We start from the raw sequence: 72,089 nt of genomic DNA on the forward strand, positions 1-72,089 counted from the left end.
AAAAAGCAACATACAGTCTCTCGGTCCAATACTGAGGTGGAATATACGAGTTTGGCAAATCTCACTGCCGAGTTGTCTTGGCTGCAATCTCTTCTTTCTAAGTTGCATATTCCTCTACCTTCTCCTCCTTTGGTATGGTGACAATCTCAGTTCAGTTCTCATGGCAGCAAAACCTATATTGCATGCTCGCACCAAACATATTGAACTGGACATGTACTTTGTTCGAGACAAAGTGGTGAGCAAGCAGCTGCTAGTGAAGCATGTGCCTTTGGTGGATCAAACTGCATATGTCTTTGCTAAGCCTTTGTCTGTTGCTCGTTTTCATTAGTTGAGACACAAACATAGAGTTGTTCTTCTACCCATTCTAAGTTTGAGGGGGGGTGTTAGGATTAGTTAGGATTCTTGTTATTAGTTAGTCATTTAGTTATTTTGTACAACTCTCTTTGTAACTAATTGTACAGCTAACCTCTCAACTAACTCTAACTAATGTCTATATTTATACCTCTGTAATCATCTTGTTCATTCAATGAGAATCATATCGTTTTCTTACTCATTTCATTTCCCTAATACATAGTGCTAAAAATTGTGCCAAATATACCACATATTGATTTTTTGTGCCAAATATAGCACAATCTTTACATTTACCATTGGAGATGTTCTTAGAGCTTTTGTCTCTCCTAATAATTTTTGGTTCAAATCTTCATGCATGCAAAGATAAAGCTTATACACATCTTAATACAGCATAAAATCTATTGGAACTTTTTGTTAAAAGTTAAAAGTGAATTGTGAAAAATTGAAAAAGTATATTTGAGTGTGATATGGGAAAAGCCCCACATGGATTTGGAACACTCCTCCAAGAGTGTATGTAAGATGCAAGTGTCGTGCATTGGGGTGTGCCCCAAGGGGTACCTAGTTTTGTGCGAATGGGTGAGGACTCACACACTTGACCACCACACGCGCGCGCACCGCTGCCGCCGTCTGTCCGACCGAGCCGAGCTGAGCGGGCGGGTGGTGTGGTGTCGTACTTTATTTTTTGTTGAAAAAAATTATTTAAAAAAATAAATATTTTTTATTTATTAATTAAATTTAAAACGATTTATTAATAAGCAGTAAACGTGATCCGTTTTAACTGCATATGACCACGATAGTTCCTCCCACGATTGAATAAACGTTTTCTTACAGGTTTATTGAGATCAACTTCTTTACATAAGTCAGATCAGAATAACGGGTGAATACATCTTTTTACAGAAAAAACATTCTCTTCTGATAAAATCGAATTTTCTCTAAGCTTTTGAGGGCGTACGAGAGCAAAGCCTTTCGATGCAGAGAGGTATCGTTACATTGGTTGTTTTATCATGGGGACGGTGTGGTTGATAGACTATCGTGCACACTTGGGGCAAAGCTGCGAAACATCTTAAAGAGAGCGACATAGTTCGCGACTCATCCAGAAACTTTTATTGGTAATTCGTTCCAATTTTTATTTCAATTTAGAGATAACAATTTTAAGACGTTCTGTTCAGCTATGGCTACTACCGATGATTTTTCTGGTTCTGCCTCTACTGATATTAACAAGCCATTTTTTTTTTAGGGTTTGCACTTTAAGCGTTGGAAACAAAAGATGCTCTTTTATCTAACCATGAAGAAGGTTGTGTTTGTCCTCACTGCTCTGAAGTCAATTGTCTCCGAACCTTCGATCGACAAGGACAATGAGACTAACGCGAGAAGCAACAGAAGGAATTCGACTCCTGGGTTGAAAATGACTTCCTCTGTAAGAATTTTATTCTTAACGGTTTATCTGATGATCTCTATGATTATTATAATTCAGACAAGTCAACAAAGGAAATTTGAGAAGCGCTGCAAAAGAAATATGATACAGAAGAGGCGGGGACTAAAAAATACGCTGTTAGTCGCTACCTGAAGTATCAAATGGTGGACTATAAATCTGTGGAAGGCCAATCTCACGAAATTTAGAAAATCGCGCGTGAGATTATCTCAGAAGGTATGACTCTTGATGAATAGTTTCAAGTTGTTGTTTTAATTGACAAATTACCTCCTTCCTGGAAGGATTTTAAAAATGTACTCAGGCATAAGACTAAAGAATTTTCCTTAGAGAGTTTGATCACTCGCCTTCGTCTCGAGGAGGAAGCAAGGAAACAAGACAAGAAAGAAGAGGTGCTTGTTGTCTCTAACAGCAACCCCAAGAAGTACACACCTGTGGTTTTGAAGCCTAATGGCAAAAAATTTAAGAATCAGAACCGCAACTCGAATTCAAATTCCAACCGCAACAACCAAAACACTCCTTGAAACAACAATCAGAGTCGGAACCATAACAGGAACCAACCTGGAAGGCAGCAACCTCCACCTAAATAGAATGACTCTGGACAATTCCTTTGTTACAACTGTAACAAGCTATGTCATATGGCATGCAAGTGTAGGAACAAGCCAAGTACTGCACCGCAGGCTAACTTGATTGAAGAAGCTTTTACAGCTATGATTTCTGAGACCAACCTTATTGGTGGATCAGATGGGTGGTGGGTAGACACTGGAGCTTCACGCCATGTCTGCTATGATCGTGCTATGTTTAAAACATACACTGCTACTAATGATAAGAAAGTGTTGTTGGGAGATTCCCACACCACTATTGTTGCTGGGATTGGGAATGTGGAGCTTAAGTTTACCTCAGGAAAGACTTTATTACTGAAAGATGTAATGCACACTCCTGAGATGAGAAAGAATCTGGTTTCTGGTTTTCTGCTTAATAAGGCTAGGTTTACTCAAACTATTGGGGCTGATTTGTACACCATCATTAAGAATGGTATTTTTGTTGGGAAGGGTTATGCTACTGATGGCATGTTTAAGTTAAAATGTTGAACTCAATAAAGTTTCTCCTTCTGCTTATATGCTGTGTGATTTTAATGTTTGGCATGCTAGACTTTGTTATGTTAATAAGGGCATTATTAAGAACATGAGTAACATTGGTTTAATTCTTAACGTGTCAAATAATGATTTTGAAAAATGTGATTTTTGTAGTCAAGCAAAAATAACGAAGACACCACATAAATCAGGTACTAGAGAATCTAAGCCTTTAGATTTAATTTATTCAGATATTTGTGAACTTGATGGAACATTAACTAGGAAAGGTAAACGTTATTTCATCACTTTTATTGATTATTGTTCTGACTTTACTTATGTGCACTTAATGAAAAATAAAAGTGATGCGCTTGACATGTTCAAATTATTTGTGACAAAAATTGAGAATCAATTCAATAAGAAAATTAAAAGGTTTCATAGTGATAGAGGAACTGAATATGATTCAAGCATGTTTATTGAGTTTTATAATTCACATGGCATTGTACACGAAACCACCGCACCATATTCACCTGAAATGAACGGTAAAGCTGAAAGAAAGAATCGAACTTTTATTGAATTTGCTGTGGCTATTTTATTGAATTCTAGTGCTGCATCTCAATGGTGGGGTGAAATTCTTTTGACTGTTTGTTATGTGTTGAATAGAGTTCCTAAGTCTAAGAGCAAAGTTTCACCATATGAGATCTTGAAAAATAGGCAACCTAACCTGTCTTATTTTAGAATGTGGGGTTGTTTGGCTTATGTTCGTACTCCTGATCCTAAGAGAATTAAGCTAGCAAGTAGAGCCTATGAATGTCTATTTATCAGATATGCAATTAATAGTAAAGCATATAGGTTCTATGATTTAAATGCGCATGTTATTGTGGAATCAAATGATGTTGATTTTTATGAACATAGAATCCTTTTAAATTGAGAAATAGTGGGAAATTGAGAAATAGTGGGAGCGCATCTCCTAGCAACATTCCTACGATTAGAAGTAATGAACATATTGAGGATAGAGAATCAGAACCTAGGAGGAGTAAGAGAGCTAGAGTTGCTAAAGATTATGGTTCTGATTTCCATGTCTATACATTAGAGGAGGATCTTGCTAACCTCCAACAAGTTTTGTCTTCTTTAGATGTTGACCTCTAGCAAGAAGCCATAAATGATGAAATGGACTCTCTTGAGTCTAACAATATGTGGCACTTAGTTGATTTACCTCCTAGTTGTAAGTGGATTTTGAAAAAGAAATTGAAACCCGATGGTACTGTTGATAAGTACAAGGCTCGCTTGGTAGCCAAGGGTTTTAGGCAGAGAGAAAATATAGATTTCTTTGACACTTTTTCACCTGTTACAAGAATAACATCCATTAGAGTTTTGATTTCCCTAGCTGCCATTCACAATCTAGTTGTACACCAAATGGATGTGTAAGACTGCCTTTTTGAATGGTGAATTAGAAGAGGAGATCTATATGAATCAACCTGAAGGGTTTGTGATCCATGGCCAGGAACATAAGGTTTGTAAACTGGATAAGTCTCTATATGGTCTTAAGCAGGCACCTAAGCAATGGCATGAGAAATTTGACAATTTAGTTATCTCACATGGGTTTAAAGTGAATGAAAGTGACAAATGCATTTATTATAAATCTAAGAATGACATTTGCACTATTGTATGTCTATATGTGGATGACTTGCTCATTTTTTGTTCGAATATCCATGCTGTGAAATATTTGTTATGTGCTAACTTTGATATGAAAGACCTTGGAGAAGCAAATGTAATCCTTGGTATTAAGATTACTAGGTCTGAAAAGGGAATTTCTTTGGATCAATCTCACTACATTGAGAAGATTCTAAAGAAATACAATTACTTTGACTGTAAACCTGCTTGCACACCATATGATCCAAGTGTTAAGTTATTTAAGAACACTGGTGATGGTGTGAGATAGTTTGACTATGCGAGCATCATTGGCAGTCTTCGATATGCCACTGATTGTATGAGACCCGACATTGCTTATGTTGTGGGATTATTGTGCAAGTTTACTAGTAGACCTAGTATAGAGCATTGGCATGCTATTGAAAGGGTCATGAGATACCTCAAGAGAACCATGAACCTTGGATTACATTATCAGAAGTTTCCAACTGTTCTTGAAGGATATAGTCATGCAGACTGGAACACTTTGTCAGATGACTCCAAAGCAAAAAGTGGCTATATCTTTAGTATAGCTGGTGGAACTGTTTCTTGGAAATCTAAGAAACAGACTATTTTGGCACAATCCACCATGGAGTCTGAAATGATAGCACTGGCTACAGCTAGTGAAGAAGTAGGTTAGCTGAAAAGCTTGCTAGCTGAGATCCCTTTATGGGAAAAATCGATACCAGCTGTGTTGATCCACTGCGATAGTACCGCGGCTATTGCAAAAATTCAGAACCGTTATTACAATGGTAAGAGACGATAGATAGATACGTCGTAAGCATAGTACTGTTAGAGAGTTTCTATCAACATGAGCTATTAGAGTGGACCATGTACGCATTGATGATAACTTAGCAGATCCTTTGATGAAAGGATTAGCTAGAGCGAAAGTCCATAAAACATCGAAAGAAATGGGACTATTGCCCTTAGAATGATGAATCACTCATGATGGTAACCCAACCTAAAGACTGGAGATCCCAAGAACTAGGTTCAATGGGTAATAACAAGTTGTGAAGTGATATGAGTTGGATCATGCTATTTCCATTAAAGCATATAGAAGCATGAATTCCTGAAGCGATGAGAGGATGAGTTAATAAAAAATCTTAATGAGATCTATACTCTATGTGGAGTGGAGTATCAAGCTATAGGAGTACTCTTGATAGACTCACCTATGTGATTGTGGAAGTGGGGCTGCTTCCTATGGAATTTTGGGCAAAATTTCTAGAGCATTCACTTTACTGGGATAGACGTGCATGACCATTAACGCATGGGCTTTTTTACTACACCCTTGAAAGGTTGGTGCGCGGTACGATGTTAGAAATAGAGTTCAAGACTACGTGTCACTCTAGTATAATCTAAATCGTATTCACTATGCAAATGTTCAAATCGAAAGATACATTTGTTTATGCACAATCTTATAGATTCTGATATTGCTCGAGAAAATATTTTTTTTTTAAATTCAAGTGAGGGATTGTTGGAACTTTTTGTTAAAAGTTAAAAGTGAATTGTTAAAAATTGAAAAAGTATATTTGTGTGTGATATGGGAAAAGTCCCACATGGATTTGGAACACTCCTCCAAGAGTGTATATAAGATGCAAGTGCCATGTATTGGGTGTGCCCTAAGGGGTACCTAGTTTTGTGCAAATGGGTGAGGACTCACACACTTGACCACCACACGTGCACGCACCGCCGTCCGTCCGAGCGGGTGGGTGGTGTGGTACTTTATTTTTTGTTGAAAAAATTATTTAATAAAATAAATATTTTATATTTATTAATTAATTTTAAACGATTTATTAAGAAGCAGTAAACGTGATCCATTTTAACTGCATATGACCACGATAATTCCTCCCACGATTGAATAAACGTTTTCTTACCGTTTTATTGAGATCAACTTCTTTACATAAGTCAAATCAGAATAACGGGTGAATACACCTTTTTACAGAAAAAACATTATCTTCTGATAAAATTGAATTTTCTCTGAGCTTTTGAGGGTGTATGAGAGCGAAGCCTTTCGGTGGAGAGAGGTATCGTTACATTGGTTGTTTTATCCTGAAGACGGCGTGGTTGATAGACTGCCGTGCACACTTGGGGCAGAACCGCGAAACGTTTTAAAAAGAGCGATATAGTCCGCGACTCAGCCAGAAACTTTATCGGTAATTCGTTCCAATTTTTATTTCAATTTAGAGATAACAAAATCTATCTCAAACTTACAACAATATAGCTCACAGGCCCAAACTTTCTCAGCTAACTAAACTTTGAAAGAAAATCGCCTAACGTCTTACCCTATTAAAACCTCTAGCTTTAAGATGATGATCTTCCAACGTCTTCCTGTTCTTCTATACCTTTAGTTACCCTTCAAGACACTCTACACATACTCAATAATGTTAATTCAATATTAAAATAAAGAAGAACACAACTATCAAGATAACTCTAAAGCTTACTTTTTTTTTACCTTCAAATAGCTTGCATTATGGGTTCTTCTTGTTCTTGATGAGATGATAGAATCTTTAGGTGACGGGTTAGTCAGCCATGGTGAGAGAGAGAGGACCTGCGCAAGTCATCCCTCCTCACCCCTTGCTACCACATACCTTTCAAATTGGCCGAGCACCACCACTCACTCAGCCATTAATTGGCCACATGTCACCACCTCACACACTCACACCAAGATACTACACATTATGTAGTATTTACCTATTAATACATTTAAATAGATCCAACTTAAGATGTGTACTATTAAATTAGAATAATGCCACTTTTAACATATTATGTGTTATTTTCATACTTTTGGCATTTTTTCAAAGTAAAAATTCTTAATTCAAGAATTTTAATTATAATTTTATACCATTTATAATTAACACATTTTTATGTTAAAAAATAACATTTATCATAATTGTAATGTCTTAAATGAAATTCCAAAACCCACGATTAAGGTTTTTGGTTCAGACTTTATCTTATAATTCGAAGTTTTTTGGCTAAGATTAGTTCACCCTCATCAATGTGGAGTACCTTATAATTTGTGATGATGGTGCTTGGAAGTTCCTTGTGCTTGCTATCTTCTAGATTGTTCTCCAGTAGGAAATTTGTGAAATCATCGCCTACTGATGTAATTGGATGGTGTGAACTATTCTGGTTACTAGTACTTGAAGTAGCTTCTTGAAGCTGAATAAAATAAGTTACTTGTTGATTTAGTTACTGCAGGATGGATCCAATTTCCATGTTCTGAACTAAAGACTTTAAGCCAAAAAAAAAAAAAAAAAGAAGAAGAAGAATTGCAGACTTTCGTTTCAAGAAAAGCTAATTATCTATGTTGCAAGAGCTTTCCGCCAAAATTTTGATGCACAATCATAACCTAGTTACTGAGTTTTCTTCAGCTTCGTGTAGAACAGTACTAAGTTCTCTGTCAACATTTTGAGTAGTGGGTTTCCTTTTGATAGTTGGTAACTAATTTCTATGCAATCATTTCCTTGAATTTCATTCTTTATCATGTTTACCAGATTGGAAAATGAACAATTAACTAGAAGTATGCCCACGATACGTTCCTCCATGATGAACGAGTATTGCAATAAATCCTTTTTTTAAAAAGGAAAAAAAATACATAACAATTATTAGTTAGTATTGTATTAGTTTTTAATTTTCAATTTTTTAACTGTTGTAAACCTGCTACTTTGTATATATTAAAGTTTATCAATTTGCATTGTTTAATTCAAATCAAAGTTTTATTTTATTAAAAAGTTACTATGTTTAAACAAAACAACAGTGTAGCCAGTCACTATATCGTGTTACCTAGGTTTGTGAGGGTTCTAGTTTAAATTATGTTAAAATATATAGCATTATTAGCTACTGTTTTATTGGTTACTGTTGTTATTTTTTTTAATTGTTAGCTACTATAATCTGTTACTTTTAGTTTGCCAAAGTTAATTTCTATGAAATGCTTCATTCAAATATGAAATTCTGCAATAAACAGTTACCATATAAATGAAATATTACAATAACATGTTACCATATCGCGTTATCCAGATTTGGCATAGTTCCAATTGAGATTTCAGATTCATGAAAAAATAGAGTGATGCTTTTAGAGGTTTTACTTGCTATTGTTATTTAAATTTGAGTGTCGTTTGAATCTGGTTCCATGTTACTTGAGTCTTGATGACAATGGGTGTTGAATCATGCATATAATGTTCGTTGCGATCTTGTATTCTTTAGTCCAAAAAAATGAGAATCAATCAGTGATTGTTAAGGAATCGAAGTGGATTGGATATTTCGGTGTAGTTCGATGAGAAGATGAGCATGTTCACAATGTGAACAAATTGAAATAGAAGAAAATCGATCGCTATGTTGTTGGAATAGAAAATATACAATCACGATTTGTCTTATTCATGTATTTGAGCTACATCATGATGGATGGAGAGATTTGTCAAAGAAAAGGAAGATGATAATTAGGTGGGAGAGATAATTACTCATTTTTTGTTTCGACTTTGGATTGGGAAGCTAACATAAGTTTCTATTTTTAGAAAGTTTGATTTTATGGAAATATGCCAATTTTTGTAACTTTAACAACCCAATAAATTAATCGATTCATTATATTAAGAGTAATGATATTAGCTCATATTAAATAAATATAAAATATGATTGCTTGAAATTTTTTCACACAAGTGTTTAATATTTTGGTATAAATTATAGGTCATGATTACAATAGTGCACACGGTTATGTATTATTGTGGTATATTATATATTTTTACACCTATGTAAATTACTACTTTAGGTTTTTAATGGACGATTTTTATTATACTAACGAACTTCCTACATATTTTCGATAAATTATAAACAATTTAAAGTATAAAAAACAGAACCTAAACATAATTTTTCAAACGTAATGATACTTAAAAGTTTTAGAATAAAATTATTGTTTTAACATTCTAAATTATTCAAAAAAAAAATTGAAAACATAAACCAAATTTGATGTAACAACAATAAACACAATGGTATAAAAAAAAATTGAATTATATCTTATCCACACTTGTAATAATGTAATGGTTCACTATAATAACCACCATTATATTCTTGCCCTAAATTATATATGTCCAATAACTAGTCCCATCCTACGGTAGAATTCTCCAATAAAACATATTATGTGGCCGAGTAGACTTAAAAACAAAACAAAAGGAAAAAAATTCTCCAAATTTTATGTTTTTTATTTTTATATTTTATGAATTGATCTTATTACATTATATAGTATAGGTTTTCTTTTAGTTGTGTATCGGACATTGGTTGGGCTGAGACTGACTTTTTGGTTTGATCGCCGACATGAAAAGAACTTTACGATTCAAGCGAGTTGCAGCCAAACCTAAGAAACTCATTCCCATCCCCGCCGCCGACGAGATTCCGTCATCTGAGCGATTAGAAGCCGAGGCATTCTCAGAGCTATCCGTTGATAAAATACCGATATTGCCCTTTTCCTTCTTCCAAATTGACGCCCTAGACCTTGCCCCAGGATTGCTCGGAAAGTTTCTCAAGAGAGAAGACGTCGTTCTTCAGATCACCGAGGTCGTCATTATACGTTTTTCATTTTTCTGTTTGTTTCGTGAGAAAAAAAAATTAATGAAACCCATAACAAGTGTAAATTAAGGACTTTGGAGTTTTGGGTACTGTAAATTGGGTCTGTGACTGATTTTTTTTTTCAGGTAGAAGCTTATAGACCCAATGATTCAGCTTGTCATGGTCGATTTGGCATTACAGCAAGAACAGCCCCTGTTGTAAGAATTGAATTTAATATTTGTTTGAAAAAAAAAAGATAATATATTTTGTAGTGGATTTTGATAAAGTGAGGGACCCAAATTGAGGAAACTTTCCAATGGTGACAGTTTGGAGCAGGTGGGCATGCCTATGTCTATCTTTGTTATGGCCTTCATTCAATGCTCAATGTTGTAGCTGACAAGGAAGGTGTTGGAGCTGCCGTTTTGATTCGTTCTTGTGCTCCAATTACTGGTAAGAAATCTTGCCCAACTCAACTCCACTTTCAGAGGGAGAAAAAAAATTCCAGTTTGTCAAAATGACAATCTTAGAAAGTGAATTTGGCAAAATAACATTCTTTTGTAGTTTGCAGCAAAATGTTTCTTTTTGTAGGCATTTGATAAGCTTGGTAGAATTGTTTGACAAACTTCTCTTAATAGGGTTTATTTCTGGGAAGGATAGAAGAGAGAGATAATTTTTTTATGTCAAAAGAGTATCATATAATGCCGCGATAAAATGATTGCAGGAATGGAGATCATTCAGCAGCGTCGAGGTCAAAAGACCGATAAGCCTGTTCTTCTTAGTGGACCTGGAAAGGTTAGTGTGTTCTCTTCTTTCTTTTTTAATTTTCATGGTGTTTGAATTGGAAACTATAATGCAAATGTAACAGTCATGAGAACTAACTTCTTGTTTTATTTAGCATTCAAATTAGTCATAAATGCAATCATTATGAACATGTACTTATCTTTATTTAGGTTGGGCAAGCACTGGGTCTTACAACGGAATGGTCCAACCATCCCCTCTTCATTGCTGGTATATTTTTAGCCAAATATGATTACTAACTTGCAGAATCAGTACAACTATGAGTTCTGAAATAAGTTATTCGGTTTGGGGTTCGGCCAGGTGGATTGGAAATTTTGGATGGTCCAGAGCCTGAAAAGATTTTGGTTGGTCCACGTGTTGGCATTGATTATGCTTTGCCAGAGCATGTAAATGCACTGTGGAGATTTGCTATTGCTGGTACCCCTTGGATAAGTGCTCCTAAAAGCACACTCAAGCCCCCGTAACACACTAACAGGGTTTCTTTTGCCCTTTTTTGCGAGGGAAATTCATGGATGGTATCTTATCCTGCAACTTAATTGTGAAATATGACAGATTTTATAAGCCCTTATTTGAATAGCACAGGGTTTCATAATCCAACATTGTAAATACAAGAAAATCTACTCATGCAATGCTGCCTTGTAATGAATTGTGAAGCGTGGAACAGTTTTAAGCTCGTCATTGAATAGCGATATACTCATGCAACACTTCATCTACCCATGCAACACTATAGGCCCTTTTAATGATTTCACTATCATCTACTCATGCAACACTGCAGGTTCAGGCTCGAGCCATTGTTCTCTCTTTAAAGAAAGTATAAACAAGTTACTCATATGATATTGTCGCTAATCCTATACTTGTGCAAGTTACAAATAGGCTCAACCAAAAATACCAATAGGAAAAATGATTTCATTTTTTTTAAAGATTGAAAATTTTTCCATCACCAAGTGCCGGTGTCCTTAATAAAATCATTATAACAGGTAATAAATATAGTAATCCATATACCATATGGCTCCAGATTGGCAAAAGGAATACAATTTAACCAGCCTCCAAGCTAGAGCATGGTTAACCTGCTCAGTATCTTTAGCAATCCACATGATAATTTAATTGTAATTACAGTAAGGTTCTTGAATGGTGTGACCATCTAAGCGTATGCTACATTACTACATTCAAAGTTACACGAGGGCTTTAATCGACTGCTAATACCAACACAAAGTGGATGAAAATAAGAGATGAGAATGAATGCAATAAGATAGCACACAATGCTTATCATTTATCCAACACAGAACTATAGTACAAATATACAAGCTCTGAATGGACAGCTTGCAAAGCCGCAAGAAATCAACAACAAACCATTAGAACATCAGATACCATACGTGTATACTGTGACCCTTCAAACCCAGATCTAAAAGGTAAAAATGTACCTTTGTGTCAACTGAACTCTCACACTTGAACATCAGAAAGAAGCAAACACTGCCTGGAAGAGTTCAGAAAAGTAAGTATTAAAAACGTGAAGGTGAAATGATGTCTAAAAATTAACTGGTATAAGAAAATTAAAAAAAGAAAAAGAAAAATCTGGTACCTAAAGTTGAGCAAAAAAAAAAAAAACTAGTAGGTCATGATGTCAGCCAGCCAATGAATGATTATTGAGCCACACAAACAGGGGCAATTCCAAATTTGGATTGCCTGTTCTTAATTCAACCTGTCAACATATTTGTTTCAACTCAAAACTAATGACATATTTCCTGTGCATTAGCTACTGGGATGCATCCGACTGTAAAATTCAGTGAAGTCAAGCCTGAACAACAGGAATTTTAAATCTACATGTTGCTGAACAGGCAACTGAGAAATGAAATTTTCAAGCAACGAGGAATATTCTTTGGATATTGCATTAAGATCTTGCCCCATGTTCCGAAGAAACTCACTGGCTCGTTGAGTGAGGGCCTTCCTACCATCAGTAATCCAGGATCCAGGCTCTGAAGATTTATCACTTGTTTTCTTTCTCGATCTATTCTTGTCTTGAGAGGGTAAAGAAGATTCCACTCTGCAGCAACAGGAACTTGTTAGTAATGCAAATGCACATCAATGAAAGGGCTCTGAAATATACGATGTTGAAACAGAAAGACAAATACCTTGCTTGCAACTCATGAATCCCTTCATATAACCTATCAGCGTGGCTTCGGAACCGTAATATAAGATCAAACAAGACAAAAAGAGACTTGTAAAGTGTTTGCGAACGTTCACCAAGGAGAGATTTCTCAACAATTGAATTGAGATACTTTTCATGTGCAGCAAGCAGATCATCAAGATCCTTAGCTACCTCCATTTCATTTGATAGAGTGGACCAAGAAACCTCTAAGACTTCAAACATGATGTAATACTGCAAGTTTGTAACAAAATGGTTCATCTCATCCCAAAGAACTTGGCATCGCCTCAAAGTTGACAGCAGCTGCATGTTAACCGTATGCTGCAGCTTATTGAAGGAATTGGAAGTGATACAATTTGGTTTCATAGTCTTCCAAGTTCCAATAAGAGCATGTTCTACTCGTCGAAGCTTCCATAGGAAATTAAATATTCTTAAATACTTCGCCATGACAGACTCAGTAAATATAGTATCTAAAGGAACTCTTGCATCATATTCTAATGAAAACACATCCCATCCCCTATCTCCCATTCCATGAGGCATCATCTTTACCCTCAACCTATCCAATATATCAGGATCGTCATATTGAGCATTAGATGCACGGATTGCAGTTTCCAGCAACCCAGCAAGCTGGAAAGAGCTAATTGTGTTAGCTGGCTCAGAGAGTTCAGGTCCAACTATATCCATCAAGTACTGAACAAAATCACCTTGTCCAAGAAGTAAATACCGCTTTATAGCAAGGCAATGCTCTTTAAACTTATAACGGTTGTACATAACATCCAACAAATGCTTATCAATCCTCTTTGCTGCTTCGTCAACTAAGGATTCAAGAGCATCAGTTTCACCATATCCAAGACCCCCTCTTCTTGTTGAGGTCCCAGCAGCGGCTGCAGCTTCAGTTGCAGCTTCAGCCCAGAAACGATCATCACAACAGACACGAAGAAAATTAATAGACTTTCCAGTCCTTAAAATGCGTTGTGCAAGAGACTGTGGGATGAAAGAAGGAAGCATTCCTGCGTGGAGCATGTAACCTTCCCTCCAAAGGGACTCAGCTTTTACTGGCTGACCTACAACAAAGAATTCTGCAAAAATATCCTCCAGTTCCCCTTCCAAAACCCAGCTCCTCACCATTTCGAAAAGTGGAGAGCAAACCCGCCTGAGCAAACGCCTCATGAACTCCTGCACCATTGGATCACCATGCTGCGCATGCAAGTGAATAGCCCCAGCCATTGCCCCACCTTTCAGAACCTTGCACTTGTCCACTAAAACAGCCATTAACCTCATTTTCACCATTGGCTCAGCAAACCAAACTGATAATCTCCTTAAAGAGAGATAATTCCCTGAAGCAGCCGAATCCGAAACCAAAGGAATCGGATTCATCGACTGTGACTCAAGTACTGCCAACAACTTATAGTAGTCTGAAAGCTGGTCTTGCAATGCAGCACAAAAGGCCTGCCCAACTGTTCCCACATCTTCAGCCGGAAACCGATCCATACTCTCTTGAATATACCCTTTTACCTTCCTAAACAACCACCCTAATTCACAAAGCTTTCGAACCATTATCCGACTAGCTCTGGGAACCTTTATCGAATCCAATAAAACATACCCATCAGAATTGGTATCAAGCTTCACATAACTCCCATCAATTCCTTGACAAGCATAAAGCACATCTCTCACCAAAACTTCTTCGGAAATCTCATTTTCTTCTTTCAACAAATTCGCAAACTCCCTAAACGCAATCTCTCTCAGATTCTCCGGGTCTTTGGAGACCAACAAAACCCCATTATTCCAACCCTTCTCCTTGCTGCCTCTTCTACGGGAAACCCTTAAATCGTTACCCAATTCGGTATCGTTAAACGCAAGATTGGGCAGTAAAACCGACGAAGAATCCAACTGGGTCGTCGTGTTCTTCCGATCCTTGGATATAATATCAAGCAAATGAAGAACTGCCCACTTGTTATTAACGCTTCCTGGCCCGGTTTTGGATTCGAATTTGATGTAAAGCTCGGAAAAAGTGAGGGCCTGGGAAGACTTACCTTGATTAGCGAATCGGCGCTTGATGGACTCAGCAATGGCAGCCGAGTCGGGAGCAATGGAGGGCCTCAATCGAGCGGAGAGTATTCGAACGGCATAACGGAGATACTTCTGGAAAGTGGGTGAGCTAGAGGTGAGTTGTTGAGAACCGGAGATGGGGTTTCGGGAAAGTAGACGAAGAACGAGCTCTTTGATCAGATCTGCTACCTTCTGCTGATCTTCTTCTTCCATTGTGTTCAGTGGGGTTTAAAGGAGTGAGTCGAGTTTTGAAGATTTTAAAAAATTTGGAAGAAGAAGAGTGAGTAAGGGAGTCTGGGAGTGAGCGAGTGAGTGTTTGAGGGTCCGTTGTTGGTGTGTGCCAAAATGAAAATGGGCGAGTTTTTTATTTTTTATCTCTGGAACTGGAACTGAAAAAAGATATATGAGTACGAGATTTTGGTTTAAAAAGCTTAAAACTTGTTTTTTTTTTCTTTCAAAAATATTTATTTATGGTTTATTTGTTAGTTATTTGTGTGTTTAATCCTTTTTCTTTTTGGAAAATTAATTTATTTCTGTTAAAAAAAACTCATGAGAATAGTATGTCTCTATTACAATTTTTTAGCTCTTAATTAAATTTTTTATTTGAGTCAATAATTTTATTTTTAAATATAAAAGTTAAAAAAATTACATATTATGCATTTTTCAAATTTTTATAGGTTTTAATTTTATTCATTTTTTTCTATTATTTGAATAATTTTTAGTTCTACTTTTTAACATTAAAAATTTTAAATAAATTATTTTTATTATTTTAATTAAATTTATAATTTTTTTAGTTCTTAAAATTAGTTTGTTTTCTTTTACTTTATAATTTATTTATTTATTTTAATAATGTTTAATTATACTATTTAATAATGTCTAGCACATGGTTTTTTAACAAATTTGTTAAGGCTTTTTTTTTAAAATACAAATTTGTTGAGTTTAAAGACGTATTTGCATCAAAATGGAAAGTTACTGTTATCCCCAAAAATGGAGATTGATGACGTGGCAATAGAGGTGACAAATGGCAGTACATGGTCCGTAAAAGACACATTAAATAGTCAATAAATACATTGACTCATCAGAGTTGTGATAAAGTGACCCGGTAGACTGATGAAGAGTTTTGACTGCTGGAGAGTGTCACGTCCAAGCCAAGTACATCCGAGGAGTAGTCCAAGTGCCCGGTCGGACCTTGGTCCGATGAAAGGCCAAGGTGAGGTCGGACCTTGGTCTGAGGAGAGCCAAAGGGACCTTGGTCCGAGGAGAGCCAAAGGGACCTTGGTCCAAGGAAAGCCCAAGGGACCTTGGTCCGAGGAGAACCCAAGAGAGTGGTCCGAGGAGAGCCAAAGGGACCTTGGTCCGAGGAGAGCCCAAGGGACCTTGGTCCGAGGAGAACCCAAGAGAGTGGTCCGAGGAGAGCCCAAGGTGGGGTGGTCGGATCTTGGTCCGAAGAGAGGAGAGTGCCATGTTAGAGGAGAAACATGGCATGCTAGGGGAGAGTGCCATGTTAGAGGAGAAACATGGCATGCTAGGGGAGAGTGCCATGTTAGAGGAGAAACATGGCATGCTAGAGGAGAGTGCCATGTTAGAGGAGAGATATGGCATGCTAGAGGAGAGTGCCATGTTAGAGAAGAGGAGTGCATGTCCTACCAGCAAATGCATGTCCTACCAGCAATTGTACGTCCTACCAGCAAGCGCATGTCCTACCAGCACTTGCATATGTCAAGCATGCATGTATCCGACCAGCTCTTGCATGAATGGTTAGTAGGAGATATGGGTCGACCACATAGAGAGGACTAAGTCAAGATTCCCAGAAACGGCTTCAACAAGAACCGGTCTTGGCACGTGCGGGAATCTCTCATTCTTCCCACAAATTGGGGGTTTTGTTACATTTTAAATGTTTTTTGTAATTTAAATATAATAAATATAATAAAATATCCCTATTCTAGGGGATATCAGATATATGATCCTAAGCATATAAATATGTGGCTTATGGGATTAGAAATGGGCTTCTTCTTCTTTTTAGACTTTTTGGGAAAATTTGGGTCTGAGTATTCTAGAGAGAGAAAGTGCTGGTATTTGAAAGAATTCTTGTATTTTTGCAATCTGTACTGAAGAAACTCAGTTGGCTCAGTCCATCTGATCTTGAGTACAGATCTATAATCACAACTCTAAGTGGATTAGGCTATTACCGACTGATCGGGGCTGAACCACTATAAAAATCTTGTGTGTTATTTACTTTTCTTAATAAAACTGTCTATGTCGTTTAAATTCTCTTGAAGGTTTATCGTTTTTGACGTTCTCACGTCGTTGGCTAAAAACACGGTTAACAGTTACCAACTTGTAAAAAAAAATGACAAATTTACTAAGACATATGTTGAACGAAAAAAATAATAAAAAAAATATAATAATATATATTATTAAATGTATTATTATAAAAAATGGTATAGTCAAATTAGTGGAGATGAATATTTCTACTTTTCTCTCCACCTTCCCACGTTCCACTCTCACCACTCTTCACATAACGTAAAATAGAGTTTATAAAATGGGAAGTAAATCAGACAAAGAAAGAGAAAAAGGAAGAAGAAGAAAACTCTGTGAAAATTACAAGAGAGAAACTAAGAAAAAAATACTAAGTGTTAAGATTTTCATCTTCAAGAATTCTACAAAGTAAGTACTAGGGCTTGCCCCTATTATTTTTTCTTGGTATTTCAAACATATTTTCTTCTCCACTGATTTTCTTCTTTTGTCTTTGATCCACTTAGACCTAGGTTATATAGGCCTACAAAAGGTCTGCAAAAGTGAGATATAACCAAAGGGAAAAGAAGAAATCTTGATTTCTCTATGTTGTTATGCTGTCTAATTTCTCCCAAAATATTTCTCCCAAAATCAAAGATGATTCTCTATTATTCATGGTCCACTTTGACCTAGGCTTTGTAAGCAACAAAAGGTTTCCAAAAAGTGAGATATAGTCATGGATAATATGATAAATCATAAAATTCACATTTGATTATACTGTCAAAATTTTCTTAAAATATAAATTTTACTAAAGATTAACATCATAAAAGAAAAAATCAAAACTTGCTAAAATCCAATACCCCAAAAGAAATGTACTCTTGCTAAAAAAAAAAGAAGGAAAGAAAGAGACATATTTAATATGCCGAATATGCAGAAACATCACTGAAGGCATATTTATGTTTACACAGCAAAGCTTAATCTTATGAAGAAGAATTAAAGTCATGCTAAGTCAACATAATGATATTAATGGTTTACTGACAGAATAAAGTTTTTTTTTCAACAAACATATAAAAGTTTGTACACATATATATGTATTTAGCAAAGGATAACATGGGCTAAAAAAAATGGGTCATGAAATGCTACCATAAAGCTAAATATAAATGCTTAGAAATTCGTTTTGAGAAATCTAATTATTCTATTAATCTTCAACTCTTACTATATGTATATGCATATATTTTCAAATAAAAATATTGATGATCAATATATGAATATAGCCAAAGAAAATATGGCTAATCATCTGCGCAAAATATATGCGGATAAGATATATGATATATATATATGTATATATATAAGATCAAATCAAAATGAATAGAATATTTCGGGTCTTACAATATTGGAGACTGTTTACAGTCTAAAGCCTAATTTTTGAAAGTAAAAGTCTACCAATAAGGTTAAGATTCTTTTGTGTATGCAGTTTTTAATGGCAAGTTCACAGTGTAATCTCCTACTAAATTTATTATTTGGAGATTTCAAAAACTCATACTCATATACATATATATCATATATATATAAACGAAAATTTTGGTTACCAAAACTGAAAAAGAAAACTTTGTTGAAGATGACTCCTTAAATTAAGAAATATATGGCAGTTGAAGATGGATAATTGCTACAAATAAACCTTCGTCGTCTCCTAAAGAAAGATATATAAGAGATTAAAACTATAAAATTGTTTATGATATAAACAGTCAAGGAGAACAAATATACATACCCAAATATATGCTTCATTTTCTTCTCAAAATTAAACAATGTCTCTCTTTTGAGAACTTTGAAGAATGCATTATGTTGAGTATGGTAGAAGGTTTAAATAGACAAAAGATGATATCGTAATTATATTTCAAATTCAAATTCAAACTGAATTTTAGAATATAAAATAATGATATTATCTTATAAATATCTATATCAGATTTTATCACAAATGTTAAATTCAAATCTCTAAAATTAAATTTGAATTTTAGTATATAGATATTATCTGATATTAAATTTAATTATTCACTACCAAATTTTTGGAATAATTAAATTAACAGATTCTAGAATCTGTCAAAATTAGTTTTGATCTCTTTATTTTATAAAAACAATTTTCTATAAATAAAGATTTCAACATAAAACAAAATTCTAAAATCATATCAAATGATAAAAAGAATTTTAAACAAGAGGTCTTTTACCTAAAATTTTTCAAAACATCACAAAAGATTGCTTTGAACTACGTTTAACTTTATTCCTGCAAAGGATACGTAGGCAACTTAGTTATTAAAACTAAGTGCAGTCACATGAACCACAAATTCCCAAAATTCTCAGATATCAAACACAATACTCAAAATTCCATAAAAGGTCATTCACTTCGGAATTTTTCATAACTTCTAAAACATTAAATGATTCCATGATATGGTCATCTACCAGAATTTCATAAATTTCTAAAAATACCATGAATTCCTATGAATGGTCATTTACCGAAATTCCTCCACTCATTTCCCAAAATATCTATCTAGAACTACAAGTGACTTGATCCTTCATAAAAAAAGGTATGTAGGCAGCTCAGTCAGTCAAATTTATTGAGTGCAGTCGCAATTCCAAATTCCTCAAAATTTTCCCAAAATTATACATGTACTTAATATCATCATAATTGGAATCAAAATGTTTTCCTTTAAATAAAAAGGGTAGTAATTAAGAGGTTATTCTTATAATCTTGGATGGGTTGAACTTAAATTAATAAACTCTTATGCTATAAAATTGGCATAGGTGAAATTGTGTTTGGCATTAATTTTAATATGTAAAATTTGAAATTTTTGTCTACATGATTTTTGGCACGCTCGGTGGGACCCATTCTCCTTTTCATCTCCAAATATGATGATTTTACAAAATCAAAATTTTAGTGCTAATATTTTTGTTTATATCACAGGAGGAAAATGGCACCACAAGTTACAGTTTACTTCCATCGGTTACCAACTGTCGGCACTAACAATGGACAGAAGCCGAGGAAGAATCAGATTTTGGCCTCATTCTCTATTGGCAGGGTGCCTATCACTTACAGTGTACCCAAACCAATGTTGAACTTGAAAACCACCACAGAAGCTCGGGAAGCCTTTAAAGGCAAGGTTACTAGAGGCACCACCAAAACTCAGGAAGCCTTGAAAGGCAAGGCAGCTAAAGGTTTCAAAAAGAGGCAAAATCGCTCCATCAAAAGAAACAACACCAAAATTGCGAAAGCTTCTGCACCATTTCTTTCTGAGGTAGTCAAATCTACCAAAGAAAAATCACTACCAATCAGGGGTTACTCAGTTAACCATCAAAGGGAAGTGAATCAACAATCTGTTCAGATTATGATCAGTTCTATCCCTATCAACTTGCCCATAGTGGCGTCTGTGATGGTCACTTCGGTCGTGGATGAAGAAATTGCACCAACTCCCCAAACTTTAAGGATCACCAAGGCAACAACATCCTCATCTACACCAAGTACTCCCAAAACATCAAAGTTAGTAAAAGGTGACTCTATTATGCCTAAAGTTGGAATACTGGCAAAATCTGCACAGTCAGAAATTCTAACAAAAAGCTCATAAAGTCATCAAAGACAGCAACAACCACTCGTGGAAGAGACTAGGCATCCGTTGGATCACCTGAAATTAGATGGAGGATTGAAGACACTTTCCTCTTTCCCAAAGAGGGCTAGAAGTTCACATTCACGATTCCCTAAAGAAAACCCTTGCTCGTTCTTCAACAAAAGAGAAGGATGGTTAACAACTCAGAAGGGACAAAGTGAGTGGGTATTTCTTCCGGGGTACCGGCCCACAAGAGTTCAACAAAATAGCGAGTCTACGCCCTACACGGGACCTATAACTCGTGCAAGAGCTCGTACTATAAGCAAAGCGGGTACTGAAACACCTTTAAAATCCTCGACTCAAGAAGTGGGAAGTTGTATGTCAGAAGCGTCCATGAATGATACTTATTTCAGTAATCAAGAAAAGGTGATTCCCAATAAGCTCATTTCCCAATTTGAAGCACTAACAATCGGTAATGATAAAAATATGCCAGTATTAGTAACTGGGGCAATGAGTCCAGTAGAGGAAGTGCAAGAGCTTCACAAGCAATTAGCAGAAAGAGACGAGGAAGTTGTTTGACTTTCTACACAATTAGCACAACAAGCTAATGTTAATGCATCAAAACAAAAAGAGGTTGAAGTTGGGAAAAATTCTTCATCCTCAATACCTCAGCCAGCCAGTATGCAACATCCGCCAATCAGTGTACAATCATCACCAGCTGGCGCGCAACCATCATCAGATCTAAAAACTTGGATCATGGAAAGAATTCGAGAGTACCAGGCTGCAACAAGCATGCTTATCCTTGGATACCACAAACCTTATCCGGCCTATTATGATCAAATTTCGTTTCCAACAAACTACATCAGACAAAAATTTGAAAAGTTTGATGGAATCGAAGGGTCTCCCCATGAACATCTGGCATATTTCACCTCTGCGTGCGGTGAATCTGCTCAGTCAGATGCACTTTTGATCAGATAATTTGTGCAATCACTAAAGGGAGTAGCCTTTACATGGTATACCCAACTTCCACCAGGGTCCATAAATATCTGGGATGATATGCAAAAGGCCTTTTTAGCACAATTTGTCAGTTCAAGAAAGGCGATAAACATCCATGATCTGGTGGAAACCAAACAAAGGCCTAATAAAAATGTAAACGAATTCATTACAAGATGGAGAAGTCTCAATCTCCAATGTTCGGAAAGGCTATCGGAACAGGCTGCAGTTTCAATGTGTGCTAGGAACCTCAACCTCGAGGTGGCCACTTTCTTTGGCACAACAGAGCCTAAAACCTTTAATGAGCTAGTATCAAAAGCATGTAATGTGAAGATTCAAATTGCTCGACAAAAGGGCAGCTTACAAAAGTCCTACCCAAAAATTGACAACAAAAGGGCACCGAAGAAAGGGGAGTCAATGGCCACCTTTGTTAATGCTGACAATAATAAGGATAGGGGAAAACGCGAGAGCCACCAAAGAAGTTAACTCTCAAAGAAAGAAAAGAAGTCAAATATTCATTTGATGATGAAGATGTTGAACAAATTTTTGATGAGTTAATAAATTCCAAAGCTATTAAGCTCCCTGAGCCTAAAAGACCTAATGAAGTCAACAAGATTAATGATCCAAATTATTGTTGATATCACAGAATTGCCAGCCATCCAATGAAGGACTGTTATGTCCTCAAAAACATTATTGAAGCCATGATTAAAAGGAAAGAGATTGAGATAGACTATTATTTTGCAAAAGCAACTTCAAATGCAACTTCATTAATTGAAAATGACCAACTATTACATAGAGATGTAATTTTTGTAGCATTTGAAGTTGATAAAGAAGTCACGATAGTTCAAGCTCATTCCGAGATGCCAAAGTTAGGAAATCCAAATATTCCTACTTTGTATGAACTTATGACGGAACCAAATCCGAAGTTGTGGGATGACTGGTCCGATAGTGAAGAAGAGTTAGAGAGTACGTGGCAGACGTGTACTCGAAGAAAATCTACTAAAGTTCAAGGTTCATCTTTAACAAAAAATATTTCCTCTGAAAGTTCTGGAGTCAAATTATGGGGCAAAGCGAGACCAAAGAAGAGCGACAAAAAGAAAAAGGCCAAAAAACAAAGGCATGTCCATAAAGATGATGAACAAGAGCAAAGAAGAAATTTCATAACTCTAGAAGAGTTCATGCCAGAGAAGCTTCGTAAAATGACTATCACTCATAATGAGGATGAAGTGTTGAGTTTTTGTATGGCTATACTTGCAGAAGAAAATCATAATTCTGCCTTATTGGAAAATGAAACTGAGGTAGATGAGATTACTTTGCAAGACATGCGCAGGAAAATCGTTGCAAAGAAGGCAAAAGAAGCAAAAGAGCTTGAAAAAGCTAAGCAGGACATTCAATTCGGAAAACCTTCATCCTCGATCAATAAGGAAATATGCATTGATAGTCGCCAAAGTAAAGGTAATGGTGAACACGAGATGACGCGAGCAAAATATGACATATTGGCTCATTTAAAATGCATCCCTGCTCTTTTGAGTGTCTACGATGCTTTACAAATATCTCCTGAGCATAAAAATGCTCTTGTTGTTGCACTAATGATCCCTGAATTTTATACGGAACAGATAGAGCCAATTAAACCTGCGTCACTTGAGGGAAATGCTTCTTGTATGTCATGCATTACTTTTGATGATGAAGATCGTCAATTGGGAGCCACTTTACATAATCGACCTCTCTACGTGACAGGTATGATCGCCAATATTCGCGTAAGTCGCATCATGTTGGATTGTGGGTCAGCTGTTAATGTACTTCCTGTAAAAACTTTGAAAGATGTTGGTTTGCAACCACGTCAATTATCTCCATCATCATTAACAATCCAAGGATTCAACCAAGTTGGAGAAAAAGTAAGGGGAAGTATCACATTAAAAGTGGAATTAGGCGAATTAAAGTCTGAGGCCGTATTTCATGTTATTGACTCTGACACATCCTATAACGTGTTGTTAGGGCGACCCTGGCTTCATGAATATAGAGTCATTCCTTCAACACTTCACCAATGCTTCAAGTTTTTCAAAGGAGGAAAAGTTAAAATGGTTAATGCAGACCCAAATCCCTTTTATGGGGAACAAGTGAATTATGCTGATGCAAAATTTTACAAGCCAGCTAATGTCACTATATTAAAAGGGAAACCTGAGGAAGCAAAATGTTGTCCCGAACTATTGGAAGGCTCAACCTTACAAAAATCCCTACAAATTAAACAATTATCCCCTATGAAAACTTCTCAAAAGGAAGAGGAGAATTTAAAGGCATCTTGCCAAAAAAGAATCTTTAAATATACTCCTAAAAGTCAACGGGGAATGGGGCAAAAAGCATTAACACCTATTGAAGATACAATGACAAACCTAATGACGAGTTTCACCTTACCATTACGAAAGATTGATCAGTCACTTCCCAATGGAAAAATGCAAATATCAATAACTTTTGGTTAAAATGGAAAAACAAACAAAAGGCCCATTACTCTTAGCAAAAGATCCTCGACTGCTGTAACTCCAAAAGCCTTCAAGATGGAAAAGAAAAAAATTCCATGTTAAGAAACAAAAACAAATCACAATTCATCAAAATAATGATTGTTTAAAGGCCTCATTCGAGCCTGATGAGTTAACAGAAGAGAAAAAGAAGGATGTTTCTTGGTGATGAAATAAGTACATCGGCCCCACGGGTGTCGGTATTCGAAAGACTCGAAGTAGGCACATCAACTCCACGAGTGTCAACATTTGAGAGGCTTGAATTTCCATCTATTTCTCAACCAAAGGCTTTCAGAAAGAGTAAGAAATGGCAGTTAAAACAAAAGAAACATTTGAAAATTACTTCTCACCAAAATGAGGGGTACGAAGCATAAGAGGATCAAGAAGATGTGGTGCAAGTTAACTATCTTTCTTTTGAAGAAAGTTTAGCTGTAGATGAAGAAAACTCAAGCTCAAATTCTTCAGAAGATTTTGTGGATATCATTCAACCGGCACCTCAGGAAATAGAAGACGGGGGGCAAGTAACAGATGATGATTTAACAGAACTCAATCTTGGTACCGAGGATGATCCAAAGCCTGTATTTGTCAGCTCGTTATTAAGTGAAGAGGAATTGCAAAAGTACAAACAATTCCTTTATGAATATAAAGATGTGTTTGCCTGGGGGTATCAAGATATGCCAAGCTTGGACCCAAATGTTGCGGTACATAGGTTGGCAGTATTAAAAGATGTTCCACCTGTGAAACAATCGCAAAGAAGAATTCGACCAGAGTTAATCTCAAAAATTGAAGCAGAAATCGACAAATTGATAAGAGTCGGCTTCATTCGAGAAGTTAAATACCCAACTTGGCTTGCAAACATTGTCCCTGTGTTAAAGAAAAATGGGCAAATTCGGATATGCGTGGATTATCGAGATCTAAACCGTGCCTGCCCAAAAGATGAATTCCCGCTTCCCACTACTGAATTGCTAGTAGATGCTACTACTGGATTTAATGCATTATCATTCATGGATGGGTTTTCTGGGTATAATCAAATCAAAATGGCACCTGAAGACGAAGAGCTCACTACTTTTCGAACACCAAAAGGCATTTATTGTTACACAGTTATGCCATTTGGGCTTAAAAATGCAGGGGCAACCTACCAAAGGGCAATGGCCACTGTCTTTGAAGACATGCTTCACAATACTATCGAATGTTATGTCGATGATTTGGTGGTGAAAACTAAAGAAAGGATAAATCATCTTGATGACTTAAGGCGAGTCTTTGATAGACTTAGAAAACATCAGCTCAAGATGAACCCTTTAAAATGTGCATTTGAGGTAACATCAGGAAAGTTCCTCGGATTCGTTGTTAGACATCGAGGAATTGAAATTGACCCCGCAAAAATAAAAGCGATTTTGGAAATGCCTCCCCCACACAACTTGTGTCAACTACGGGGACTGCAAGGAAGACTGGCTTATATCCGAAGGTTCATCTCAAACCTATCTAGTAGATGCCAACCTTTCACAAGACTAATGCAGAAAAATGTACCCTTCATATGGGATAAGGCATGCCAAAATGCTTTTGAAAGTATCAAGCAATACTTGTCACACCCACCAGTGTTGAGAGCTCCAATTTTGGGAAAGTCGTTGATATTGTATATCACAACATTAGATCGCTCCTTAGGAGCATTGCTGGCACAAAATAATGAGGATGGAAAGGAAGTCGCCCTTTACTATTTAAGTAGAACTTTGGCAGGGGCAGAACATAAATATCCTCCAATTGAAAAGGTGTGCTTGGCTTTAATTTTTGCCATTACAAAATTACGGCATTACTTACTCTCACACACTGTGACATTAGTGTCAAAAGCTGACCCTTTGAGGTACATTCTATCAAAACCTGTGTTGTCTGGACGATTGGAAAAATGGTCCATGATTTTGTCAGAGTTTGAAATCAACTTTGTCCCGCAAAAAGCAATAAAAGGACAAGCATTGGTTGATTTTCTGGCAATGTACCCGATTCCAGACAATATGGAGTTGCGGGAGGACCTTCCAGACGAGGAAGTTTTCACAATTGAAACACCATCTTGGCAACTTTACTTTGATGGGGCAGCAAAGAAGTGTGGGGCAGGTGCTGGTATTGTCTTTGTGACACCTTCTGGAGGACTGATACCTTACTCTTTTCACATTATGGCTATATGTACCAATAATGTAGCAGAATATGAAGCGTTAATAATTGGTCTCGAAATTGCACTCGAAATGCAAATACAATCATTGGAGGTATATGGCAATTCTCTTCTAATTATCAAACAAATTAATGGTGAGTTTGCAGTCAAGCATGAGGCTTTAATTCCTTATCATGAGAAGGCTAAGCATTTGATTGCTCAATTCCAAAATATCACGTTAAATCATGTCCCTAGGTCAAAAAATGGCAAAGCTGATGCTTTAGCTAAATTAGTTGCATCACTAACGCTTCCTGGTGAAAGGGATATTCAAATTACAATAGGAGAATGCCATTTGTTACCCCAAATCATAGATCGGAAAGAAGAAATAAGTACCATAAATTTGGTAACTTTCCGTGAAAATACAAACGACAATGACTGGCGCCAACCAATTATTAACTATATCCAAAAAGGAGTCTTGCCAGAAGACTTGAAAAGAAGAGTGGATGTAAAAAGAAGAGCTCTTCGGTTTGTCTTCCTCAGTGACACATTGTATAAGCATTCTTTTGATGGGATGTTGCTAAGATGTCTTTCAAAAGAAGAGGCGTCACATGCGCTTCAAGAAACTCATGCTGGTACATGTGGTGCACACCAAGCTAGCCCAAAACTGTCAGCTCAATTAAAGTGGTTGGGTTACTATTGGCCTACTATGGTTCAAGATGCGATTAATTTCGCCAAATGCTGTAAGTTATGCTAATTGCATGGAGATTTCATCCGCCAACCCCCTCAACCACTCCATCCTTCTATACTGTCATGGCCTTTCGAAACATGGGGAATGGACGTTATTGGTTCCTTTACACCACCTTCTTCCAAAGCCCACAAATGCATCCTGGCCATTACAGATTACTTCTCCAAATGGGCCGAAGCTATACCGTTAAAAGAAGTACGAGCAGAGGATGTCGCGGATTTTATAAGGACTCAGGTAATTTATCGATACGGGGTCCCTTCAAAAATTATCTCTGACAATGCCCTTTATTTCAAATGTAAGGCAATTGTCAAATTGATGGACAAGTACAAATTCAAGCACAGTTTTTCAGCTAGTTATAACCCGTCTTCAAATGGTCAAGCAGAAGCATTTAATAAGGTGTTATGCAAAATCATGAAGAAGACAGTGACAAAGAATAAAAGGGATTGGCACAAACGCCTTCCAGAAGCTTTGTGGGCTTATAGAACCACTATAAGAACTGGGACTGGTTGTACACCTTATAACTTGGTGTTTGGGTCTGAAGCAGTTTTACCTTTGGAGGTTCAAATACCTTCATTAAGAATTTCTACTCAACTAACGACCCCAGATGAAAATGTGCAAGTCCGTCTAGCTGAGCTTGAAGCATTAGATGAAAAATGACTTGCTATTCAACAAAAGTTCGAAATTTACCAAGCCCAGGTAGCTGGGGCATTCAACAGGAAAGTTAAATTCTGATATTTTTCAGTTGGAGACCTAGTGCTTACTGTAAAAAGACCTGTTGTCATAACTAGAAGGATGAAAGGAAAATTTGAGGCAAAATGGGAAGGATCGTATGTTGTCACTAAGGTCTTCCTAAGAGGGGCATATGAACTTTCTGATTCAGAAGGTCGACGCATCTACCCATGTGTAAACGGAAAGTTCATCAAGAAGTTCTACACTTAAACAAAAGGTTTTCACCTAATGTGTAGACCGCACACTTAAAAAAAAAGGGTGTGCAATGAACTACGAAAGGCTTGATCCCACTTTGGGTACGTAGGCAATCTAGTTTATAACTAGGCCCAGCCACAAAAATAAAACAACTCATATTCTCCTTCAAAAAAAAAAAAAAAGAACTACAGAAGTCTTGATCCCACTTTGGGTACGTAGGCAATCTAAAATGAAATATATTATTAATTTAGATGCAGCCGCAAAATCAAAACAAAACAATTTCTCCACACAACGGAGTTAAGGTTCATAAAGATCCAAATGACAAAACTACCATCAGTCTCTAATGCTGAAAAACAAAAAATGATACTAAAAGTTTTGAAATTAAAAGAAAACGATGAGATCTTTAGTCTATCTTGAGAAATGAGGTCAAAGAATTGTGGATCTTCTGAAATTCTTCTTTGTGAGCTTTGATTTCAACTTTAGCTCTTTCGACTTCATAGAATTTTTCCACACCAGCTTCGAGCTTTGATTGCTTTATCCTCTCATCAATCTGTTGATGCTGCTTCAACGAGTCTTCAAGATTAGAAAGATCTTTTTTGGCTGATGCTTTTTCAGTCTCATATTCAGTTCGTCTTTGTTGTAATGCCAATTTTGCCGCAATAATTCCCACCTCCTTGATCTTAAGATCTTCCAAAACTTGTTTCTTGTTCGACACAGACGTAGACAGTCTATCCATGGTAGCCAAATTTTCTTCACCGCGATTAATTATACCATGGATGAGAGATATATCAATATCTATGGCACTTTCAACTACCTGGGAAGCAACTGCAGATTTTTCTTTCAGGGCAAATGAATCATTGACAGAACTGATAAACCATGCAATCACTAGAGTTTCGACATTCATCGTCCTACAAACAACGTCCAGTAAGTCAATCTTCTTAATTGCTTCAGCACGACATTCCAAAATGTCTTTTGTTTGTCGGGAAGGAGATAATAAATTAAATATGTCATTCATGATGCCAATTACGAACTCCTTGGTGTATTCCTTTATATTTGAGTTGGTAATTGCTAAAACAGACATAGATGAGATTGTTCTGGTGGAACAATATTCTCTCGAGACAACATTTCATCAGAAAACTCAACATTAACATGGGCATCAGACTCATCAAAATCAACAAGCTCATCTACTCTCGAACTAGAGGCATCAACACAAATGTAAAGGGGTGCATTAATTGAATCCTGTGAAATTGGGAAAGCTATATTTTCATCTTGATTAATTTCAAGGGTTTTCGTACGCTTTTTCCTTTTGAAATGTACTTCTGAGGTATCATCACTATCTGCCCAACATCGACATAGTTGGCATTAGAAAATTCAGTATCATTGGGAGTACACTTTATAAAGACTTCATCAAGAGTTGAATAAATCTCTCGAATGTCCTTAATGATATATTTAGGATCCTCTTCTTCATAAGGTTGCTTTGAGAGCTCTAAATGAAGATTCTTGACAGATCTCCCTAAGAAAGGCATACAAGTCCTTGCCCACCAACGACAGTACCACCATGTACACTAACCCATACGAGTCATATTAGGGATATGAAAACGAATACCAATATTTTTCCTTAAAAGCAAGGCCCAGGCTTCAGCAACGCCAGCTATCCCACATTGCGTTCTTCGAGAAAAACTATAACGGAGTTCATTTGAGGGCACACCTTGATCAAAACCAAATTGGCAAGCAAATATATTGGGAAAGTATGGCTCAACATATAGTTCTTTACCTACTCTCATAGGTAACATAGAAGAGCACATAGAGACCAACATCTCAAATCTATCTTCAGATAGGTCTTCATTGTCCATACAATCAAAATCTTCTTCATCAGGGAAAGAATATGGTCGGTGAATGACATAATCTTCTTCTCTTAAAATACGATGGGCTGCATTAAGACTCTGATTCTCAGCTGGTACCCCATCATATTTTCTTAAAAAAGGCAAATCAATAGAGGAGCTCCGATTGCTATATAGTTCACGAAAATGTTCAGCCAACCAGCCTAATACATAATGTATAGGCAAGAAACTTTGGCCTTGACCTTGCACATGTGTAGCTGCAATATTTAAACCGTGATAAATATATCCTAAAACAGAAGGTGTAAGTGAAACTCTGACCCCTTGTGCCATTAATGAAGCCATATAAAATGTTTCGGGCCTTACATCATAACCTTGATAAGGAAAAACAAACCGACTTAACCAGAAAGATATGAAAGCTGCAAGAATACACTCCTTGGATGTATTTAAAGGAAGAGAGCGTACGTCAATTCGTTTGGCATCCTTCCTTTTTAAAGTCTTCTTTGAGGGTTTAGGGTAGAAGCTCCCTTAATACCTTCAAAAATCTTTTGCCCTCTATAAAAATATTCGACCCATTGCTGCCAAGTTACTTTTGTACCGTTCAAATGGTCACAAATTTGAGCATGATTCCTTAAAAGTTCCACAACAATGGGGCTATGCATAGGCCGTTGCATCAATTTAGCATTTAAATGAATAAATTCCTCATAAGGAATCCCCAAAATTGGTAAGCCACCAATGACTTTCAAGTCATATAAAGAAATGCCCATTTCGCCGCTGCTGTGGTGAAATGTATTAGCTAAAGGCCCCCAAAGTTCTGTAAAAGCTCGCCATATGTTATTCTCAATTAAAAAAGGGAACCTAGATACAACTATGGTACCATAAATCCCTACATCAGTCAAAGTACCACGATGAAGACGTAAAATTGTTTCTATCCATTCCATAAGATAAGAAAGAAATTGAGCTCTCCCTCTAAAGGAAAAGTTACCACAGGTTTTCTTCTCCAATAAGATGTGATGAAGGCTAGGAAAAAACTCACTAGTAACCTTATGAGTAGTATCACCATCATCTCTGTTATTGACCAACTCAAGAATCTTAGCCTTAAAAATAGGACCATAATGTCGCATATGTTGGACGGCTTCTTGATCATTCGAATAGTGATATCGCAAATCACCAGAACTAACCTCTTCAATTTTGGACAAGGAAACAAGGTCATGTGGAGTCACTGAAACCCAAATTTCTTTCAATGGTATAGAACATTGATAAGATGGCCCAATCTTAATTCAGATCCTTTTTCATCAGAAGCCCGCTGAGAATGGAAAGTACCGAAGGTAGATGTTATCCCCAAAATTTGAAAATGATGATGTGGCAATAGAAATGACAAGTGGCAAGGAATGGTTGGGTGATCTGGCTTAGAAGTAGCCCAGTACATCAATGAAGAGTTTTGACTGCTTGAAAGGTGTCATGACCGACCGGGTAAGTTACATCCTACCAGGAGTGACTTTGCTGTCCAGCACTGGCATGTCCGAGCCAAGTGCACCCGAAGAGCCCGATGTGTGTCCGGTCGGACATGCATCCGAGAAGCAATCCAAGTGTCCGGTCGGACACTCTATGCTCGAGGAGAGGCATCCGAGGAGAAGGAGGAGGGTGCATGCCTTGTGTCCGCGAAGAGGCATGGCATGGTCCGAGCGGACCATGTTTGGCATGGTACAGGTTGAGCGTGTCCGGTCGGACACCTTAAGCCCGAGGAGATGATGGCCAGCCGCATGCATCCAAGTAGGCGTGTACTTGGGCCAGGGGTGTGCCTGGTCGGACGCATGTTCGAGGAGAGACAAAGGCCTGGTCTGTATGCATGTTCAGCATGCATGTGTCCGACCAGCACTTGCATATGTCCAGCATGCATGTGTCCGAACAGCACTTGCATATGTCCAGCATGCATGTGTTCGACCAGCACTTGCATGAGTGGTCAGTAGGGGTATGGCCGACCAGAAGATGATATTCATCAACCAAGTAGAACAGACTACGTCAAATTCCCAGAAACGACTTCAACAAGAATCGGTCTGGGCATACGCGGGAATCTCTCATACTTCACACAAATTGGGGGTTCTGTTGCATTTAGAATATCTTTTGTAATTTAAATATAATACGAATAATAAAATATCTCGATCCTAGGGGATATCAGGGTCTGATCCTAAGCCTATAAATAGATGGCTTATGGGATCAGAAAAGGACTTTTGGCAATTTGAAGTTTCAGTCTGAGTTTTCTAGAGGGAGAAAGTGCATTTTCTTGAGAGAGAACTCTTTTGTATTCTGAGAATTTACACTGAAGAAACTCAGTTGACGCAGGTTTATCTGATCTTGAGTGTAGATAAAATAATCAAATCTCTAAGTGGATTAGGCTATTACCAACATATTGGGGCTGAACCACTATAAAATCGTGTGTGTTATTTACTTTCTTTATTAAACAGTCTGTGTCGTTTGAATTCTCTTGAAGGTTTGTCGTTTTTGACGTTCTCACGTCGTTGGCCAAAAACGCGGTCAACAGCAGACATTTAAGGATAACTCTTTCACTGTATAAAAAAATAATTATTATTAGTGAAAAAAAAACTCAAGCATGCACATGTACATAAATGACACGCACATGCTTGAGGGGGCATCTGTTGAACCAAAAAAATAATAACAATATATATTATTAAATGTATTGTTATAAAAAGTGGTATCAGTCAAATTAGTGGAGATGAATATCTCCACTTTTCTCTCCACCTTCCCACGTTCCACTCTCACTACTCTTCACATAATGTAAAATAGAGTTTATAAAAGGGGAAGTAAATCAGACAAAGAAAGAAAAAAAGGAAGAAGGAGAAAACTCTGTCAAAATTCTGAGAGAGATTACGATAAAAAAAAATACAAGAGAGAAACTAAGAAAAAAATACTGAGTGTTAAGATTTTCATCTTCAAGAATTCTACAAAGTAAGTACTAGGGCTTGCCCCTATTTTTTTTTCTTGGTATTTCAAACATCTTTTCTTCTCCACTGATTTTCTTCTTTTGTCTTTGGTCCACTTAGACCTAGGCTATATAGGCCTACAAAAGGTCTACAAAAGTGAGATATAACCAAAGGGGAAAGGAGAAATCTTGATTTCTCTATGTTGTTATGCTGTCTAATTTCTCCCAAAATCAAAGATGATTTTCTATTAGTCATGGTCCACTTTGACCTAGGCTTTGTAAGCCACAAAAGGTCTCCAAAAAGTGAGATATAGCTATGGATAATATGATAAATCATAAAATTCACATTTGATTATACTGTCAAAATTTTCTTAAAATATAAATTTTACTAAAGATTAACATCATAAAAGAAAAAATCAAAACTTGCTAAAATCCAATACCCCAAACGAAATGTACTCTTGCTAAAAAAAAAAAAAAAAAAGAAAGAGACATATTTAATATGCCGAATATGCAGAAACATCACTGAAGGCATATTTATGTTTACAAAGCAAAGCTTAATCTTATGAAGAAGAATTAAAGTCATGCTAAGTCAACATAATGATATTAATGGTTTACTGACAGCATAAAGTTTTTTTTTCAACAAACATATAAAATTCTGTACACGTATATATGTATTTAGCAGAGGATAACGTGGGCTAAAAAAATGGGTCATGAAATGCTATCATAAAGCTAAATGAAATGCTTAGAAATTCGTTTTGAGAAATCCAATTATTCTATTGATCTTCAACTCTTACTATATGTATATGCATATATTTTCAAATAAAAATATTGATGATCAATATATGAATATAGCCAAAGAAAATATGGCTAATCATCTGCGCAAAATATATGCGGATAAGATATATGATATATATATAACATCAAAACAAAATGAATAGAATATTTCGGGTCTTACAATATTGGAAACTGTTTACAGTCTAAAGCCTAATTTTTGAAAGTAAAAGTCTACCAATAAGGTTAAGACTCTTTTGTGTTTGCAGTTTTTAATGGCAAGTTCACAGTGTAATCTCCTACTAAATTTGTTATTTGGAGATTTCAAAAACTCATACTCATATACTTATATATCATATATATAAACGAAAATTTTGGTTACCAAAACTGAAAAAGCAAACTTTGTTGAAGATGACTCCTTAAATTAAGAAATATATGGCAGTTGAAGATAGATAATTGCCACAAATAAACCTTCGTCGTCTCCTAAAAAAAGATATATAAGAGATTAAAACTATAAAATTGTTTATGATATAAACAACCAAGGAGAACAAATATACATACCCAAATATATGCTTCACTTTCTTCTCAAAGTTAAACAATGTCTCTCAAATTTGGAGAACTTTGAAAAATGCATTATGTTGAGTATGGTAGAAGGTTTAAATAGACAAAAGATGATATCTTAATTATATTTCAAATTCAAATTCAAATTCAAACTGAATTTTAGAATATAAAATAATGATATTATCTTATAAAAATCTATATCAGATTTTATCACAAATGTTAAATTCAAATCTCTAAAATTAAATTTGAATTTTAGTATATAGATATTATCTGATATTAAATTTAATTATTCACTACCAAATTTTTGGAATAATTAAATTAACAGATTCTAGAATCTGTCAAAATTAGTTTTGATCTCTTTATTTTATAAAAACAATTTTCAATAAATAAAGATTTCAACATAAAACAAAATTCTAAAATCATATCAAATGATAAAAAGAATTTTAAACAAGAGGTCTTTTATCTAAAATTTTTCAAAACATCACAAAAGATTGCTTTGAACTACGTTTGACTTTATTCCTGCAAAGGATACGTAGACAACTTAGTCATTAAAACTATGTGCAGTCACATGAACCACAAATTCCCAAAATTCTCAGATATCAAACACAATGCTCAAAATTCCATAAAAGGTCATTCACTTCGGAATTTTTCATAACTTCCAAAACATTAAATGATTCCATGATATGGTCATCTACCGGAATTTCATAAATTTCTAAAAATATCATGAATTCCTATGAATGGTCATTTACCGGAATTCTTCCACTCATTTCCCAAAATATCTATCTAGAACTACAAGTGACTTGATCCTTCATAAAAAAAAGTATGTTGGCAGCTCAGTCAGTCAAATTTACTGAGTGCAGTCGCAATTCCAAATTCCTCAAAATTTTCCCAAAATTATACAAGTACTTAATATTATCATAATTGGAATCAAAATGTTTTCCTTTAAATAAAAATGGTAGTAATTAAGAGGTTATTCTTATAATCTTGGATGGGTCGAACTTAAATTAATAAACTCTTATGCTATAAAATTGGCATAGGTGAAATTGTGTTTGACATTAATTTTAATATATCAAATTTGAAATTTTTGTCTAACAACATACTTAGTGTAATATCCACCTTTTTTCTTTTTTTATCATTTATTTATTTTGTTGAAGTTTTGTTTTATGAAGCTACGATATGTTTGCTTGGAAATCCAAAACTATATTTAATCGTATAAAATTTTTAACTGGCCTTCTTTTAGAATACAAAATTTTGGGTTTTCATTAATGGTTCCAGTTGGGAATCTCACAATACACAATTTTATTGTGTGATCTTGTGAGTTAATAGTTGTTGTATTCTAAATATATATGTCGGGATTTATGTTATTACAAGTGAAAAAGATTAAATATGAGTTCTTATTTATACTATAAAATTCTTAATTGACAATCTTAATTAGACAAAATATTTTACAAACTCAAAAAGTAATCTTAATGCATGTTTTTCAAATATTGTGTTCCTATTGACAAGTCAAATATTAATTTATTGAAGATTTTTTCTTTAAATAAATTATTATGTTGACTTAAAAGATTTTTGACAAATATTCTTGAAATTATTCTTGATTGTACAATTTGGTCTCATAAGAAATTTTCTAAACTGATATGATCATTTTATTTATAGAATTATTTTTCTTAAATAAAATATGTTCTTCATTTTTAGAAATGAAGACTTTGGTGCAAATAAAAGATGTTTTATTTAGATTATTTATTATGTGAATATATGATCTTTTATTGCACATTCTCATATTAAATTAGAAATGATTCAAATCCTAAAAAGTCTGAGGTTTCGTTTTAATGAAACTGGGCTATCAATCTGTCGAGATATATTACAATCTGTCTTGACAGATTATTTGATCTGTTATGATAGAATCAGATAGTCTGACAGATTTTTATAAATAAAGAATATGTGCAATTCTTTTTTTATTGTTTACAGATTTTGTGGGCTGCTTTGAATGACCATTTTAGCTATAAATGAAAGCCCAATCAGCCAGAATTGATCATCTCTTTCATTGCTTATTCTTGTAATACATTGTATTGTTGACAGAGTTCATATATAAACATATGATAAAATATAAGACGTTCCTAATAGCATGTTTCTACACAATGTAATGCATGCTAATTGCATACTGTGTGGGTATATAAATGTCATGTTATAATGCATGACAAAATAAAGGATATTAGGAGATTTTTATTTACTGATTGGATGTATTATAGTAGTGTGTGTCTAGAAGGCAGAATCCTATTGATTTGGAAAGCTCATCTGGCTCAAGTTGATGTTATTCAGGAGACTATGCAATTGATGCATTGTCGAGTTAGAATTTGTAGTAGGAATCAAGATTTTTGTCTCACTATTGTGTATGGTTCTAATAGCTTGGAGACTAGGAAGGTTTTGTGGAATGATCTGGCCCACTTGCTTTTACCAATTAAACTGTGGTTAATTATGGGGGATTTTAATGCAGCTTTTGATGTTAGTGATAGAATTGGAGGAAGACCTATATCAGTGAAGGAAATGGAGGATGCCCAACAATGGTTGGCTCTCGGGTTAGTTGAAGAAATGAAGGTAATGGGACCTTACTTTTCCTGGTGTAATAACCAAGAAGGGGGGAATCGTATTTTTTCTAAGTTGGACAGGGTAATCTATAATGAGGCTTGGTTGGACTTGTTCCCGTTGGCTTCAGCTTTTTCCCAATGGGAGGTAGTTTCTGATCATAGCACTCTTCTTATCAAGCAAGTTGAAGTTCAAAAATTGGGAGTTCAACCGTTTCGCTATTATAACATGTGATCTTCTCATGCTCAATTCAGGGATACTGTGTTAGATAGCTGGACCAAACCGATCTGTTCTGGGGGTGGTGGTTTGGCGAAGTTAGTTGAGAAACTGGTTCGGCTCAAACATGTACTAAAGAGGTTCAACTGGAGGGTTATGGGTGATGTTGGGAGTCACTTTGAGAGAAGTAAAAACTTGTTCCAGGAGGCCTAGACTGAACTGTATGCTGACCCTGACAAATGCCTCTTTGATCTTGGCAGAAAGAGCAGCTTATCTAGAATATAGTAGACAAGAGAAAATCTATGAGAGTTTCCTTCGCCAAAAGAGTAAAATCACTTGGCTTCGATTTGGGGATGACAATACTACTTATGTTCATGCTAGTTTGAAGAAAAGGAACATTGCTAATCGAATAGTTTCATTCATTTCAAATGATGGTACAATTGTTGATGACTATGAGAGGGTAACTCTTCATTTCCTTCATCATTTTCAGAGTTTCCTGGGCTATGCTAGTAGGGCTAATGGTCATATTGACTCTAAATGTATCACTTTTGGACTGATTTTAGATCTTGATACCCAGCTAGAGCTAATTAAGCCTTTTTCTCTTCATGATGTTAAAGCTGCGCTATTTAGCATTCATTCAATCAAGAGCCCTGGTCCAGATGGGTTTGGGGCTGGTTTTTTCAAAGATATGTGGAAAGATATAGGTAAGGAGGTTTCTTTGACTGTCCTTGATTTTTTTGAAATAGGCAAAATTCCCCAAAGTTTAAATGATACTCTTTTGGTGCTTATTCTGAAGGTGGACCAACCTTCTAATGCAGCTGATTTCAGACCAATTGCTTGCTGGTCTACTATATATAAATGCTGGTCTACTATATATAAATGCATTTCTAAGATGCTTTGTGGTAGGCTTGCTTCAATTCTTCCCTCATTGATTGATCAAAACCAAGGGGCGTTTATTAAGCATAGATCTCTTGCCTACAATGTTCTTATATTTCAAGATTTGATTAAGGGGTACAATAGGAAAAATAGTTCTCCTAGGTGTGCTATGAAGATTGATCTTAGTAAAACTTATGATTCTATTGATTGGGATTTCTTAGAGAATTTATTAAATGCTCTTTCCTTTCCTAGTATATTTATTAGATGGATCATGATTTGCTTATGGGGTACTTCCTATTTGTTATTGTTGAATGGTAGAATTCAAGGACATTTTAAGGGAGGCAAAGGGCTTAGGCAAGGAGATCCTGTCTCTCCTATGCTCTTTGTTATTGTGATGGACTACCTTACCTGAATGCTAATTAAAGCCTCCAAGGAGAAAGGTTTCAGATTTCATCCTATGTGCAAATCTCTCAACCTTGTTAATCTTTGTTTTGCAGATGATTTGCTTATCTTTTGTAAAGCTAATTCTCAATCAGTGCAGATTCTTCATAGAGCGCATGCTGAGTTCAAGTCGGTTTCAGGCTTATCTATCAACCACAGTAAATCTCATATTTACTTTGGAGGATTGTCAGAAATTTCTATGGCCACTGTATTGAGCTGTACAAATCTGATTGAGGGCTCCTTTCCTCTAAAGTACCTTGGAGTTCCGCTTAGGCCTACCAAATGTAAGGCCTCTGACTATGATATTATCCTCAAGAAGATTAGATTATGTCTAAATACTTGGGCCAGCCAAAACCTCTCTTATGCTGGTCGGACTCAGTTGATTCAATCTGTCTTGTTGGGGATCCGAAACTATTGGATGAGTGTTTTTTTGTTGCCCCAGAGTGTGGTCAGAGATATTGATCGGTTGTGCAGAAATTTCTTGTGGGGTGAGAAGGGATTCCGAAGCAAGCTCCATCTTGCTTCTTGGGAATTTGTGTGTCGTCCGAAGGCTTACGGGGGCCTGGGTTTCTGAGAAGGACCAGTTTGGAATAAGATCTTGCTTGCAAAATTTCTTTGGGCTATTTCTTCTAAATAGGACCAATTGTGGGTGAAATGGGTGAACACCATTTATTTAAAAGGCACACAAATCTAGGATTATATTTTGAAGCAAGATGATAGCTGGTACTAGAGAAAACTGATAAAACTTTGTAATTCTGTGACTGGGCCAGATTTGGCAGCTGCTGCAGAGCATGGTCATCTTCGGTTGGGCAAGCTGTATAATCAATTTCTCTCTGGTGAGAAGGTGGATTATGGGCGTTCATTTTGGTGTAAACTATCAGTTCCTAAGCATCGCTTCATTTTGTGGCAAGTTGTCAATAATCATTTGCTCACTAGAGATTTACTCCACTACTCTCATGTGAACATTTCTTCTTTGATATGCCCTGTTTGTGTTCAGGTTAATGAGTCTCATTCCCACCTTTTTTTTAGTGTATTTTCTCTGAGAAGGTCATGAAGGCAATCTCTAGTTGGCTGGGAGTGGCGATTTGGCCTGGAAACTTTGCTGATTGGAGTGTGTGGTTGGCTGGTTGTAGGCGTGATTGGTTGTTCCAGGTGGTGTCCGTGGCTCTTGCTGCTGCCATTTATTTTATCTGGTTAGATAGGAACAAGTGTTGCTTTGATAATAGCTGCTATTCTGTAACCAAAATAGATCACATGATTCGTTTTTCTATCAAAGCCAAAGTGCTTAACACTAATTCTAGGAAGTTGTCTTCTAGAGACAGACAAATGTTAGAGTTTGTTTCTAGTTTGTAATTTTCTTGGGGGAGTCCATTGCTCTGGCCTTTAGTTGTATCTTGTTGGTTTGATCAATATACTTTATTTTCTTGATAAAAAAAAATATTGAACACTTTAATCACATTCAAACATTTATAATAAGTAAATAAAAGTGGGTTAGTAACTTTTGGGTATTTTTAGAAAAATTACAATGCTTGCAAAAAAATACATGAAAATGTAACCTAGACTATCTAAGGCCTGTTGAAGAGCACCTTGATCTCGAACCTTGAGATGTAGTTTTATTGAGCCAATGCCACCTTTTTTTCCATATCCATTTTGAATTATACAACTTTTTAATTATTTTTGTACGCCCTAAACATCCACGGGTTATTAGCGAGCTGGAAAAGGGCATAATTCTATCAGCCACGTGGAGGCCACCTACCCGGAGCTGCTGTTATGAGTCTCCACCTCTTTAGCTCGAGGTAGTCAAAAGTTTAGTAAGAATACTCGAAGGCATCGGGTCAGCAGTGTGGGCACCACGAGCTTGAACTACGTCAAGCTCGAGGTACGACATAGAGCTGACACCCCCGACCATTCATGAAGTCAACCACACAATGTAAACGTGTGAATATCAGACATCACGTGTCTACTCCATTCCCGAATTCTCGGACACGCAGCATAAACGTGTGTGTTCAGGCACTCCACGACTAGTTTGGGCCATGCGGCCCATTATCCCCCTTACCTATTGATTAGACAACACTTCATTGTCAGGTTTTAGGAATTAATCATAAGGGTCACAGAAGTGACATGATGGGTAAGAAGGTCACGGGATGACCCCCTTTACCAACACCCAGGTGTCCTCTCCCTATAAATATGGAGACCCTGGGCGTTGCAAGGGGTTGACGTCTAGTTTGTAAAGAAACACCCTGTAAGGAATACGAGAGATATATCAATAATATTGACTAGTGGACTAGAGGGATTTTAACCTTCGAACCACCTAAAAGGAAAGGAGTTATAACCTTCCCCCTATACTATTTTCATCAGTTTGGAATATAAATGTTTACATATTACGGTTCATCATCTAGCACTAATCCATCCCGTTTATTCGTATAATTATCTGTTGCCGAAGAACCGCGTCAACAATTTGGTGCTTTCATTGAGAGAATTTAGATTGGTGCTATTGCAGAAACCCAACCATGGTGGTTACTCGCTCGAAGCATGATAATGAAGCGGATCAACGTGATGGGCAGGAGGCCCACCATGCCGCCATATCCGATGAGCAAAACCCTGAGGTTCAGCAGCGACTGGGAAAGCAACCAATGGGCCAGGGTGACATTGGAAGTTTGGCTCCCTGGCTGCCCAATCCGAACCCGGATTTCTACACGGCGGTAGAAATGGAAAATGCACAGTTGAGGAGTCAGTTGTCGAAAGCAAACAAGCAGATCGAAGAGGTCTTGGCCCGGTTACCCCCTCTTACAACCAACGCTAACGTCGGAAAGAGGCATAGTGGGACTCATAAGTCCTGCCGGGGTAACTGCTCCAGGCCCAGTCGGTCGGCCAGAACCTCGACATTGAATTCTACTCCCACGTCACACCACCAGGAAACTGTGTTTGAAGAACTTCCTAGGGCCAATCAGCAATTTATCCGATCAGTTTGGACCTCAACTCCTAGCTCAATTCCACTCTCGAGTGCACCCAGAAGGGCCCGAGGCAGCTTGCGAAGGAGATCTGGGGAGGGCTCGCGACGACAGCCCGCCCCGGCCAGCCGTCCTGCACCACGATCAGACCGCCGAGCGCAGGACGCGAGGGATGGTAGAGCGGAGCGGTCGCGACCTAGCTTAGTCCGCCCTGACGGGACTAGGATTATGTCACCAGTTAGGCATCCCCCATCACCAATAAGATACCCATCTCCTCCCCGTCCAGTTCGAGACATTCCGGATCATGGGAGTAGCAGGAGGAATCCTCCTTCGCTGGACCTTCCCATCGCAGCCGGGCGCGCGGGGAAATCCCGGATCCTCACCCTCAGCGGCGGGCTCCGAGTTTTTCAAATGGAAGTTACTAGACCAAGAGTCATCGAAGTGGCATGTCCGGCGAAGACCTGCGCCATTGTTTGAGTTTGGCTCAAAGCCCTCGAGCCACCCCTCGGGCCGACCTCCAAGATCACCTCAACTCTCAGAGAGGAGACCCAGCTAGAAATGGTAGTCGTGCTCACCAAGGGGAGGGTCTGTCGGAAGTACGTGACAGCGGGAATGTCCCACATAACCTATCTCAAGATAGGAGGGACAATAACCCGCCTAACGCATACAATGGAACTGGAGCTGTTGAACAGCCCCAGAACAACCAAGGAAGTAAGGACCAAACCCTAGAGCGTCTAGCTTAAATGGAAGAGCTGATGAGGAAGCTCTTATCGGAAAAGGAAAAAGATGAGTACGACTCGGGGGATGAACTCGAGCTCTTCACCGCCAGCATAGCAGCTACGACGTATCCACCTGGTTTCCATATGCCTCACTTGTCCAAGTTCAATGGGAACGGGGACCCGTCAGATCATTTGGGTATGTTCAAAACCCTGATGATGGCCCACAACATCGGTCCCGAGCTGAGGTGTTTAATATTTCCTTCCACCTTGACTGGGTCGGCCAGGCAATGGTTCAAGCAGAATAAAAAGCAGTCCATCAGCTCGTGGAAAACCTTTTCTGCCAACTTCAAAAAGGCATTTCGAGCTTCTCAGGCTGCCCGCGTCAAAGCCGACACCCTGGCAAATGTAAAACAATAGCCCGATGAATCTTTGAAAGCTTACCTGAGCAGATTAGAAAATGTCGCGGCTCGAACCAGGGACGCAGATGATAGTTCCAAGCTTATGGCCTTGAGGACTGGGATCCTTGTTGGAGGCAGACTCTGGGAAGAGATAAAAAGAAAAGTTGTCAGCACCGTGAACGAATTCCTAAATAGAGCCCAGGGATGGATGGATAAACCTGAAGGAGGCGCGAGCATCGGCCGCGGGAAACAGCCAAGCCTTTGATCAGCCCGCCGGAGTGGGAACGGATGTCGTGAAAACAACCCAAACCATTACACAGAATAACTAGTTTGGTGGAGTCAAGAGAAAAGGGAGCAGTGAGGGCGGCCAGCACTGCCCGAAGAAGAACAAGCCCGTAGAAAAGTTTAAGCTAGTCTATGCGACTTACACTGAGCTCACAAACACTAGGGAGAACATTTTCCTATCAAACTCTGTTCGCCTCCCCTGGAAGAAGCCGGAGCCTTTGAAGCACCAGAAGGCTAAGCGGGACCCCTCCAAGTTTTGTTGATTCCACAACGACATTGGCCACAACACTGACGATTGTAGGCATCTGAAGGATGAGATCGAGACTCTCATCAGAGCTGGACCCTTGGCTCAGTATGTGTGGAATGGAGTTCCCGTCGGTCAACCAGCTCCAGAAGCTCCGATAAGTCAACCCGGGTCTCGGATAAATCAGGACACCCCTCCTCCTGTGATAGGAGGAGAGATCTCCACGATCTCCGGAGGCTCTCATCTGGCCGGCATGAGCAGAGGTGCCCAGAAGAGATATGTCAACGAACTGAAAGCTCATAATGGAGTGGAGTTCATCCCAGAGGAGCATTTACTCAAATAGCAATGACTGGAGAGGCAACCAATCATATTCACTGAGGAAGATGCCAGTCACGTCCAGTTCCCTCATAACGACCCTCTGGTCATAGCCGCCCAGCTCGCCAACCAGAGAGTAAGGAGGATACTGATCGATAATGGGAGCTCGATGAACTTGTTGTTCCGGTCTACGCTAGAAAAGATGGGTTTATCTGTCACCGAGTTGAAAGCCACCTCCATGATGCTGTATGGATTTTCTGGAGAAGGGTCGACAGCAATAGGAACAATCGAGCTGGTGATCACCTTGGGAGAGGGACACCGGACTGTCTCAAAACTCCTCGAGTTTGTGGTCATCTATTGTCCCGCCGCGTACAATGCTATCTTGGGCTGACCTACATTGATAGCGTTTGAAGCAATAACCTCCATCCGCCACCTCGCGCTTAAATTCCCCTCTTCCATGGTCCGAGGTGATCAGCTCGCTGCCAGGGAATGCTATAGCATTTCTATGAAGGGAAAAACAAAACCCGGGCAGCAGACGATGACCATCCAGGGCGGGAGTGAGGAATCTCAGGAAATTGTGCCTAGTCCTGATATTGAAAAACCTCAGAATGCCAAAGGGAAGGATATCATCTTAAATAATGATATCGAGCCCAGAATAGGCGAGGATAGATCCAAGCTCCAGGCCATCGAAGAGCTCGAGGAGGTAGCTATCGACCCACAAGACCCCTCGAAAGTGGTAAAGCTCGGGAAAAATCTATGTAGCGAAAGGAAGGCGGAGCTGATTAGGTTTCTGCGAGAAAATCTAGATGTGTTCGCCTGGTCTCATGGAGACATGATAGGGATTAACCCGAGCATCATAATGCACACCATCCACTAGGATAAAAATGTGCCTGCAAAGTCCCAAAAACAAAGGCGCCTCGGTACGACCCGAGTTGAGGCCCTAGAGGAGGAAGTAGCCTGACTCTTAAAGTGCGGCTTTATCCGCGAAGCAAAGTTCCCAGTCTGGGTCGCCAATCCTGTGTTGGTCCCGAAGCCCAATGGGAAATGGCGGACCTGCATCGACTTTTCCGATCTGAACAAAGCTTGCCCCAAAGATTGCTTCCCCTTGCCAAGGATTGACCAACTGGTAGATGCCACGGCGGGGCACGAGCTCATGTCTTTTATGGATGCATACTCGGGCTATAACCAGATCGTCATGAATCCAGCAGACCATGAACACACTAGCTTCATGACCCCAACTAATGTTTACTGTTAAGAGGTCATGCCTTTCGGGCTAAAAAACGCAGGAGCTACGTACCAGAGGTTGGTAAATAGGATGTTTACCAATCAGATCGGGAAAAATATGGAAGTGTATGTTGACAACATGTTGGTCAAGTCAAAAACTACCGATAACCATGTCTCCGATCTGGAGGAATGCTTCAAGATTTTGAGAGAATACGGCATGAGGCTAAACCCCCAAAAGTGTACCTTCGGGGTCGCGTCAGGAAAATTCCTGGGTTTCATTGTCAATACTAGAGGAATAGAAGCGAACCCCGATAAGATCATGTCGCTACTTGAGATGCCCTCACCCCGGTTGCGAAAAGACGTTCAAAGTCTGACAGGAAGGGTGGCGGCCCTTAATCGGTTTATTTCTAAATCTACCGACAAGTGTTTGCCATTCTACATCTTGCTCCGGGGAAATAAAAATTTTGAGTGGACCGAGGAATGCGAACGTGCCTTCCTCGACCTGAAAGCACATTTAGCTGAGTCGCCCGTATTATCCAAACCAACGGCAGGAGAGCCTCTTTTCCTTTACCTAGCTGTCACGGAAGATGTGGCTAACGCCGTATTAGTTCGAGAAGAAGACCGATCTCAAAAGCCAATCTACTACATCAGCAAGAGGCTTCTCGGAGCTGAATCCCGGTATCCGTTGATGGAAAAGATGGCTTTCTGCCTTATTACAGGCTCTCGAAAGCTCAGGCCGTATTTCCAGTCCCACTCAATACATGTCATAACCGATAAGCCTTTAAGGCAGGTTTTGCAGAAACCTGAAGCATTGGGGCGTCTGTTGAAGTGGCCTATCGAACTCAGCCAATTTGAGATACTATACATACCACGAACTGCAATAAAAATCCAGGCCCTGGCTGATTTTGTGGCAGAATGCACAGGGTTCTGGGAAGCTCCGGACCCAAATCCGGTAGAAGAGTCAGCTCAAGCCTCATGGAAGGTCTTCGTAGATGGCTCGGCTAATGAGAACGGCTCCGGGGCTGGAATCATATTGATTTCCCCAAAGGGACATCGATTCCACTCGGCATTACGGTTCGGATTCAAAGCGTCCAACAACGAGGCCAAATACGAAGCTTTATTGGCTGGGCTAAGGGTGGCCCAGGAGCTGAGGGCCAGCTCCGTCCAGTGTTACAGTGATTCCCAGTTCGTGGTAAACCAAGTGTTAGGAGAATACTAACCACGAGGAACCAAGATGGCTGCTTACCTGGCCAAGGTAAAGAAAGTACTATCCGCATTTGAGCGCGGCTCAATCGAGCAGATACCTCGGGAGCAGAATGCCAACACCGATGCCCTGGCGAAGCTCGCCACTTCCGGGGAGGCAGAGACTTTGGGGCTAGTGATGGTAGAGTTCTTGGAAAGACCAAGCATAGAGGAAGTTGGGGTAGAGGTCGAGATGATTGACGCCAGACCGACTTGGATGACTCCCATCCTCGAGTATCTCACAGCAGGAAAGTTACCCGAGGGGCGAAATGACGCAAGGAGGGTACTTTACCAGGCTCTGAGGTATAAAGTGATAGATGGGATATTATACTGATGTGGCCTCTCTTTACCTCTCCTACGGTGTGTTCTGCCAGGCGAGGCGAAGACCATTTTGCAGGAGGTGCACGAGGGCTTTTGCGGAGATCACGCTGGGGGGCAAAACCTGGCCTTGAAGATTTTAAGGCAAGGGTATTATTGGCCCACTCTGTCAAAAGACTCGATCTCCTACGTCCAAAATTGTAACAAGTGCCAGCGATTCACCACAATTGCCCGGGCTCCTCCAGTTGAGCTGAAGATGATCTCGTCCCCATGGCCGTTCGCGGTCTGGGGGATTGACCTGGTTGGTTCCCTCCTTACTGGAAAGGGAGGAGTTCGCTACGCGGTGGTGGCTATCGACTACTTCACGAAGTGGGCAGAAGCAGAGCCCTTGGCGACGATCACTTCAAAGAGAGTCCTTGACTTTGTGGTCAAGAATATTGTCTGCCGATTAGGGCTGCCAAAGAAGATCGTGTCGGATAATGGAATGCAGTTCGATAGCGACCTCTTCACCGAATTCTGCGAGAGGCATGACATTGTTAAAAGCTTCTCCTTTGTGGCATATCCCCGGGCCAATGGGCAGGTCGAGGCTGTCAATAAGACTCTAAAAGCATGCCTTAAGAAAAGATTGGATGAAGCCAAGGGAATTTGGCCCGAACAGCTTCCCCAGGTACTGTGGGCATACCAGACCTCGCACCGAACTTCGACGGGTCATACTCCTTTCTCCCTAGCTTTCGGGAGTGAGGTAGTCGTTCTTGTCGAAGTAAAGGTAGCTTCGCATAGAGTCCAGACATTTGACCAAGACCGCAACGACGAATTGCTCTGCACGTCCCTCGACCTAATTGAAAAAAAATGAGAAGCTTCACAGCTGCAGCTCGCGCATTATCAACAAAATATCACTCGTTATTTCAACTCAAAGGTCAAGAAACGTGTCTTTAGAGTTGGCGACCTGGTACTCAGAAGATTCTTCTTAGCCGGTAAGGATCCCAAGGACGGAGTGTTGGGACCAAACTGGGAAGGGCCCTATCAAATAACAGAGGTCGTGAAAGAAGGAACCTTCAAGCTAGCTCGGCTTAATGGAGAAGCAGTCCCACAGACTTGGAATGCTATACACCTGAAGAAATATTATCAGTAACATCTTTGTAAGGCTTAATTAGAAAAGCCACCTTTTTTTTATTAAATAATGAGAGAATCTTTTCACATTGTCGTTATGTTTGTGGATGTAACGTCAAGTAACCACGAAAGGCCCTTTCCTAATTACTTGGGGGGCATATATCCTGGATATAACCAAGTCGTCCTAAAACTTAGAAGTTGATTCAAATTGATTGATCGCTGTTTTTCTTAAAAAGCGCGAGATGTCAATAAAGGATTAATGCGAACTAAGTTTTTAAAATCATTATCCTGGATATAACCAGGTCGTCCTAAAACTTAGAAGTTGATTCAAATTGATTGATCGATGTTTTTCTTAAAAAGCGCGAGATGTCAATAAAGGATTAATGCGAACTAAGTTTTTAAAATCATTATCCTGGATATAACCAGGTCGTCCTAAAACTTAGAAGTTGATTCAAATTGATTGATCGATGTTTTTCTTAAAAAGCGCGAGATGTCAATAAAGGATTAATGCGAACTAAGTTTTTAAAATCATTATCCTGGATATAACCAGGTCGTCCTAAAACTTAGAAGTTGATTCAAATTGATTGATTGATGTTTTTCTTAAAAAGCGCGAGATGTCAATAAAGGATTAACGCGAACTAAGTTTTTAAAATCATTATCCTGGATATAACCAGGTCGTCCTAAAACTTAGAAGTTTATTCAAATTGATTGATTGATGTTTTTCTTAAAAAGCGCGAGATGTCAATAAAGGATTAACGCGAACTAAGTTTCTAAAATTAATGTCCTGGATACAACCAGGTCCTAAAACTTAGAAGTTGATTCAAATTGATTAATCAACGTTTTTCTTAAAAAGCGCGAGATGTCAATAAAGGATTAACGCGAACTAAGTTTTTAAAATCATTGTCCTGGATACAACCAGGTCCTAAAACCTAGAAGTTGATTCAAAGTGATTGATCGATGTTTTTCTTAAAAAGCGCGAGATATCAATAAAGGATTAACACGAACTAAGTGTTTAAAATCAATGTCCTGGATACAACCAGGTCCTAAACTTAGAAGTTGGTTCAAATTGATTAATAGATGTTTTTTCCTAAAAAGCATGAGATGTTAATCATAACACCAACAGAAACTAAGTTCTCACCAAATGCGTTAAAGAGGAGTAACAATAAAGTTAAACCACAAAAAATATATATAAATAGATCAAAGTAAATCTGAGGAAACAAATTGTCTCGAGGATAAAAACCTCGTAATATAAAATTACAAAAAAAAATAATAATAATAAGAGAAATAGGAGCAGAAGTCCGAAGCCCCACCATGCCGCTCCGACGAAGTCACCCCTTCGGCGTCCTGATCGGCAGCAGCGGAAGTCTCCCCAGTCTCAAAGGGCGCCTCTTGTTGAAGGCGAGCCTTGAACTTCTCTAGGAAGGACTCCCACACCTCCGGCCCCAGGAAGGAAAAGTCACCATCCTGGTTGAAGGCCCAGCAATGATACAACATGGCCTCCATGGAGGAGCTGGAAGATGCCCTCTCCGCCACAAGGGCGGCCTTGGTCTCTTCAAGTTCGACCTTTGCGGCGTCCAGGGCAACCTTGGTAGCCTCGGCCTCCAGCAGCTTAGCCCGGGATGCCTCCAGTTCGGCCTGCACATCAACCGAGGTGGCCTGCGCGACCTTCTCGCTTTCCCGGGCAGTCGCCAGGGCAGCTTTGGCATCTTGCTCTTGTTGTTGAGCAAACGCGAGGGCGGCCTGGGAAGCTTGGTGCTCGTCCCTGATCTCGTCAATCCTGGCCTTGGACCGAGATATGCTCCGGTGGAGAGCCAAAGCCGCCTGCAAGATAAAAAGATAATAAGGCAAGTGCTTTAGAAAAAGCAAAGAGAACCAGTGGTAAAGCAAACTTACCGTGAGGGTCATCCCTAGTGAAGACTCCATAACATTCTTGGGGCTCCTCGTCTCAATCTCCCGCAAGTCCCTCAGGGTGGCGTTGTAGCAGTGGTCCACCATGTAGGTCGCGGTTTCGTAAACTGTTCCCCGAAAGGCCTCGAGGATTTTCTCCAAGGCCTGAGTGTTAACCGGGACGCGCACGGTGGGAGTCAGAGCTGGCAAGCTCCCGGTTGGTACCTTCAGTTCCCGGCTAGAGATAGGAGGTTGCGGGGGAGGTGGAGCCATCTTCTCTGTGGCAGGAGGGGGTGGAGGCACCTTCTTTATGGCGGAAGGACCTTGGCAGGAGACTTGGAGGTAGTCCCAAGGGCGGGCATTTTCTTGGTCAGCTGGAGCCTCTTCACCAAGGGTCCAGACGACCCGGAGGAAGGATTTCCCCCCTAGAACATAGATCGCAGAACGTTGTCCCCGGGTTGCGACATCTCCTCTCCTGAAACAAAGAACGAATCGTTAGCATGCATGTAAAAATATGTGATCTCAGAAAGAAAAATATAGAATGTATTGAAAAAGGTCCTACCCTCCGAGCTAGAGGAGGAATCTATTGTCACGACCTCCGGCCGCAGAGCTTCTACGGGGGAGTCTAAGACTATAACTTCACGAATGAGAAGGGGCTCTGGGTCCGGATCCGCCTCAGGACTGGACTCCTCTACATACTGCCTAAGTCCCAGAGCTACTATACCCTCCAGAAGGGAGGGCCACGACCTAAGGTTGGTCCCGTACTCCTCAAAGAAGGCCGACCTAAAGGCCAGGGTATTGTCCACTACTATAGTGCCCCTAGGGCGGTCGATGTCATGACGCAACACTAGCTGGTCAACGCACTGGAGTAGAGTTATGTTACGATCTGGGTCGTTTTGGTGACGGTGAACGAGTTGATTGGGGTTAAACCTAGCAAGCCGTACGTCTGCGGCAGCTCTGTCTAACTCCCTAAACAAGTATGGGTTACCTTGGCCGGAGGGATCGACTACTTCCCCGAACTGGACCCGCTTTGCGTTGATCCCCTGGGCGACCTCAAGAGCCCGCTTCTGACGCACGAGCGGCACCTCGTCTTCCTTGTCCTCCTCGTTGTCATCCACGGCCCCCTCCTCGGGGATGGGCGCCATCTCGTGAGCTACTGGGGCGATTCGCGGCCTCCTCATGTCTAGAGTCTGGCCCAGAGAAATTAACTTATACGCCAACATCGTCTCATCAGACACGAGCTGGCGATAGTCTTTTTCGCTTGGAGGGAGCCCCTCCAAGGTCTCATATTGACCCCCGAGGGTCACCGATTTAGCCGTCCTCGCAAAAATAGCTGCACGATAGTATTCTAGTCAATACGCATGGAAAGGAACAAGTCAACAACGATTTTGCGAGCTGAAGATAGAAAGAACTTACGAGGACGGTTGAAGTAATGATGTTCGCAGTTGCGAAACCCCGTCGACATGAAGAACTGGTCCTTAAAGTCGTTGGGGTGGCTGGGCAGCTCGATGACTGCGGCGGAGTTGGGGAAACGGGTCAAGTAATAGAACCTGTTGCCTCGCCCCCATTGGTCCAAGCTGGCTTTGAGGCAGAAAAAGTAGAGAATGTCTGCTTGTGTGGGGACCTCCCATTCCTACTTCAGGAACAGGTACCTCAGCCCCGCTAACAGACGGTAGGAGATAGGGGGGAGCTGAAAAGGGGCCAGCTTCACGAAGTTTAGGAAATCCGCGAAGTACTGGTCCAGAGGAAGAAAGGCCCCAGCCTTAAGGTGTTCTTCGCTCCAGGCTGCGAACTCCTCGTCGAGCGGTGTGCAGCTCCGCTCGCCCTCGAGGGGAGGTCGGGCAACAAGAGCTCCCATCCCTATTTCGATGTTATGGGACAACAAGGTCTTGTTGACCTTCCCCTGAGTTGTAACCTTAGAGACAATCCTCTCGGCCTCGAAGAAGGCGTCAGGTCCCACCTCGACCTCTTTCTCCATGGTGGGACCGAAGAAGGGGATAGGGGAATCTGCTACCACCTCCTTCCCCTTGCTGGCCTGCTGGGATGACGAGCTGGCAACACTCTTCTTAGGCATGTTCTTCCTGGGTCCCATCTGGTCGCCTAACGAACAAAGATGAAGAAACTTTAGAAAGGTGACCTAAAAATAAGAAAGGGAATCTAGCACGAGGAATGATTTTCCTTACACGGGCTGAGGTAATCTCAGCCGGCGGTGAGTGAGGCCACGCGGTTCTATGAACACGCGCCTGTGCTCCCAACGGGTCCCCGATTGCTCGGGATCCGTGTGTCAGGAGGGTCAGGATAATGCTTGCCTTGGAGGGAAAGTTTCAAAAAGCAAAACCGCCTGGGAAGCATGGCCCCTAAGCTACCCGGTTTTGCACCCCAGAAACTTCTTGCCTTCCCCTCTCCAAATGGGCATTTCAAGAGATTACCCCAGAAAAGTCCCCCCAGAATTATCTTGTCCTATGCGTCATGTTCCTAGGCATTATCTTTCCTATGGTCGATACCCCTAGGATAAAAAATAACAAACAACCTACAGTGTGCAACTAAAAAGGAGTCTACCTAAACAAAAAAAAAAAAAACGGAAACATTTGAACATACAGCAGGCAGAGGACTTACAGAAGTTTTTGCTGTATGAAAGTCGAAAAGGGCATTGAAGTCAGAGTCCTGGTGGAGCCTTTAGAGCCGGAGTCACAGAGAAACCTTTGTATCTGAAACTCAGGGACTTCTAGGACGATAACCGGAAGAAAAATGGGTTTTGAGGCTAAGAAGAGAGAAGAGATAAGATGATGAAAATTTTCAAATAAAGGGTGGCTCATGCGAAAGGTAGCCAACCTTATATATACGTAAAAGGAAAAGGAACGAGGGTCGTTCGATCGTCTTAATGCGGGATACGAGGGTCACAACTCGAAAGATGAAATGATGGCCAAAGATAGACTAGGCCATTTAATGCGATTCTCGGAAGACGGACCGTCACCAACCACGATGCTCCACATATCCGATACCAGCGCAATAGGCAGAACATGAAGAGTCGACAAGGAAGCCTAAAAGCCCCCGCTGTGGCCCCAGGTGATGTCACGTGCCATGAGCAGGGGCTTGGGGGGAAAATGTATGCCTTAAACATCCACGGGTTATTAGCGAGCTGGAAAAGGGCATAATTCTATCAGCCATGTGGAGGCCACCTACCCGGAGCTGCTGTTACGAGTCTCCACCTCTTTTCCTCGAGGTAGTCAAAGGTTTAGTAAGAATACTCAAAGGCATCGGGACAGCAGTGTGGGCACCGCGAGCTGGAACTACGTCAAGCTCGAGGTACGACATAGAGCTAACACCCCCGACCATTCATGAAGTCAACCACGCAATGTAAACGTGCGCATATCAGACATCACGTGTCTACTCCATTCCTGAATTCTCGGACACGCTGCATAAACGTGCGTGTTCAGGCACCCCACGACTGGTTTTGGCCATGCGGCCCATTATCCCCCTTACCTATTGATTAGACAACACTTCATTGTCAGGTTTTAGGAATTAATCATAAGGGTCACAGAAGTGACATGATGGGTAAGAAGGTCACGGGATGACCCCCTTTACCAACACCCAGGTGTCCTCTCCCTATAAATATGGAGACCCTGGGCGTTGCAAGGGGTTGACGTCTAGTTTGTAAAGAAACACCCTATAAGGAATACGAGAGATATATCAATAATATTGACTGGTGGACTAGAGGGATTTTAACCTTCGAACCACCTAAAAGGAAAGGAGTTATAACCTTCCCCCTATACTATTTTCATCAGTTTGGAATATAAATATTTACATATTACGGTTCATCATCTAGCACTAATCCATCCCGTTTATTCGTATAATTATCTGTTGCCGAAGAACCGCGTCAACAATTTTAAACAAACTTTTAAAATAATTAAACTTTGGGGTTTAACACCCAAATAGTTTCTAAGGCCTAATTTGAATTTGGGTAATTTAATTTAAAAATAAAATTAAACAATTTAATTTTAATAAATTAAAATTCATAATAATTTTAATTTTGGATATTTTAATTAAAACAATTTTAATTATGGAAGAGAATAATTAAAATAATTTTAATTAATGAAAATAATAAATATTATTTCAATTAAAGAAATTTCCAAATTAAACTATTTTAATTCAATTTCATATTTTTAATTAAATGAATAATTAAAACAATTATAGTAACAACACATTAGGGTTTGTATGTACCAATGTGAGGCGACGATAAGGAGGTTCGGCGGTGGAGGCTGCACGGCTCGGGGTGGAGCTGGCAGGGGTGCATGGGCTTGCATGGGCGCACACCTAGGCAGGTACGGGCTGGCAGGGGCGCACGATTGGGTAGGCACGACGTGGGGTGCGGCTGGGCACAGGCATGCGTAGGTTCAGGGGCACGACTCGGGGCTCGGGGTTTGGGCCATCTCAAAGTTTCATCCAGAAATTTAAAAGAAAAATTACAAAATTCCTATGACCCAAAAATGACTTACATTTTTCATCTAGAAATTTTAAGAACAATTCATAAACCCAAAAACACCATTATAAACAACCCTTAAGAATATATCATCATCAATATAAACATCCATCCATTCAAATATATATCACATATAATATAAAAATGCACATAGTCCCACACAAAAATTAATAATATGCAGAGATTAATGACCTGCTCTGGTACCAATTGTTGGAAAAACAATCAGAGTGCACAACGAAAATGGCGTGGTGGGCCCAGTTAATTAAAACAAAAATTTTCCATCTCTCATATAAACAATTTATATGTTCAAGTAAACATCCTGGCAGAAACATTAATATGCAATATTATTAATCATGCAACATATACATAAATATACATATACTTATATATATCATATGCACACATGTATACAAATATTCAAGAACAAAAAAATTTACCTCTTGAAGCCTATCAAGTGTCCTTGAGTCTTTTCGTGTATATATATATCGATCTTCCTATCCAACGCTTTGAGTACTCAAACCACGATCTTTCAAAGTGTTCTCTACACCTCAAGAAGTGTGTGGAAACATAGAGAACATAGGGTTGTAATTTAGAAATCACAAGTACATCTCAATACATGAGATTTTGAATTATGGATTGAGAAGGGTTAGAATAAAGGAAGAAGATGATAACAATTTCTTATCTGACCAATTATGAAACTTTTTCTGAATTTCCACTCTCTTTTTTCTTCTTCTTCTTGCTATTACATAATATATATATAGAGAGAGAGATATAGAGAAAGAGACAGATTATATATTACCTTATTATTCCTAATAATAATAGTAATATATTAATAATATTATAATGATGATAGGAATTGATTTAGGTAAATATCTAACTTACCAAATTTGAAAAAATCTATTTTTAAATTATTAATTAAATAAATAAAAAAAAATACTGAGGCTTTATTAGTATACTGCTACACGCATGGCACAGTGACTGTGCCATGCGTGTATAGCAATATTTCCTTTAAGGGATATTGCATTTTTATTTTATTTATTTATTTAATTAAAATCAATCATTCCACAAAATATGATACTATTTTTTTAAGGTAAAAATCACAACCATATTTCAAAATTTAAATTTTAAATTAATGATCATCATTATTAACATCTTTTAAAATTCAATAAAGCAAAAAACTATTTTGACTTACTAATTTTATTTTCTCCCACTTAAATAAAATAATTAATTTCAAAAATTAATTTATTTATATATATAATTCGAAATTATATATTTAAATTAATAAACATATTTTCGAAAATTTAATAATTAATTCTAAATTAATTATTCAACTTCAATTATTATATAATTCTATATTTGTCCCGAAGAATAAAATTCTTCTCAAATTTCTAAATTATAGTTTTACCCTTGTATCGATTCCTACATTGATATGGTGTTGATAGAGCCACCCTGGGGACATATGGACCTATAATACCAAGCTCCGACAAATATTAGATTATTAATCAAAGCTCTTTGATTAAATAATCATATTTATTAATCTCATGATTACTCTACTATAAATATGAGATTGAACTCTTGATAATTATAGACATATATTTACAGGGTATTTTATTAAAGCATAAAGTGTCCATTGATATAATCATCATCGACAACGTTAATTCTCTATTAATGGTTCATAATTAAAAGGAAATAAAATTATCGTTTTACCCTTTAAACTATATCTTGTTCCTAGTGTACCGTTGACTTTACTAGTGAATGTTGTGTCATAATAAGTTTGCAACGTGAGCACTCATAACCTTTTAAGTTCCAAAAGTCAACCCAATAGGGAACCATTATTCAATCTATAAGATGGTATAGATTCCATATATGTTAAAATATGTCCCCAGCCATATATATCATTGAGTCCCCAAAATAATTGTTCTTAGCCTGATCATTCTGACAAACCTTAATGTATGAATCAAAGAATCATATGACATATATAGGAGTTCATAGTAACCTCGGGATTAATATCACCGTTTGATGTGTTTGATTAATACTATGAAACAGTGTTTAAGCAAGTATTAACAAATCACATCTGGTCCAGTTCTATATATCACTATATATAAAGTATCTTAACTAAAGTGTCCTACTACACTAGTGACCCGGATCTAGGTCACTTGTATTCATAATACTAGCGAACCGTACTAGCAGTAATTAATCTAAAGATTCCATAACTTTATTTTACTACGAATTGTTTCAAGTTTATTATCTTAATCTTGATCCTCTCATACCAATATGAGATTAAGACCATATAGATAAACTTTGGAATTTTCTGATATTTACTTAATATTATCAACATAATATCGGATATAGTCTATACATATAATAATTCAATTCAATTATTTATTTCATTTAAAACATTTGTCAACTACAATTTTTTTAAGGGCACTATTCCCAACAAAATGTACTTTATTTTATGCATCAATATCGTTCGAGCTAGAGAAAGAGGATGTTGTTAACCAAGTGGAGGATTGTCAGGGTTGGCTAAATACATAGTGAAATTGGTTAGGCACATAGAGGTGCAAAAACAATAACAATTTTACTAAAGTAAACATAAGTGGGTTGACTTATGGTATAGGCTAATATAAATTATATTTTTGCATCCAAAGTGTTTCTTTGGAGTATATAAGAGTACTTAAAAAGTTTGGAGGGATTTAGGGACGTTTTGGGTCGAGTTTAGGGGCGTGAATTCAGAGGTACCAACGTTGTGTCGCTTGTGGGAGGCAACGCATCGCTTGGGATACAAAACCCCAGACAAGTGATGCATTGCCTGTGTGCAGGTGACTCATTGCCTGGGCAGTCTATACGAGACCATATAGTTACATAATTTTGGCTCCAAAACTTTGTTTAAAATGCTCTAATCTCATTGGTCAACACTAATGATGGTTCCTATACTATTTAAAGGGTTCGTTTGAGACTTTGGTGAATTGATCACTCACCACTCTCTCTCTCTCTCTCTAACTCACAAAGATTACTAGTTTTCTCCAATATCTTCATTAAGAAAGCTTGTCTTCCATGAAGATTAAGGCTTGTAAATCCCAATCTCATTGCAATTAGTAGTAGCTTCAAGCAATCTCTAAGGGGAGGCTAGGAATGGACAATGTGTCAAGACTTTTGTCATCTTCATTGATTCACATAAAATCATAGTCTTTATGATTTTATGAAACTAAGTGTTTCTCTCCAAAGGTCAACTTTGTCACATGATCTTATTTGTGTTATTCCTATATTGTGAACTAGATTATCTTGGGTTTTGTTTTATTTGAATTATAACATTAAAATTTTGTGTTAAGCCATATCCCCAACACAGTAATGTATTATTCCATGCTCTTCACAAAAAATGTTGAAATCATTTGAAAAATATTCACCACCCCTATCACTTCTAAGCACTTCTATTTTCCATTCTAATTGATTTTCAACTTCTGCTTTATAAGCTTTAACACACTAAATGCCTCATCTTTGTTCTTATGTAAATAAACATATGTGAACCTAGAGCAATAATCTATGAAAGAAATAAATATATACTTCCTGCTCTAGTCAACATGCCATTTAGTTCACATAGATCACTATGTATAAAATCTAACAAGTTAGAATTTCTATCAACACTTGGAAAAGGTTTCTTTACTATTTTAGATTTTTCACATAGTTCACACTTATCATCCTTAACCTTATCACAATTAATAAATCCAAATTTAATTGTTCTTTTAATTGTTTAAAATCCTATATGTGCAAGTCTAACATGCCAAAAGGTAATAGAATTTAAGTCAAGCGTATAACAAGAATTATAAGCTTTATTGTTCATTTATCAGTTGTGGTACAAAGTTTAAACATGCCATCACAAGCATATCCCTTCCCCACAAAAATATTCCCCTTTGACAAAGTAAGCTTGCCAGAATCTTTCACAACCTTTATTCCTTGTTTTCCAAGAAAATTGTCACTCACAAGGTTTCTACTCATTTCTGGTACATACAAGACATTGGTGAGCATATACTTCTCGCGAGAAGTGGAGAATAGATCAATTGTTCCCTTGTCTTCAACCTTGGACCTTTTCTCATTGCCCATTTGGATTTTAAAGATATTGAATAAGGATCTATCGTAAGTAACATGGGTGGTAGCAAGTGTATCATACAACCATCCATTTACCTTTCCATGGATGCCATTAATCTCGCTTAGTGTTGCCACTAACTCTTCTTTGATCGAATTAACCTTTGCATCATTATTGTGGCTCCTCTTGAACCTACATTCCCTTGCAAAGTGGCTATTCTTGCCACACACAAAGCAAAGCCCTTTGGAACTCTTGAATTAACCTTCATTCTTCTTTGGTCCCAAGGGTTTGTAACTCTTGCCTTTAGGCTTCCCAATTCCTTTGCCTTTGTTTTTGTTGGGAGGTTTGGCCACCATATTGGCCTTAGAAGTCTCCCCATTAGACTCATCCATGTTCTTATCCCTTAAACGATATTTCTCCTCAATCCTTAAGTGTTTGAGAATTTCCTCCAAGGACATCTCCTCATTCATGTGGAGTATTTTCTTTCTATAGCCCCTCCAAGATGTAGGTAACTTAGCTACCCTGTCATCATCCCACCAGATTCTTGCATCGTCCCTTAGCATGTGAGTTACACAGGCTACCCTGCCATTTCCTTCAACTCGCATGAAGTCAAGAATTGACGCCATCACGGTCATCCATTACTCTACCTTCCATGGATCAACAATCCCCTCAAACATTGGAGGATGTTGCTTCCTAAACCTTTCATACAATGGCTCTAGATGATTGCCAACTTCAAGAATAGCTACAATCGGTGCTATAGATAGTTGAACATCTCTGATTAATGGTGTTGGTTAAGCTTGTTGCTAAACTTAGAATCCTAAACTATTAAGTGAATAGAAATCCTAAGATGATAGTAGAATAATGCCAAACCCTAATTAGTGGCCATCTAAACAAGATTTTACAAGATTCATAACATTCAAATAGAAAAATAGAAGCAATTTAATATAAGAGAATTGAAGGAATAAAATTCTTCAATGCATTCAAGACCTCATGTGTAACGACCCAAATTTACTAATAAAGCTTAAGGGCCTTGATTAGTGTGTCGGGAGGACATAACTGGATTATAAGTGATTTAAATGATTAAAATCATGTTTATATGACTATTTGGATATCTGTGATGCATGACTATGTGTATTAGTATGCATGTAGGCCCTGATTAGGTTAGAAGGGCATATTCATAATTTTGGCCCGTTGAAGGCATAAATGTAAATATCAGTGATAAATTGTTGAGACTACATTATTATGTGGATATATTTGTAGCTTGTGACTCGAGGCGATCCTAGTGAGTGGTTTAGCGAAAAGGTCACAGCGGGGATTTATACCCGGCTTGGGGCGAGCCTGGGGGTAGTTAATTTAGGAAATATATTGGAGTCTATTTTGATATTGAGGAATATAATTGGTGATTATTTAGGTGTTGGGAAGTAAGCGATAAATATTAGAGACATTCGAAGAATTAGCGGGAATTGGGTGTAATGCCCAAAATGCCCTTAGAATGATTTAATGGCTTAGGATTTATGGGAGGGCAAATTGGTCATTTGAGTTAAAAGCAAAGATAAGTATTATTTTGCTTTATTTCCTTAGTGGAATGTGTAGAAGGAAGTAGAGGTCTGAAAGAAGGATTGAGACTAAGGAAAAGAAAAAAAAAAAAGAAAGAAGGAAAAGAAGAGGTCCTATTTTCTCTCTATCGGTTTAGGACTTCTTCCCCATTTCATGAAGGAATTTGGAGCTCAACTTCAGAGAAGGCTTAGGCTAAGGCTCAACACTAGGGTTCTTGATTTGGATTGAGGAATTGGCAGAGGTTATTCATCCATTTGAGGTAAGGTTTTGAGGTTGTTATTCAGTTCTTGGTTTTCGGTGTTGAACTGGTTTCTAAGCTGAGTTTCTGTGGGAATTCTAGGGAATTTAGCCTAAGTATTTGAGGAGGTGAAGGCTAAGGAAGTGTGGAAGATAACCTAGGTAAAATTCATCCATCAAAGGTAAGAAGCTCTAGCTTTAAGTTCTGAGATTTCTGTTGCACTGCTGAGTTTTGAGCTTTAAGCTCAACTATGGTGATTTCTTTATTTTGGGGTGCATGTGATTGAGTTTTGTATGGTTGGGTCATATGGGGTGAGATATAGATGTTGGTAGGCTTGTTTTGGAGTTCGGTTGAGGTTTGGAAGGATTTTGGAGGGTTTTTGCTCGAGGAAGTTCGAAGAGGGGAAAACAGGGTTGGCTGTGCTGTGACTAGCGCTGTAGCGCTAGCCTTTGGCTGCTACAGCTCTAGGCCATGTGGTCAGAGGGTTTTTAGGCTCTGTTTGTAGTGTTGTAGCACCCATTTTAGGGCGCTGTAGCGCTACCCTGTTCCCAGAAGGGGATTTTTGTGTTATTTCCTATGGTTTTTGCTCGAGGGCTCGGGGTTTGATTCCACCACCCTGTTTGGTGGAATTAGGGCTTCCTGCGGGCTCGGGATTGGTCTCAAGATTAGGTTTAGGGATTGAAGTTTGGTGATGATTCTGATCTATGGCTGTGACTAGATGTACGCTAGGGCTCGGGCGGGATCGTGCTTGAGGGTTGAATTGATCAAAGCTATCAAAATCTAACGGTAATAAAACTGCACCCGGTTATGTGTTTGTGTTAGGACTAAGAGCTCCCTATATCTGTATAATGTCATAGATGGTATTATGCCATGGGACATGTGATAAATGACCTAAGAGTGCCGTAATCAATATTTGCACACAGGGTGTGACTCGTCCACTGGTAGCTGAGGAAAACTTGATAATCACTGAGCTCGTTTTAAGCGGGTCGGAGTCAGTGGGATAAATAGAGGGTGCGACCTAAGGGTGTTGACCCTGGTTATCATATGTGAATTGGTTATTAATATGAAATGATGAACTTGGTATGATAAATACTTGATTATTGTGAATATTTGGAATGTTGAGTATATGATTATACTGTATGAGTTATCTGGTTGTTTGTCTGATGACTATGCTCTATTATTGTGTTTTCTTGCTGGGCCTTGGCTCGTGGGTGCTACGTGGTGCAGGTAAGGGCAAGGGCAAAGTGGACCAGTCCTGAGATGGAGAGCTTTGGGGCTGAATGTACATAGTCAGCTGATCGGCCACCATGGCCGAGGAGTGATACAGGACTAGAAGAGCCTAATTGTCTGTTTTGCCCTTAGAGTGGCTAGTAACTATAGTTTAATCCTGAAATTTTGTAAACTATCTTTAACGTTACTACTTTTGGGATCCCATGTAAAAATGTTTGATTATGACTAAATGAAACTTTTGTGAACAAAATCTTTTAACCCTAGTTCAACTGTAGTTTCAGTAACACGTTTCTAACTAAATGATTTGATTAACAAGTCTTGCACCTTTATAAACACACAGTGTAACAGTCTTGGATATCTAGGGCGCTACAACTTAGTATAAGAGCGTCCTAGGTTTAAGGGTTCCTGAAGACTGGCTGGACATGTACATTCGCCGTTAAAGACAAGCTCGACTCATGGTTTGGTAATTGTGTATACATGGTTATATGCTTAAATGATTAGAATGGAATATGAATGCTGATATTTGCTTTATTAATAGGGAGCATGAGATACTGATAGGGCCTGACCCTTGACTATTGTGTGATGATATTGAGGCATGCTTATTAGCATTGCTATGCATGTGAATGAATATATGGATGAATACTTGGATAAAGTGTTATATCTTGATTGTTTGTGAATGTTTGAGTCCCAGTGGTGGATCATGAAAGGATTATTACCATGTCATCATAATCTAACCGCCGAGTCGTTGATTGCAGATTAACTTGGATAATTATTCATCCAAGAAAATCTACGCGACTAGCCGGCACCAGGTCTGAGACTAGAGATGATGACCAGGGCCAGAACCCTCCGCCAGTCCCTGAGAACTGGGAGCAACTTATGGCAGCATGCAAGCACGACTATAGAGCCAGGATCAGCATATCCGCATTCTACGACAGTAGGCTCCATCAGGGAGTGCTGCCCCTATTGTGCCACCTGCAGTGGTACTAGTTGTACAACTAGTAGAGGTTGGGAATAGATGGGAGCCATTGTATTAGCGGTTCAGGAAACAACAGCCCCCAATCTTTGAGGGAAGACCTAATCCACTGAAAGTCAAACAGTGGATGACCATGATTACTACTATCTTGGATTTCATGAGGGTAAAAGGACATGACAGAGTGGCCTGTGCCACATATATGCTAAGAGAGGATGCCCGTATCTGGTGGGAAGTGGCATCACAGACTAGAGATGTTATTACATTGAGTTGGGAAGGATTCAAGGACCTATTCAGTCAGAAGTACTATAATGTTGCCATCAGGGCAGCGAAAGTAAATGAGTTTGTGGGGTTGGTGATGGACCCAAAACGGGTATGTTTAAAAATTTATATATCGCAAGCGCACGAATCGTCCATAAAGAATAGTGATCGTGTAAGCAAGGATGTCGAACCCAAGGGAGTTGTCTAAAATCGAAAATGAAACTATTTTAAATCAAAAATAATAAATTCTAACCTAGCTCCAAAGATTGATGAGTTTTAATATTATGAACATAAAATAAAAGATTGAAAAATAAAGCTATTTAAGAGAATAAAAATAAAGCAATAATGAGTAGAAAATAAGTGTTAAAAGAAAAGATTATTAAGATACTAGAATCCACAAAATGTAAGTTTAATAATATTTATTAGTATATTGATTCCCAAGTTTTAGTGATAGTTAAAATATTTTAAACTATCATTTTCCAAAAAGATTTATAATTTTAAGCACAAATTTCTTATAAAAAGATAGGATTTTTCTTCACTTTTCAAAATTATAATTTCAAAGCATTTAGTGTAAATCAATCTAATGAAATAACAAATAAATCAATGAACATTATTTATAAGGCAAAACATAATATTTTTGTTCTAAGCATGGATGTGTACAATTTAATGACACATCTTACACAAAGAATATTATGTTTATGCACTAATGAAGAACAAAGTGTAAATATGTTCTAACAATCTAAAATACAAGATATTTAAGATGAAAGAAATATATGTAGAAGAAAAATCCATAAACTTTGTTGTATTACAATGGAAATCAACATACAACATAAATAATACCTAGTTACAAGTTGCTTCATCATGATCTTAATAATCTTATGAAAAAGATTAGAAGCACATAACTTGAGTAGAAATTACAAAATAAAAGACATACATACTTGCAAAATGCTCTTGAAAAACCCAAATGGAAGAGAGAATGGTAGAGAGAAAATGGGAGAAAAAGATGGTAACCAAAACATTAAGCACCCCAAAAATGGTCTTGAAAGTCCATATTTATAGCCAAAGTGAGTTTATTAAAATAATCAATTTAAATTAATTAAATTGATTAGATTAATTAAATAAAATAAATATGGTATGTAGAGGTAAATTATAGGGTGTAATGATGATGTTGTGGTGAAAATGTGTAGGAAAAAGGGTAAAAAGTTGGCATTTTTGTCATAGGGGACAAAGGGACAAAATGCATTTTTGTTGGGCTCAATAAGGGAAATGGCAGCAATGTGGTGGCTGGGTGTTGGAGGGGGGGCCACGGGTTAGGCCTAGAGTGGGCCTCACGTGGTTGGACTTTTGGAGAAACACCATTTTTCTTGTTACTTTCTTTCAAAATTACCATCTTTCCTTTGATTTTCTTGCTTTTCAAGGGCAATAATTTTCCTACACAATAAATTATAAACTAAATTAAAATTAAATATTTTCATTAATAAAATATATCATATAACTCCCATGAAAACATTAATTAAAATTTAATTTACATAACATTTAATTTCAATAAAATCATATTTTTAGCATTCAAACTAACAATACTAATTTTAAATAATTAAACTACAACATATTATAATAACATATCTATAAAAACATATAAAAATCTAGAAAACTACAATAAGACTAATAAATTAAAAATTACATAAAAACTTAATAAGTTAATTAAAAACTCATGAACTAAGCAACAATTAGCATGTAAAACATGGTAAAATAACTCTATTTTGTAGAGTTATCAGTTGGTTCAGGGCAGCATGACAGTTGCAGAATATGCCCTGAAGTTTGACAGACTTGCAAAATTCGCACCAGATCTTGTGCCTACTGATGCAGCTAGGTAGGACAGATTTATTAGAGGGCTTAATGCAATGATAGCCCGAGATGTGAGGATTACAATACTTCCTGGGGGGACAACTTATGCCCAGGCTGTTGAGAAGGCTCTTACCGCTGAGGAAGCGAAGAATAAAATATGGAGGGAGAGTGCAGCAAGGCAGGAGAGCCGCAGGGCGGTGCATCCATATTCTAGTTCTGGTAGGGGCGGAGGCCCCAGTGATCTGAAGAGGAAGAACCCTGATACTTCAACTGCTCCCGGTCTTGATAGGAGGGGTCGGGGTACCCAGGGTGGTCGTCAGGGAGGTGATGATTCATGGAGGAGCTATCCTGAGCGCACTAGGTGCAGAAGATGCCATCCGGGTGAATGTCGGGCTAAGGCCTGTTATGTGTGTAGGGTGGTAGGACACCTCAAGAAAGACTGCCCGACAGTGAAGAAGGGAGATGTAGGGAAGGTGGACAACTTGACTCCAGCTCGAGTGTTCACCCTGATGCAGGCAGAGGCCGAGGCTAGTCCCTCGGTAGTGACAGGTTAGTTTTCTAGCACTGGCTCTCCTTTTACTGTATTGATTGACTCTGGTGCTACACATTTGTTTGTTTCTAGTAAGGTAATTGATAGACTATATAGACCTAGTGAGTATTATACTTCGGGGTTTGGGACTATTTTGCCTACAGGAGAACTGATAGTTTCTAGGAGGTGGATTAGAGCACTGCCAGTGGTGGTTGATGGTAGGGAGTTGTCAGTAGACTTGATTGAGTTAGGAATGGAGGACTTTGATATGATTTTAGGCATGGATTGGCTGGTTAGATACAGAACTACTATTGACTGCAGGAAGAAGATGGTGACCTTTGAGCCGGAGGGCGAGGAGCCCTTTGTTTTTGTGGGAGTCGTACATGGACCCCGCGTACCCAGGATTTTAGTGCTGAGAGCTAGGGACCTATTATAGGGAAGATGTATAGGTTTCCTAGCTAGTGTGGTAGATACCACTAGGGTTTCGCCAACAAGACCGGAGGAGACCAGATTGGTTTGTGAGTTCTTGGATGTGTTTCCTGCGGACTTACCTAGATTGCTGCTGCGTAGGGAGATTCAATTTGTTATTGAGTTGGCGCCAGGGATAGAGCCAGTGTCGAGGGCACCATATAGAATGGCACCGACAGAACTGAAGGAATTGAAGATATAGTTACATGAGCTTCTGGATTTGGGGTTCATCAAGCCTAGCTACTCGCCATGGGGTGCTCCAGTTTTGTTTGTGAAGAAGAAGGACATGACTCTGAGAATGTGTATAGACTACAGGGAATTGAACAAGTTGACTATCAAGAATAAGTATCCCCTACCAAGGATTGATGACTTGTTCGTTCAACTGCAGGGTAAGACGGTGTTCTCGAAGATTGATCTTCGATCTGGTTATCACCAGCTGAGGATCAAGGACGAGGACATACTGAAGATGACCTTCCGAACGAGGTATGGGCATTATGAGTTTCTGGTCATGTCATTTGGTTTGACCAATGGCCCAATGACCTTTATGGATCTAATGAACAGAGTGTTCAAGGACTTTCTAGACCAGTTCGTTATTATCTTCATTGACGACATCTTAGTGTACTCCAGTTCAGAGGTAGAGCATGAGCAACATCTATGACATGTTCTACAGAGATTGAGGGAGCATCAGTTGTACGCCAAGTTTAAGAAATATGAATTTTGGTTACCAGAAGTGACATTCCTTGGACATATTGTTAGTGCAGATGGGATTAAGGTGGATCCATCCAAGGTGGAGGTAGTTAGGGATTGGCCGAGGCCAAGGAACGCCTCGGAGGTGTGGAGTTTTCTTGGTCTAGCAGGTTATTACAGAAGGATTGTGGAAGGCTTCTCAAAGTTAGTGGCACCGATGATAGAATTGACACAAAAGAATTTGAAGTTTATCTAGTCGGAAAAGTGTGAGAACAGTTTCCAAGAATTGAAGCGATGACTTATTACCGCGCCTGTGTTGAGTCTTCCTTCAAGGGAAGGGAAATTTGTTGTCTACTGCGATGCGTTGAGGTTGGGTTTAGGTTGTGTGTTGATGCGGAACGAGAAAGTCATTGCTTATGCGTCACGGTAGCTGAAGGAGTATGAGCAGCGGTATCCTACCCATGATTTGGAGTTAGCAGCGGTAGTATTCGTACTGAAGGTTTGGTGGCATTACCTATATGGGGAGAAGTGCGAGATATACACCAATCACAAGAGCTTGAAGTACTTCTTCACACAGAAGGACCTGAACATGAGGCAGAGACGTTGGCTAAAGTTGGTGAAAGACTATGATTGTGATATTCTTTACCATCCGGGGAAAGCCAATGTAGTGGCGGGTGCATTAAGCTGGAGAGGCCCAGGTCAGTTATATAGTTCCATTGAGATCTCGAGAAAGTTACCTGATGAGATGGTTAGAGCAGGGATAGAATTGGTGGTGGGCCGATTAGCCAATATTACTCTGCAGTAGACCCTGCTAGAACGGATTAAAGAAGGTCAATTGGTAGATGCTCAGTTACAGGAGGTTAGAGAGAATGTCTTAGCGGGAGTAGCTAAGGACTATTCTATTTCTGAGGTTGGTTTGCTTCGGTATCAGGGGCGGATTTGTGTTCCAGATGATGAGGGGATCAAACGAGAGATATTGGATGAGTCACATACGACGCCATACTCACTTCATTCGGGTACCACGAAGATGTACCAGGATCTACGGACGTTATATTGGTGGCCCGGGATGAAGAAGGATGTGGTAGAGTATGTAGCCAAATGTTTAACCTGTCAGCAGGTGAAGGCTGAGCATCAGCGACCGGTAGGGTTGCTTCAGCCTTTGGGCATTCCCGAGTGGAAATGAGAGGATATTACGATGGATTTTGTGGGAGGTTTACCCAGAACAGTAGGGCTTCATGACTCGGTGTGGGTGATAGTGGACAGATACACTAAGTCAGCCCATTTTCTTCCAATGAGGTCGACATATACTATGGATCAGTATGCAGAGTTGTATGTGAGGGAGATCGTACGTCTCCATGGGGTTCCTAATTTTATAGTGTCAGACTGGGATCCTATCTTTACCTCCAAGTTTTGGGGTAGTTTGCAGAAGGCTATGGGAACTCAGTTGAAGTTTAGCACAGCCTTCCATCCTTAGACTGATGGACAGTCTGAGAGGAAGATTCATGTATTGGAGGATATGCTCAGAGCATGTGTGATTGACTTCGAGGGATCTTGGAGTAAGTATCTCCCATTGATTGAATTTTCATATAACAATAGTTACCAATCAACGATTAGAGTGGCTCCCTACGAGATGTTATATGGAAGGAAGTGTAGATCACCCATTCATTGGGATGAGATGGGTGAGAGGAAGTATTTGGGGCCGGATATGATTCAGAAGACAAATGAAGCTATAGAGAAGATCCAAGCTAAGATGCTCGCCTCACAGAGCAGACAGAAGAGCTACGCTGATCCCAAGCGTAGAGACGTGGAGTTCCAAGTTGGGGACCACGTATTTCTCTGAGTTTCACCACTGCGAGGGGTGATGAGGTTTGGAAAGAAGGGCAAGCTAAGCCCTAGGTTTATCGGACCTTTTGAGATCTTGGAAAGGATCGGTCAGGTGGCTTACAGGTTATCCTTGCCACCATCGTTGTCAGGAGTCCATGACGTATTCCATGTTTCTATGCTCCGGAAGTACGTCTCAGATGCGACACATGTGTTGAGGTATGAAGACTTGGAATTGCAGACAGATTTAGCTTATGAGGAGCAACCGGTTCAGATTTTGGATCGGAAGGATAAAGTACTACGGAATAAGACAATTCCTCTAGTTAAAGTATTGCGGAGGAATAGTAGGGTCGAAGAAGCGACCTGGGAGCTTGAGTCAGCAATGCGGGATCAAATTCCCGAATTATTCAGGTAAATTTTGAGGATGAAATTCTCATTAGGAGGGGATAGTTGTAACGACCCAAATTTACTAATAAGGCTTAAGGGCCTTGATTAGTGTGCCAGAAGGGCATAACTAGATTATATGTGAATTAAATTATTAAAAGCATGTTTATATGACTATTTGGATATCTGTGATGCATGACTATGTGTATTAGTATGCATGTAGGCCCTAATTAGGTTAGAAGGGAATATTAATAATTTTGGCCCGTTGAGGGCATAAATGTAAATATTTGTGATAAATTGTTGAGACCAAATTATTATGTGGATATATTTGTAGCTTGTGACTCGAGGCGATCCTAGTGAGCGGTTTAGCGAAAAAGTCACGGCGGGTATTTATACCCGGCTCCGGGCGAGCCTGGGGGTAGTTCTAGGAATTTAGGAAATATATTGGAATCTATTTTGATATTGAGGAATATAATTGGTGATTAGTTAGTTGTCAGGAAGTAAGCGGTAAATATTAGAGACATTCGAGGAATTAGCGGGAATTGGGTGTAATGACCAAAATGCCCTTAGAATGATTTAAGGACTTAGGATTTATGGGAGGGCAAATTGGTCATTTTAGTTAAAAGAAAAGATAAGTATTATTTTGCTTTATTGCCTTAGTGGAATGTGTAGAAGGTAGTAGAGGTCTGAAAGAAGGATTGAGACTAAAGAAAAGAAAAAAAAAAAAAAAGAAAGAAGGAAAAGAAGATGTCCTATTTTCTCTCTATCGATTTAGGACTTCTTCCCTATTTCTTGAAGGAATTTGGAGCTCAACTTCAGAGAAGGCTTAGGCTAAGGCTCAACACTAGGGTTCTTGATTTGGCTTAAGGAATTGGCAGAGGTTATTCATCCATTTGAGGTAAGGTTTTGAGGTTGTTATTCAGTTCTTGGTTTTCGGTGTTGAACTGGTTTCTAAGCTGAGTTTCTGTGGGAATTCTAGGGAATTTAGCCTAAGGATTTGAGGAGGTGAAGGCTAAGGAAGTGTGGAAGATAACCTAGGTAAAATTCATCCATCAAAGGTAAGAAGCTCTAGCTTTAAGTTCTGGGATTTCTGTTGCACTGCTGAGTTTTGAGCTTTAAGCTCAACTATGGTGATTTCTTTATTTTGGGGTGCATGTGATTGAGTTTTGTATGGTTGGGTCATATGGGGTGAGATATAGATGTTGGTAGGCTTGTTTTGGAGTTTGGTTGAGGTTTGGAAGGATTTTGGAGGGTTTTTGCTCGAGGAAGTTCGAAGAGGGGAAAACAGGGTTGGTTGTGATGTGACTAGCGCTAGCCTTTGGGCGCTACAGCGCTACGCCTTGTGATCAGAGGGTTTTTGGGCTCTTTTTGTAGCGCTGTAGCGCCCACTTTAGGGTGCTGTAGCACTACCCTGTTCCCAGAAGGGGATTTTTGTGTTATTTCCTAGGGTTTTTGCTCGGGGCTCGTGGTTTGATTCCACCACCCCGTTTGGTGGAATTAGGGCTTCCCGAGGGCTTAGGATTGGTCCCGAGAGTAGGTTTTGGGATCGAAGTTTTGTGATGATTCTGATCTATGGCTATGACTAGGTGTACGCTAAGGCTCGAGCGGGATCGTGCTTGAGGGCTGAATTGATCAAAGCTATCAGAATCTAAAGGTAAGAAAACTACACCCGTTTATGTGTTTGTGTTGGGACTAAGAGCTCCCTATATTTGTACAATGTCATAGATGGTATTATGCCATGGGACATGTGATAAAAGACCTAAGAGTTCCGTAATCAATATTTGTGCACAGGGCGCGACTCGACCACTGGTAGCTGAGGACAGCTTGATAATCACTGAGCTCGGTTTAAGCGGGCTGGAGTCAGTGTGATAAATAGGTGCGACCTAAGGGCATTGACCCTGGTTATCATATGTGAATTGGTTATTAATATGAAATGATGAACTTGGTATGCTGAATACTTGATTATTGTGAATATTTGTAATGTTGAGTATATGATTATACTGTATGAGTTATCTGGTTGTTTGTCTAATGACTATGCTCTGTTATTGTGTTTTCTTGCTGGGCCTTGGCTCACGGGTATTACATGGTACAGGTAAAGGCAACGACAAAGTGGACCAGTCCTGAGATGGAGAGCTTTGGGACTGAATGTACATAGTCAGCTGATCGGCCGCCACGGCCGAGGAGTGGTACAGGACTAGAAGAGCCTAATTGTCTGTTTTGTCCTTAGAGTGGCTAATAACTGTATTTTAATCTTGAAATTTTGTAATCTGTCTTTTAACATTACTACTTTTGGGATCCCATGTAAAAATGTTTGATTATGACTAAATGAAACTTTTGTGACCAAAATCTTTTAACCCTAGTTCAACTGTAGTTTCAGTAACACGTTTCTAACAAAATTACTTGATTAGCAAGTCTTGCACCTTTATAAACACACTGTGTAACGGTCTTGGCTATCCAGGGCGTTACATCATGTCTAGGGTTTTGAAATAACCCTTAAATATAAAGGAAACTACTCCATAAACTTAATCATATTCATAAAGATAAATATTCAATGAAAATAAAAGAGTTTTCAGAAGAAAGAAAAATTAGATTGAAGAATGTTTATACTGATGTCTTTTCTCCTCCTCTACTGTTCTAGCCTCTAAAATTCGCAATCCAAAGTTATATTAAAAGTTAACCCTAACCCTTTTTATAGCCCTTTCAAAAATACATTTAAAAATAAAAAATGAAGGAAAAATCGATCGCTACCCGCGGCCAGTGTTTCTTGTCAGCCACGGCCACTAGAAAATGTATTTTTCAGAAAATTGGGCTCCGGCCATGGCCTGGGAAATTTCTGGCCATGGCCACTACGTTCTGTCCCCTAGGCCACGACCTAAAATAAGGCTTGCCGCAATCATATAAATTTTCCCGTTTTCTTCTACTGTAGTGACTTAAAGTATTTTAACCATAACTTCCTAGATATAACTCGGAATTGGACGATTAAAAAAGCTATGGAAATCTAAGAAAAATATCTAAAACTTGTATTTCTTGGTAGATTTACAAAATAGTATTGAAAAATTATCAAAATCAAGTGTGAAGTTTTAGACTTGTAATTTTGAGCTTAACCATTGCTTGAAAAACATCCCAAATTCATTTGTTTTCATCCAAGTGTCTTGAAAATCCTAAAAATACAAAATAAACTTATTAAACATATATAAACAAAAATCAAGTGCATAATTATAGAAAAATAATGAATTAAAAATAGACAAATTCGGTACTTATCAAATTCCCCCACACTTGACATTTGCTCATCTTCGAGCAAACAAAATAAAAACTAAGAACATAAGCAATGGTTTTGTCGAAAGTGCTAGTTGTCTAAAAAAATTATGAAAAAAATAAGTCATAGGAAAAATTCGAATTCCACATTCCTCAGAATTTCAACTCAATGTCAGTTACCACTTAAACTCGATGTCTTTATAATTATGCATAATCAAACTTACTAAAAACACAAACATTCGAATCAATTTATACATGTTATATTATGTTTTAAAGTCTCTTGTATAGTAAATATTTTCATGGAAAACATCCACTCCATAGACATTAACCAATTATTCTCCACTAATGTAAACACACATAATCAAGAAGCAAAAGGTCTTTAAAAGCTTGTAATGTAAGGCTAAGGTTAGAGGTAGATGAAAAATGAATATTTAAGCTTAAATCACACCATAACCTATATTCATTCTATTCTCTAGATCTTCCCACCAATTTCCCATACAATTCAAAAATACAAAACCTTTCCATTTTTTCTTTCCACATTGATCTTACTATTTCCCCCACACTTATACTTTTGCAATATATTTTTTTTCATATTTCTCAATGCAGATTTTTTTTCTTTTCAATTCAACTCATTGGAAGAAATAGCAGATCATATACTTTCACATTATAATCCAACAAACCAATACAACTTCCCATTCTTACTGTTATCCTTCGAAAATCCAGGGATGACGTGGCGAATGAGAAAGCAGCACATGGCATCACAAATCAAGGAAAAATGATGAAGTATTGAAAAAAGACCAATGATAAAAAAAGATAGGTCTAGTACCTATAGGGAAGTCAACCAGGCCTAAACCCCCTAGGGGTGGTCGGCCTGGCCCTAACCCTCTAGGGGTGGTTGGCCTGAAATGTTCAAAATCCACATATGTGGTCGCCCCACCCTATTCTTCATAGGGTTGTCAGCCTAAACTCCCAAATACACTTTGCTGGATAAATTTCACGCTCGTTCAAGCTAAAATCATCAGGCCTAGCATTCGGAGGATCAACAGGCCAGCACCCAGAGGATCAACAGGTCTAGCACCCAGAGGGTCATCAGGCCTAGCACCCAAGCTCTGAAAGGTCATCGGGCCTAGCACCTAAGTCTCATAGACCAACAGAGACT

General features: G+C 38.7%; 4 protein-coding genes across 5 annotated transcripts; 3 read left to right on the top strand and 1 right to left on the bottom strand.

Moving 5' to 3' along the window:
• Positions 1-4,020: 4,020 nt before the first annotated feature.
• LOC133825399 (secreted RxLR effector protein 161-like) lies at positions 4,021-5,176 on the top strand. The gene is made up of 3 exons (XM_062258351.1): positions 4,021-4,140; positions 4,256-4,363; positions 4,793-5,176. Exons 1-3 carry the CDS (start codon positions 4,021-4,023, stop codon positions 5,174-5,176), a joined length of 612 nt encoding a protein of 203 aa, XP_062114335.1.
• A 4,485-nt stretch (positions 5,177-9,661) lies between these two features.
• Positions 9,662-11,578, top strand: LOC133823420 (DNA-3-methyladenine glycosylase). The gene is made up of 6 exons (XM_062256193.1): positions 9,662-10,080; positions 10,218-10,289; positions 10,398-10,521; positions 10,793-10,863; positions 11,022-11,079; positions 11,170-11,578. Exons 1-6 carry the CDS (start codon positions 9,841-9,843, stop codon positions 11,331-11,333), a joined length of 729 nt encoding a protein of 242 aa, XP_062112177.1. The 5' UTR covers positions 9,662-9,840; the 3' UTR covers positions 11,334-11,578.
• Positions 11,579-12,082: 504 nt separating this feature from the next.
• On the bottom strand, positions 12,083-15,452 carry LOC133823419 (gamma-tubulin complex component 3). 2 transcript variants are annotated; one of them, XR_009888329.1, is made up of 3 exons: positions 12,999-15,450; positions 12,449-12,910; positions 12,083-12,343 (listed from the first exon to the last, which is right to left on the bottom strand). XR_009888329.1 is itself a non-coding variant. In XM_062256192.1 (3 exons), exons 1-3 carry the CDS (start codon positions 15,272-15,274, stop codon positions 12,222-12,224), a joined length of 2,517 nt encoding a protein of 838 aa, XP_062112176.1. In that variant the 5' UTR covers positions 15,275-15,452; the 3' UTR covers positions 12,083-12,221. The 2 variants fall into 2 exon arrangements, 1 of the variants encoding a protein (XP_062112176.1); XM_062256192.1 differs by having other exon boundaries at positions 12,792-12,910; positions 12,999-15,452.
• Positions 15,453-24,550: 9,098 nt separating this feature from the next.
• On the top strand, positions 24,551-27,937 carry LOC133825400 (uncharacterized). Its single transcript, XM_062258352.1, has 4 exons — positions 24,551-24,695; positions 24,816-27,275; positions 27,435-27,514; positions 27,581-27,937. The coding sequence occupies exons 1-4, from the start codon at positions 24,551-24,553 to the stop codon at positions 27,935-27,937; spliced, it is 3,042 nt and encodes a 1,013-aa protein (XP_062114336.1).
• The last annotated feature ends 44,152 nt before the right edge of the window (positions 27,938-72,089 follow it).

Source organism: Humulus lupulus, chromosome 3 (assembly GCF_963169125.1).
Source record: "Humulus lupulus chromosome 3, drHumLupu1.1, whole genome shotgun sequence".
Taxonomy (NCBI): domain Eukaryota; kingdom Viridiplantae; phylum Streptophyta; class Magnoliopsida; order Rosales; family Cannabaceae; genus Humulus; species Humulus lupulus.

Bases quoted from the DNA above. Each gene is read 5' to 3' on its own strand.
- LOC133825399 (XM_062258351.1), top strand. From the start codon at position 4,021: ATGGACTCTCTTGAGTCTAACAATATGTGGCACTTAGTTGATTTACCT. The intron at 4,141-4,255 runs GTAGCCAAGGGT...TTCACAATCTAG, and splicing joins ATAAGTACAAGGCTCGCTTG to TTGTACACCAAATGGATGTG. The intron at 4,364-4,792 runs GTTTGTAAACTG...GGTGTGAGATAG, and splicing joins TCCATGGCCAGGAACATAAG to TTTGACTATGCGAGCATCAT.
- LOC133823420 (XM_062256193.1), top strand. From the start codon at position 9,841: ATGAAAAGAACTTTACGATTCAAGCGAGTTGCAGCCAAACCTAAGAAA. The intron at 10,081-10,217 runs GTCGTCATTATA...TTTTTTTTTCAG, and splicing joins TCGTTCTTCAGATCACCGAG to GTAGAAGCTTATAGACCCAA. The intron at 11,080-11,169 runs GTATATTTTTAG...GGGTTCGGCCAG, and splicing joins CCATCCCCTCTTCATTGCTG to GTGGATTGGAAATTTTGGAT.
- LOC133823419 (XM_062256192.1), bottom strand. From the start codon at position 15,274: ATGGAAGAAGAAGATCAGCAGAAGGTAGCAGATCTGATCAAAGAGCTC. The intron at 12,911-12,998 runs GTATTTGTCTTT...CTGTTGCTGCAG, and splicing joins ATTCATGAGTTGCAAGCAAG to AGTGGAATCTTCTTTACCCT. The intron at 12,344-12,791 runs GTGAGTTTCTTC...GAACTCTTCCAG, and splicing joins GGCCCTCACTCAACGAGCCA to GCAGTGTTTGCTTCTTTCTG.
- LOC133825400 (XM_062258352.1), top strand. From the start codon at position 24,551: ATGTTTCTTGGTGATGAAATAAGTACATCGGCCCCACGGGTGTCGGTA. The intron at 24,696-24,815 runs GTAAGAAATGGC...TTTCTTTTGAAG, and splicing joins ACCAAAGGCTTTCAGAAAGA to AAAGTTTAGCTGTAGATGAA. The intron at 27,276-27,434 runs GTAAGTTATGCT...TGGCCATTACAG, and splicing joins GATTAATTTCGCCAAATGCT to ATTACTTCTCCAAATGGGCC.